The 72,089-nt window shown below is 35.1% G+C and overlaps 1 pseudogene; it reads left to right on the forward strand.

Moving 5' to 3' along the window:
- Positions 1-980: 980 nt before the first annotated feature.
- LOC149575347 (type I inositol polyphosphate 5-phosphatase 8-like) lies at positions 981-60,225 on the forward strand (annotated as a pseudogene).
- Positions 60,226-72,089: the final 11,864 nt, after the last annotated feature.

Here is a 72,089-nt window from a genome sequence, read left to right on the forward strand (position 1 = left end):
CAAACACAATTGGCAACTTAGTGTAATTAATCTTTCATATTTTACTTCTTTTATTAATTTAAGTTATCTTGGATGTGCATTTCATATTTTATATTTCAGTATGTCAGCAACAAAGGGTTTTTTATCAACAAAAGTATGAATAATATTTTGTCACATGCTTGTCCTAAGGTCAAATGGGATAAGTAATGGAATATACTTCTTTATACATAAGAACATAACAAACACTAATCTATTAAATAAAGAAATATCAACTTTCATGAATTTAAGATATTAAAATCTCAATTCTTATAATTTCAATTTCAATACATTGCTTACTTACAAATAATTTGTTTACTTTTAAATACTTTATAGAAATTATTAACTCCATTCAAAGTAAGAGATGCTTCTAACATGCACCATCCAATTTCAAATTTTAAATTGGGCAGCCATTATTCTTCCCATAAAATATGATTTCTATCAACTTTTAGTAGTTACTAAATTTGAATATAAAATCAAATGTCAATATGAGACTTCCACATGTCAATTTCTAAGCTAAAACATGATTTCATAACGTTTGCCCCACTCAACCTATTGCTCAAACTTTTAGATCTTAAACTATAAGAAATCCACGAAAAGAGAAGCTCGGTGTAACCATGTGATTAGTTCAAATCATACTTTAAAATACAGAATACTTTTTATAAATTGTAGGCCATGTAAACCTTGACATTCCAACTAATAAGTCAAAATCATTCTTCTCCATTGATAGAGCTTTCTATTTCTAGTCTTTTGGTTGGTTGTCAAAATAGTGGTTCTCCATTCTTACTTACAAATATATTTCTTCTTAGCTGTGACGTCAGCCCATAGCTAAGCAGAATCTTTGTAAATAAGAAAAATGTTTCCATCCATTCTCTGCTATCTATATAAAAGAGTGGTAGGGTTGCTAAATTGTTAAGACCCACATTTTTGGCTACATCATCATTCTATTCAACTTGTCTCTACCAATGGATGAAAAGAAGAATAAGGCATGTTTCATCAAAACACTCTTTTAACATTACCATATACATTGATCGACCCATATTTTGTAGACAATGAAGTTGATTAAATGATCTTGCTTGGTTTTTTGTATGTGCAGTATTCATGGCCAAAGTTGGTTGCCAGGAAATGGCTAAATATAAAGTCAAAACCTAAAAAGTTTCAAGTTGATGGATTTATTGAAGGTAATCCCATTCTCACAAGGAAGAATGTGCACCTGATTTTTCTAACTATGGTTCAGTTTGTCCTCGTTTTGGATGTTCATGGTCGTATTGCACTATTGCTTTTACTTTTGAAAAATTTCTAGCTTGCTTCAATGAAGTGTAGTTTATCCTAAGATATTTCAAATTTCTCAAGGAGACCTCTAATACTATAGATCAATGCTCTTAAAAAAAGTTAATTTTTCTAGTATAAGGTCAAATATTTTGGTGCTCAAATCACTGCTTTGAAAAAAATGATAAGTTGGGTGTTAATTTGATAACTTACCAAAAGACATCAACTCATTGGGAACCACTCTTTCTTGTCTTTGCATTGCTATCAATTGTTATTAGATTTTCTAATGAGGGGAGGTCTATTTAGTGGCCAAGTAGAATTCAATTTTTCAAGGTTTCATACTTGATACAAATAAAAATGATAAGTTGGTACAATTAGCTTTTTTATTAATCAACATTTTGAATCACGTTCCATGATCCTATTTGTATATTTGAATTAGCACAGCTGTAATTCTTACTACTTTTCTCGAACATGACAAAAAAATTTGGTGACCAGACCTACATATGACACACCAAAAAGACATGAGCCATATATGTCTCAGGATACAAACGTGCAAGATCTAAGGTATATCACTCATTAAAGTGGATTCAGATAAATTCAGCTGAGATTTGATAAGGTGTTACTATTTTGCCATTGCCTATAAAATCTTTTCTTCTAAAAAAATGAGCTATCAATTTAACCCATGTTGCATTACAAGAAAAATATGACTTCAATTTGTTTTTTTGGGGTTGCAGGGTATTTGTGGGAACATGGAATGTAGGAGGTGAAGTGCCCCATAGTGGCCTGAATTTGGATGAATCAGTATCATCAACTCCAACAGATATCTATGTTTTTGAGTAAAAAAAATATCCTGTCATCTCATTCCAATCAGTTGTATCAATAGAAAACATGTTTACTCTTCTTTTTCTAGTCAATTGGGTTTTAATTCATGGGTAAGTCATTTTTTTAGGTTCATACAGGTAATCCTGTTCCTGTTGGGCCAGGGTGATTCCTCCTTTGGCTGAGTGTTCATCCAATCTTTTGATTTTCTTGGAAGTGGCCCTTGATCAACTATCTTCTAGAGATTATCAAGTGGAATCTCATCTCACTATCTTTAATTGCAGGTGTAGTATAATAACTGTGCCTATGTAGTGTGCATTTGAGGTCTAAAAATAAACAGCTTTCATTTTACTTTATTCAGTTTGATTACCCCAACATGCCAGTTAGTCGATTTTACTGCATGCTGACCATCAACAGCTAACAATAAACAAATCAACTACAAACTTCACAAGCATAGATAGCAGCTGCCAAAAGACTGAATTTCTTGGATAAAAACCTGAGTCAGACTAATCAAAAGCTTGGTGTCTGAACAAAAAAGATATCATGAATGAAGTGTATATTGAAAAATGTTGGCAATAGGAGCTGTATTAAATGTAATTAGCTTGTTGTCAATCAATTTCAATTAGGAACAACTGCTTTCTCCTAAATAATATTCTGTTGCATTTTTTCTACTGTTCATTTTTATAGTTTAAAAAATAACGGCTTAAACTTAGAAAATTATAGATTGCATTGGTAAAAATAAGTTCTCAATCTCAAAATCTGAACCTTTTTCTCAAAAACTTGGAATCTGAGCATTCAATATACTGATAGAGCAACTAATAAATTATGAAATTCCATGAACCTTAAGCAATGTCTTCCATAATGGGAATCTTAGTCACATAAAGCCATCAATTTGTGGATAAAAAGGAAAAAGCTAGAAGTCATGGTAATACTCTTAAAAAATGATAGAAACATCACTGATTAAGGTTTCACAATCCTTGAATCCCATATTTTACAAAACCTCTCTTTCAAAAGTAAAGGATCCATTTAATTGCATTTAGTTACTACGTCATATACATAAATAACTAAAACTTTCAAAATATACTCATTTAAACTTTTAATTATTAGTCTATTTATGCTTAATTCATTTGTTATCAAAATTAATTATTTTTATATAACTTATAATTTATATATAATGAATATATTTATATAATTAAAAATAAACCACCTAATTGTTCTCTCCAAACCATTGAAAGTGAAAGATATTCATCAAACATAAAAAAAGAAGTCTTCCCATGACCTTTTCATTTATTGATATTAATATTATCTCCTCTCAGAGAAGATGTTATATTCCTTAGTTTTAACCCCCTTTTTTGGATATCTCAATTGTTTTTGTAGGTTTCAGGAAATTGTGCCATTAAATGCTGGGAACATATTGGGTATAGAAGACAATGGTCCTGCTGCAAAATGGTTAGCCCTTATTCGCCATACATTGAACAAAAATAGAAATCAAAGCATCAGTTTTACATTTTGTAGAAAGGATGGGTCAATATCTTTGAAGGATCAAATTTATAGTTTTGATTCTAATTTTGAGGGTTCTCAAGGGCATAATAATTTTGCTCCATCTGGGTCACTTTCATCAGAAGATGAAAGTTCATTCAGTGGGAGAGATTCACCATATTCTCTTTACCATAGCCCAATCTCATACAGTTCTTCATCAGAAAGATCCTCATTCAACTTGGGTGAGATGAATTACAACTTCAATTCAAGTGGGCCAAATTATTGCTTGGCAGCTAGCAAACAGATGGTTTGCATTTTTCTGTGTGTTTGGATGCGTAGTGATCTGAGAAAACATGTCAGAGATATAAAAGTTTCTTGTGTTGGTTGTGGGCTAATGGGCTACCTTAGAAACAAGGTATAATTAGAAAACTTGTTTCATGTTTTCCACACTATTCAAATGAACTATTATTGTAGGGAATAGTTCATTTCAAGATTTTAAAAGTTGTTCAATATTCTTGTATCTAAGATTACTCATACTCCAGAGGAATACCTATTTAACAGATATTTTACTTGTTGATAGGGCTCTGTTTCGATCAGCATGCTATTCAATCAAACAAGATTCTTCTTTGTTTGTAGCCATTTGACATCAGGAGAGAAAGAAGGTGATGAGATATTGAGGAATTTTGATGTGAGGGAGATAATGAAGAAGACCCACTTTCACCAAACAAACAAGATTCTCTCACAGAAAACCCCAGAGAGAATTTTGGAGCATGAGTAGGTTTTAATATTGTATCCTTATACTCCCAAATAGATATTGAATAACTCAATACCATTAAATTTTTAAAGAAAAAGAAAATGAGAAAACTTCATATGAGATCTTACAATTATCTATAATAATTTATGACAAAGGTTTAGGTAATATGTTGTCTGTCTGATTTGGTTCCATATTTTCTTTCCTTTTGCAGTTGAATTATTTGGCTTGGAGATTTGAATTATCATCTTGCACTCCATTATTCTGACAGTAAACAACTCATGGGAGAAAACAACTGGGAAAATCTATTCGAAAAAGATCAGGTAGATACATAATCTATGGCATTGGATTGAAATGCGAGGGTTTGGATTAATTTTATGACCCAAATCATAAAAAAATCATTCTTAATGAATAATTCTATTGAACATTCATAGATGTGCTAAGATTTTATTGAAACTTTTTTTCAAAAATCTTTTTCTCTGTATATTCAGTGGGATCTGAATATCCAAGGGCATGCAGTAAGGTGTCTTAGACTTGGCTCCTACTCATGGCCATGATGGATTTGATTCGAGGTAAGTCTTTCGAACCCAAACTGTGGTCTTCGAGCACCAATTTTTAAACATGAGTTAACAAAAAGAAAACAAACTTTGAAAAATATAATGTTACATTCTTCCTCCCCGAAATTTAAAGGCATCTATTGGTTCATTGGAAGAAATAGAAGTTTGAAGCTTAAAAAATGACAAACTAGGGCACGCCCACGGCTTCCACTATTACAAGAAGTCATTCTTCCTCAATACTCCACCAATCGATCTCAGATCAAAATGAAAATGGATGAATGAAGACAAGAGAAACTTACAAAGAGAATCTACCAGCGTTTCACAGTGAGAATAGATCTTTCTAAGGCGTTCAGAAGAGCAAAAACCATTTTTGCATGCAGCTCCCGCGCGTGGACAAATGCATAATAATGAAATAGCGAAATCCCTTTTTCAGTTTAACATTATGAAGCTCGTGTTGGTCAAAATTTCAACCAACACAAGAATGGATTAAAAAAAAAAGATGTTTTTCCTTCCATATTTTGACCAATCTAAAACATTTTAATAGATGGTCGAAAATTTTGGTCAAAAAATAGGGTCAAATGTACTAGTGAACAATCTCCCTCTTTGACATTGATGGAAACACCTCTAGTTACCACACAATCTAAAACACTTTACTTTCTTGAAGCAACTCCTTCTGTGTTTAGTATCAGATCTTCATTAATATCCTTAATTTGATTCTAATTATCATCTTATCATTAAAAAATCGCTCTTTTATTTCATTATGATTCTCATTCATGCAGCTCTAATATACGACACCTCTAGTAACAATTTCAATAATTCCCTCTATTATATCATAACAATATATTCCTCTATGATATACATGTTCATTGTCATTGATGGAAAATACATCTTCCTCTAACTACTACATAGGTAACTAATAATATTTGCATCTTGAATTATGTTTCTCATGGTAGCTGATATGCAATTTTCTCCCTCTTTGATAACAACGTCAAAGACATTTCCTAAGATACTTCAACATCTATAGTTAACATTGCCTCATACATCTTTAACATGTAGATATCTCTTGGTCATTTTTCTGAACTAAGTTCATCTTATCTCATCTTTCTTATGATATTCAACATCTTGTGCTTCTCTCTGCATAGCTTTTGGGAGGTCTTAAAGTGTGACTTTCTGCATCAATTTGTAAAATATTATGATCCAAACATTTGATGTAGAGCTCCATCTTAGCTTAAGTAGCCTTAGTTAGGAGAATTACCCCTAGTTTACCTCTTAAATATTCATGTACATCCTTAGGTAAATATTTTTTGAATATATCGACTATATGTTCCATTTTATTCACTTACTCCCATCTTACTTATTTACCTTGTACCAACTCTCTCAAGTAATGATACTTGATAGAAATATGCTTGGTCTAAGTGCACATTACAAGATTTTTAGATATGTTTATAACACTTAAGTTATAAAAAAATATAACAAAAGGTTTAGTGATCTCTTCCTTCATTCCTTTCAACAATTGTTTGACCAAAATTATGTTTGAACAATTAATTACTACAACTATATATTCAACTTCAACTGTAGATTGTGAAATGCAATTTTTCTTGTTGCTTGTCCATGAAACTAGTCTCTTTCCTAGAAAAAATCTCCACTACTTGTAATATTTCTATCATCAATATTACCATCCCAATCTATATTAGTCTAGACTTTCAATTAAAACTTGTCATTCTTTTTATAATATAATCCATAATCCTTTGTTTCTTTCAGATATCTCAATATTCTTTTCACAACCATCATGTGATTATCCTTAGGATTAGCAAAAAATCTAGCAATAATCCCAACTACTTCTACAATATGTAGTCTTCTATGAAGTACGCAATGCAACTTTCTAATCATTGATCCATACAAGGTTTTGTTCACATTATTAGAATCATCATTCTTTGAAAGTTTATGTCTGGTAGTCATGGGTGTTCCAACTTGTCTTGAGTCTTCCATGCCAAAAAGTTTTGAGTATCTCCTTGATATATTTTGCTTAAGAAATGTAGATATCTTTCTTCATTTGATACACTTACAAGGCAAAAAATAATTTGATCTCTCTAGACATAAACATCTCAAACTCTTTCCTTATTTGAATTGAAAATGACATACATAGTGCATCCTTTCCTCCAAATATGATATCATCAATGAATATTTCTACTAATAGTATCCCTTTTTTAGACTCAACTTTCAAATATAGATTTCCATTTTTATTTGTCCTTGCAAAACCAATCTTTACCAAGTATGTGTGCAAGATTTCATACCAATCTCTAGGGGCTTGTTTCAATCCATAAAAATCCTTGTGCAACTTACATACCATATCACTATTATTTGGGTCAACAAATCCTTCAAGTTGTTCAATGTAGACTTCCTCTTCCAAACATCCATTTAGAAATGCAGACTTGACATCCATCTGGTACACTTTGAATCCTTTGTAAGTAGCATATGAAAGTATATTTCTCACTCTTTCCAATCTTGCAACATGGGAAAATGTCTCCCCATAGTCAATACCTTATTCTTGTGCATATCCCTTACAAACTAGCCTTGCTTTGTTTCTTATAACTTCACCTTTTTTATTCAACTTGTTTTTGAATACCCACTTTGTTCTAATAACATTCTTGCCCTTTGGTCTAGGTACCAATGACCAAATTTTATTCTTCTCTATCTTCTCAATCTCTTCAGTCATTGCTTGAATCCCGTGTTCATTATCTAAAGCATCCTTCATTGATTTGGGCTCAAATTCACTTACTAAGAATGTATCATTTCTTAGTCTTTTCCTTGTCATAACTCCAAAGTCTTTGTCTCCAATGATTTTATTAGGTGCATGATGTCTTCTCACATATTTTTCTAATGTAGGTTCTTTTATTCTTTATTCTTATTTAAGTTCATCTTTTAGATTTTATTTAGGTATCACTTCTTATATTTCAACTTGTTCTTCTAGTTGTTTGACAATCTCTTGTTGATGCTCGACAAGCTCTTCCTGATGCTCGACATGTATTGGTTGTTTCTTCTCAAAATTCTTCTTCTTAGGTTTAGGAAAGGTGATGGGATCACCTTCATCAATGTATATGAAACTTTTGTAATCCTCAGGTTACTTCTTACATTCAACTTTACCCTTTTTGGCATATTCATCAACTTATACATTTTTACTTTCCACAACTTTGTTACTGTTAGAGTTCAAAAACTTATATGCTTTTCTCTTAGTAGAGTATCCTAAGAATATTCCTTCATCACTTTTTTCATCAAGTTTTATATTTCTATTGTCTTTTGGTATATAGCATTTTCTTCCAAAAAAATTGAAATATTTCACATTAGGTGCATAACCATACCATAACTCAAAAGGTGTAATACTTGTATCTTTCTTGAATTATACTCTATTCAAGGTATAAATATTTGTACTTACAACTTATCTCTAGTACTTAGGTGCAACATTCTTCTCCATCCTCAATGTCCTAGCATAATCCATGATTGACATATTCCTCCTTTTAGCTATACCATTATGTGGAGGGGTCCTTAGTGTAGACATCTATCTATTGATTCTGTTGGTGTTTCAAAACTACCAAGCAACAAAGCGCCTGATGCTAGGATTCTAAGGATAAGTCTTGTTCTAAGGGTTAGCTATCCCCTATATTCAACTTAAGAAACCTTTAGATATGGATCCAACATTAATATAATCACAAGGATTGTCTACTCTTTAATCTTTGTGAAGCTTAGGCAGGTGCACCTTGGGGAAAAAAGGCTTAATACTTGATATTTTCTTCACACTTCATTTATTCATTGATATTGTTTCATAAAACTTATCCCCTATAGAAGATATTGGTCACAATTCTTCTCATATTTACAAATGATTCTAGGTTACAAAAACTAACTATAACACACAAAGATTAATTGAAAACAAGTGTTGACCATTAATTAAATTCTTCATACATGAAAGTAAAAATGATTTGGTTTTAATGTTTTTCTTCATGCAACTCCATAATTTATTCAACATGCAACTGAATAAATGATCAGTGCCCTATCCATTAGCATTCAAAGTCTACCCAATAATTTTGACCTAATTAATTGCCTTACAATCAATTATATCAGAAATTAACCCTAAACCCCATTCTTATGAATATCCTTCTTATATAACTGGAAATCCTATCAATTTAATGAAGCATTTACTCAATTCCTTGAATTAAAAGAAACAAAAAATTGATATACAACCTACCTAGTTGCATTAAATTGCACAAATCTTGCTCATACAATCTCAACATAACCGACACATAACAATGGAGACATAATTCAGAGAAAAAGATATGGTAGAATACTCCTCTTGTATTAGTTCTCCTTGAAAATTATATAGTACTAATCTAAACTCATAATAACTCAAGACATGACAACATGAACCTTCAATGTTTGATGTATTCTTAGATTTTTAGAGATGGACACATCACAAAGTTAATAGTAAGACTTACTAGATTGAATGAAAAAATAGTATAACACTAAAATTATACAAAATTTAGACCCTTTCTCTAGCCTTGAGATCTCATTTATATAGTATGAGATGTAACAAGCTTTAGCCCTTGGAGAAAAAGGATAGTTGTCCTTAAGACAAAAAGATTTTACAAACAAAAGGTTGCTGCCATAATAAGACACAAAATTTGTGCTCCCTTGATTTTTTGCAATAGAATGTCTCTATCATGAATCTTCTTGTTGTGGAACCATTTCTATTGCAACTTCTTATTGTTGAGAGGCTTGATGTGATGATTGGTATGGACGCATCTGTTGTTCCTAAAACTATGGATCACTTGATTTGCATGTGATGAATCAGATTTTGATATCTAAAAATTAGTTATGTCTCATTGTGCTCCCTCCAAAACATCATATTGAATTTCAAAATCAACAGTTACTATTGGTTTCTTTGTTGTTGAATCACTAGTTTGAACCTCCATATCTATTGTTGTAGTTAATTGCTCCTCTTTCCTTTCTTCTTTTTGAATCGATGTATCAAATATCTATAATTCATCTGGGTCTAGACCATCTTCATTAGTTTCTTTAGATATTAATTGATTTTCTTGAGCAAGATCTGACATCCACTTGTTGAAATTTGAATCATCTGGCCAGTTGAAATTCATGATCTCTTGCTATTTCTTTAGGATTTCTTCTCCTAAATTCTCAATTTCATTAAATCCTTTTTAAAATAATAAAAAAATATTTGTACCTTCATAATTTCCTTAGTTTTCTTGGCAAACCATAAGCGATCCTTTTCATTTATGACCTTTTTGAGTCTAATGCATATCAAATTATCTGATTCCTTAGCTCCTTCTTCTTTATCTTTCAATTTATCTACAACCTTAAGTGCATGAGAGAAAAGCCCAAAAATTTTGCCAAGATATTTTGAAAAATAATTTATAATTCTCCTCTATAGCACAAATCTCTTATTATCAAAATTAGAGAGGCCATTAGTGATATCAAATGTTTTCTCTACTTGTTCAAAAGAAAGACTAATGACTGAACACCATAAAATAGTGACATCACCATCCCTATTATTCCATTTTTTCAGGATTTACTTCAAAGTGGCCTCATTACTTTTTAGCTCATTCCATATATCCATTAATTTTGACAATTGTTCATGAAATGTAGGCTGTCCTATCCTGTCCACCATATATATAATTATATTTCTTATTTTTTCTTGATACTAAACACCCAACTCCACATGCATTGACCATAATTTAATCATTTCTTCTTCAAGTTCTTTACTTGTGTATATTTGGGGTTCTTGTGGGGTATTAGGCATTTCTATAATGGGAGTTGTATTGAAAGGTGATATCGGAGGATGAGGAGGATAAGTAATCCTTGGCTAACTAGATCCCTCTTCTACTTTTTTTTTCCCTAATTGTCTCTCCATTTGAGAAATCATTCTTTCCATCTGCTTTATTCTATTCCCTCTTTCTTCATATGCCTCTAGCACCTTTTAAAATTTAGCATTCAACTCTAGGAACTTATTTTTGTATTTAGTAGTGACTACTACCCCAAAATTTGCTATTTATTTGGTCATCCGAGCAACTCTATCACTATCCACCTCAGCTACCCTATAGAGCATAAGGCTGCCTATATGCTCAAAATCTAAAACCTCTTGAATTTTGGCTTAATCTTTTTTTTGAATTGACCATATTACTAAAACTTTATGGTCATCACTATACTTTAACCCTTTATGAGCTTGTAAGACTTCTTCTTCTATCTTAAATTGGGTGTATTTTTCCTTCCTCACTAAGTCAATTACATTAGCAATGTCCCAATCAAGTAATATCAAAACTCTTGAATCCTTTAGGAGTTATATGTGAAAATTCTTCTATAAGGTCAACTTTGACTTGTTCTTCAATTTCAAAGTCTTGCCTATTAGGTTGCTCTATTTTAATCATTTTACATTTTGCCTCAAAATTGTTAATGTTTCTTCTTCACAAAAATTGAGTGAAAGCTCTTGATTTAACAAAAATTTCATCATCTAAGATTTTCTTAGATGCTTCTTCCACTACAGGGTCAATTCCTTTCCCTCTAAGATCTCCCACAATGAGGGCTAATGTAGGCATGGGGGGAACCTCTAGGACTCCTTCCTCTATATTTTCTATAGTGATTGCAATGTCATTCTCCCCTCCCATTTGTCTCAGCTATTCCCTTAAGGATATTTCATCTTCTATGCAAAGGGGACTTTGTGTGTGGGAATATTCTTCAGCCCTAGAAGAAGAACCCCATTCTAATTTTTGTCTTTTGGCAATATGTGCAATAGGTGTGCTCTCATAAAGTCATCTCTTATAAAGAGGTATGGGGTGTACACTCTTTGTCACCATATACCTAGCTCTTCCTTTCAATGTGTATTGGCCTGGTGATATAATTACCATATTAGCCAATATAGTCTCTACCTTAGCTTCCTTGTCTGGATAAGTTTGGGTTAGGATTGCTTTCTTTTCATTTAAGGTTTTCATAAAACCAACAAAAGTTCTCATAAGCATATCTATCCTAATAACCCATTATTTCTTATTAGCAAGAGAGTTATATTTTAGTTTTAAAGCATTAATAAACTCAAGAACTCTAATATATATTTTCCATTTTTCTTTTCTAACTTCTTGTTCTTGCATAAAAAATTCATTCCTAATTATATCCTTTGGAAAGTATACAAAATGTTCATGGGATCTTGCCTTAGTACTTTCTTTGAATATATCATAAAAACCCTTATGATCTATAAAATGGGAAGAGACTATGTCATCTAATATATATCCAAAAAAAATTCAAAGTTCTTCCATCCCCCCTTAGTGATTACAAAGTTATGAACAATAGTGAAACCTGGGAAGATTGTACCTCTAGATTGGCCTATGGGCTCTGCCTCTTCAAGTCCTCCTACCTATGATAGGATTTATGCAATTCCAACTTTTAAGGGCAGCTAGTGAGGTAGAACATAGGGCTTGCCTTGGAAACCATATATTCTAAAAATAGTTGAGATTGAATATGGGATAATTTTCCCTAATTGTGACTTAAATTCAACCATTTTTCATATTCCTTTGGTCTAATTGGCTCTAATAATGATTGAGGTATTCTAAGACAATCTCTAGCCAATAAAATCGTCATGTTGGAGACAAAATATCTATCAAATCTTACAAAGATGACATCTATGACCTCCCATGTTATATCAACACTCCACAATTTGGATTGGTAATATTTCTCCATCCCTCTAAGTCTCAAACTTCATTTCTTTAGAAAAAGAAGAGTAACCTTTATACAAACAAATGTACATGAGCATGGAATACCAGCAGAAAGGATTTTCTAATTTGGCCTTACTTATACCTATCAACCCATTATGAAACTTCTCTATTAAGTAGATGGAAAAATCAAAGATTGAACTCATAACATATCATAATATCTTAGCCATTTTAAAAATAGTAGATCCTTGGATTTGATCTTGTTCATCTATTCTAAATACCTTGGAGATAAAGAAATATAATGCTTGTGCTCTAGGACTAAAGTATTTTTTCAACAATGGCTCTAGAGTATTTAGTGTAACCAAGGGTAGTTGTCCTATCCTAACAAAATGTTCTTGCAATGACCCCTTCCATAAATACACCTTCTGAGCCTCATACCTAGTTTGTAGGTCTTCAAAATTGATTAGTTCATGTAATGCTTGATTAGGGTTTAAAAGAAAAACTTCCCTATTAGTTTGGGTGTAACCTTGAACAATTTTTCCCTAGCATGATTCTTGACTAATCTAGATATAGGATTATATCTTTTGCAATCAAAGTCAAAAGATCATCATTGAAAAATGCCCTAGGAATCACTAACTTGCCAATGCCAAATTGCTAGATAATGTTCAAATTGGTAACCAGATTTCTTTCTAAGAACCATTGTCTAAAGAACTCCAAACCCCTGGCAGATGTATCTGAATCCCTTAACTAGTTGGCTTTTTCATACAAACCCTCACCAATTCGCAACCTAAGGGTTTTTAGAACCAATTCCCTCCCTTTCACTTTTTCTTTTTTAGACTGAGGTAATTGCTCTAAAAAACCATCATGCACATTTATCTATTGATGACTTTCCTTCCCATAAAAATCTCATCGTAGAGGATACGTATCCTTAACACCTAAAAAATAATCTTAGAGAAGAAACCCTTAAATGATTAAAGGATATTTGTGCTCACCCACAAAATGCATGTAATTTTGGAATTCAACGCTTCATTGCTTGAAAAAGAAAAATATTGTTGGATTATTGTTCTACTCTAAAGGTTTTATCATTTGGTATTCAATAATTTATTGAGATTCAAGTTTTATGGAACATTCCCTCCACACAAATTGGCATTGATTAGCATTAAACTCCACAGTAGTCATATTTTTAGACACATTTTGACTTTGAAAACTAGCCATAGATTTGTTATGAGTGGATGGTCATGTTTTAAACTTTAATTTACACACCCTTCTTTTGGAAATATGCCACATGTTGTTCTATTGATTTCTCACTTTGGTTAAAAAGTAAGCAACTTTATTATGCGAGAAAGTGACAATCATTGATCTGATGTTCGATCAATGACTGAGAAAAATATGGAATGATTGCATAATCTTCATAGGCTGGACACCCCATGGACACATGATAGTTTGTCATATTTTCACTTTGGGTAAACATTATGAAATTTCATTTTGTGAGAATACATAGCTGTAGATCTACACATGTTCAATGGTATCCATGAGATCATAAACCCATTATCCTATTTAATAGTTTGAACCAATTATAACTTTTTATTATGCTGACTCATTCTATCACAGTTCAACTTATGGCTCAAGGTTGACTCAGGTCCCACCATGCTCCATGTGTCAAAAGATCACATTTTCACTTTGGTTAAAAAGTATACAACTGCAAAAATTGAGAATTAGATAGCCCTTGATCTTGATCCGATCAATGGCTCATAAATATACTCCTTTTTACAATTCTTAGAGGAACCTGCTGGGATAGGTGTCACTTGGTCACTTGGTCACTTTATTTAAATAAAATGCATCTTATTTTTGCAAGAAAGTGATGATCATTGATCTTCTAAGATCCAACAATTGTAAACAAGATTGACTTTGGGTTAGGGCATCAGAGACAAAACATAAGGAAAACTAACCATAAGCCAATAAAGGTTAAGAAAAGACTCACAAGCTTGGGTAAAATATTTTCAAAGGAATAATATAAAAGGATGCATCAAAACTTTATAATAAATGACATTGCTCAAAGTATTTAGGGCTTTACTAGGGTTTGCTACATATATTCTAAAAATTTGGAACATGGTAAATCACATTTTAGACCTAGGGCAAAAAAGAAGCTATAGAAACACAAAATTTAGGGGTTTTATCTAGGGAAAACAAATTCTAACTCACACAACCCCTAATTTCAATGAGTTAACCAAATTTTCACTATAAAATACAAGGATTTTTTGAATGTGAAAAACCAAGCTAACAAATTCCTCTATCATTTTAGAATGTGTTGAATTCCTCATTTATGAATTTACCTCCTCTATCATATCTTAGACACTTTCATATTTTATGTGTTTCCTTTTTGTAAAAAATTTCCTAAGGGAAAAATTCACCTAGGAACTAAGAACTCAAACACAAGCACAACTGTAGACCAAAAAGAGAGAGTATGATCAAAATGATGATATATTCATTCAATATGTAATGTGAAAGTACACTAGGAGTGCCTATAATTAAAGGCCTTTGAGATACATCTAGAATGCCTTGTAATCAACTCCATGATATTTCATACAACCAAGCACATGTCTATGAGATATGGGTTATCCTCCATTAAGCACGGAAGTAAGTGTGGTGATGAGAGGATAAGCCTACAAGGGTGTGACATGTAAATTAGTGTTGTAGGCACCATGTGCTAAAATAGAGCTGCATACTCCTATGTTGTCAACATGATAACTCAAAGAGGTGCACAAAATCCTAAGTGTCTCAAAAAATAAAAAAATAAAATAATGCATTAACTTAAGTAAACTTAAGTAAGTGTAAATTGTAAATATGTATTTATACCAACACCCCCCCTTAAGTGAAACTTAGGGAAATTTCATTAAGGTTACAAAAACTAGGATGAAATACAAGATGGGTCTCAACTACTCTACCATTTTAGGTACCCATGTACATAATGAAATGATATCTCTCATAAAGTAGAGAAAGAGGGAAAACCTCATGGGAAAATACATGGATGGATGGAGTAATCAAGATCCCCCCATTAAAACATACATCCAATATATACATAAGTGAAGAAAGAGAGAAGGAAGAGAGACAAAATAGGCTCCCCCCCCCTAAGAATAATGCCTGCAAGTGAAAGCTGCTCTAGTGAAGAAGCTGGTCCAAGAATGTTGAATGGTGTTCCTCCCCTTTGGAAGAAAAAAAAGCATAGGTACAATCCTAAATTTGTATGGTGGCCCTAAAACCTGCTGAAGTATCCCTGTGCTAATACTAGTTCTCACCCCTTCCAACTGCGTTGAAAAGAATGAATGCAAAATTTTCAAGGATTTCTATTGAACCTGTTCCACTGAATCATTTGTCTCTTAAACTGACAAAGAGACCTCCACCAATTTATGTTCATAAGTATCTATAATCATGCCAATCTATGAAGATTGATCATGTAGAAAATGGGCATGAGGGTCAAAGTGAGCCCTCATAAAAACTGTGGAAGGATCACCTTTATCAAAGAGAGGACTTAGCTAAAGTTGGAGCTAGAAGAAGACATGTACCATGTTTTGTTGGACCTTTCACTATGGCAGTGTAAGCATGTGGACTAAACTGATGACATGACCTCTCGCTGCAACTATCGATAGAACCCCATGTGTCTAAATCTATTGAAGCACTATCACTAGTGTCACTATCAGTTTCCACTATGTATGATGTGTGGAGAGGATTAGAGGATAAGCTAGGTGAACTTTCCTCAAAGTGTACATCCTTCTCCACAAAGATCTCATCAGTCTCTAGATCCATAAGTCTATATGCCTTAGCATTGTCTTCATACCTGATGAAAGTACAAGGCCTAGGTGCCGGTGCCTTGCAACTCCTGGAAAATAGGTTAGCCCATGTTGGACAACCAAAGACTCTAAAATGACTCATAACCAATTTTTTGCCTCAAAAGGATTTTTCCCATCTAAGGCATTATGAGAAGACCTATTAAGTATATGAGTAGCACTGCTAATAGCTTCAACTTCTAATCTAGGATCAAAAGACTTGGCTTTTATCATGCAACTTGCCATGGTCTTGAGAGTCCTAATCCTCATAGAAACAACATTTATCTTGTGTAGATTGAATGCTAGTGAATTTTGAAGATCAATCCTCTCAATTCTACAAAAGTCCTTAAGTCTTTTGACTACATATCTATTCTCATTGTCCACCCTTAGTACCTTGATGGCTTTCCTTGACTTGTGTTCAACATGAGTCTTGAAGTCTTGAAGCTTATGAAACACTTCACTTTTATGATGAAGGAAGTAGACCCAAGTGACTCATGAAAAGTCATCAACAAATATGAGGATGTAGCAACCTTGGATGACTGAAGTCACTACAAAGGGTCTTGCTAATACCATGTGAACTAGCTAAAGAACCACTAGAGCTCGAGAAGACTTTCCTTTATCATACTTATCCTTGATATTCATATCCACTAAACATGATGAACATTCTCCCTTAGAAAAGTTGATATTAGGTAGACCTTTGATCATATGTTTTGGGAAAAGTTGTTGAAGAGAGCGAAAGTCAAGGTGACCAAACCACTCATGCCATAATGTGTTTTGTGAAGTAGAGTGAGTCAAAAAGGCTTGAGAAGAAGACTTAGGCACAAAGTGGTAGAAGGAATAAAGCCTCTTGTCATCATTGACCTTCCCTACTACAACCAATGAACCATAGATGTAAGAATTTGGCTTAGGCCAGAATTCACCCAAGAAATAAGAACTCAACACAAGCACAATAGTAGACCAATAGAGAGAGAGAGAGTATGATTAGAATGATTATATTTATTTAATATGCCATATAACCATTGCAAGAGTAAACTAGGAGTGCCTATATATAAAGGCCTCAGGAGAGCTTCTAGAATGCATAGAAGTTAGCATCATGATAAGTCATACAACTAGGCACATGTCCACTAGACATGGGTTATCCTTTATTAAGCATGGAAGTAAGTGCATTGATGTGAGGATAAGCCTACAATGGTGTAGCATGAAAATCAATCATGTAGACAACATGTGCTAAATTAAGAGTGCAAATTACTGTGTTGTCAACATGAAAATTTAGTGAATGATGCAAACTCCTGTGTTGTAGACACCATGTGCATAATTAGAGTTATGCACTTCTACAAGAGTACACAAACTCCTAAGTGTCTCACCTAAATAATTAATTAAATAATGTAAAATAATTAAATAATGTATTAACCTAAGTAAACTCAAGTAAGTGTAAATAGTAAAATAATTATTTACACCAACACCCCCCCTTAAGTGAAACTTAGGAAAATGCCCTTAAGCTTACGAAAAATAGGATGAAATGCATGATGGGTCCCAGCTACTAGGCCATGTTAGGTACCCATATATATAATGATATGCAATCTCTCATAAAGTGGAGAAAGAGGGAAAACCTCATGGGAAAAACCCTCCCCCAAAAAGAGAGATGAATAGGGATGCATGGATGGATGGAGTAATCAAGACCCCCCCATTATGACATACATCTAGTATATACATAAGAGAATGATGTGAAAAAGAGGAAGAGAGATAGAATAGACTCCCCCTAAAAAGAAGAATGCCTACCAGTAACTGCTCTGATGAAGAAGCTGATCCAAGATTGCAAAATGGTGCTTCTCCCCTTAGGAAGAAATAATGCCAAAGGTACAAATGAGATTCTTTCACTATGCACGAAAGAATCCCATGGATAAGTGATGTCTCTAAAACTTGCTCAACTAGTTGAAGAACCTATCCTAAAGAACTATCTATCTCTGCAACTAATGAAGAACCCTTCTACAACTGCTAATCATAAGTATCCATAGTCACTTCAACCTCTAATAATTGATCATGTAGAGAATGCACAAGAGGATCTGATAGAGCCCTCATGACAACTAAAGAAGGTGCTACTCCATCAAGAAGCAATAGATCATCAATACTATCCCCCAAATTAGTCACTGAACCTGTACCTGGAAGATTGGATGTACCCTGCTATTCTAGACCTATTACTGTGGCTATGTATGCATGTGGACTAAATTGATGAAGTGATTTCTTGCTGCAACTATTGCTATAACCCCAAATGTCTAAATTTTTTGAAGCACTATCACTGGTGTCACTATTAGTTTCCACATTATATGATGTGTGAAGAGGATTAGAGGACAAGCTTGGTGAACTTTTCTCAAAGTATACATCCTTCTCCACAAAAATCTGATGTGTCTTTGGATCTAGAAGTCTATATGCCTTCACACTATCTTCATAACCAATGAAAGTACAAGGCCAAGATGTTTTTTCTTTGCAACCCCTGGAAGATATCTTTGCCCATGTAGGACAACCAAAGACTCTAAAGTGTGCTACAATAGGTTTTCTACCACACCATGCCTCAAATGGAGTCTTGTCATCTAAACTTGGATGAGGAGACCTATTAAGAATGTGACTGGCACTAGAGATTGCTTCAACTTCTAATGATGGATCTAGAGACTTGGCTTGTATCATGCAACTTGTCATAGACTGAAGAGTTTGGATCCTTAATGTTGCAACATCTCTCCTATGTGGACTAAATGCTAAAGGAGTCTAAAGATCAATTCCCTCATGTCTGCAAAAGTCTTTTAGTCTTCTATTCACATACATGCTTCCATTTTCCATTCTAAGAATTGTGATGACTTTCTTGGATTCCCATTCTACATGAGTCTTGAAGGCTAGAAATTTTTCCAACACTTCATTCTTGCTATGAAGAAAGTAGACCCAAGTGTATCTTGAAAAATCATCAAAAAAAGTCAGTATGTAGCAACCCTAGTTGAATACAAAAGGACCTTCTAATTCCATGTGAACCATCTATAGAACACCTGGTGCTCTCAAAGATTTCCCTTTCTGTAACTTCCCCTTTGGATGCATATCCATTGAATCTATTGAACATTCACCCTTAGTAAATTTGATTTGAGGTAGACCTTTGACCATTCTGTATGTGCAAAGTTGTTGAAGGTAGCGGAAGTCAAGAATTATTTTACTCTTCTTTTGGGGGGGGGGGGGTGGGGGAGCTGATTCTATCTCTCTTCCTCCTCTCATCATTCTCTTATGTATATACAATCCATGCATCCCTATTTATCTCTCTTTTTGGGGGAGGGTTTTTCCCATGAGGTTTTCCCTCTTTCTTTTCTTTATGAGAGATTGCATTTTCATTATGTACATGGGTACCTAACATGGCCTACTAGCTAGAACCCAGCATGCACTTCATCCTAGTTTTGTAAGCTTAAAGGCATTCCCCTAAGTTGTACTTAAGGTGGTGTGTTGGTGTAAATACGTATTTACTATTTACACTTACTTAAGTTTTCTTTTTATTATATTGCATTGTTTTATTATTTTATTCTATGAGATACTTAGGAGTTTGCACACCTTTTTGAGTTGTCATGTTGACAACACAAGAGTACACAACTCTATTTTATCACATGGTGTCTACAACATTGATTTGCATGTCACACCCTTGTAGGCTTATCCTTTCATCACTGCACTTACTTCCGTGCTTAATGGAGGATAACCCATATCTGGTGGACATGTGCCTAGTTGTATGACATATCATGGTGCTAATTATGAGGCATTCTAGATGTATCTTAGTGGCCTTTATATATAGGCACTCCTAGTGTACTTTAACATGGCATATGGAATATCTCATCATTCTGATCATACTCTCTCTCTCTTGGTCTATAGTTGTGCTTGTATTTGAGTTCTTAGTTCCTAGGTGAATTTTTCCCTTAGGGGAATTCTTACACCTATATGAGAAACTAGGTTTTGTACTCTTCATGTTCAACTATGCCCTAGAAAAACCCTAATTATTTTTCCCTATTATCTCATTCTTGCCCTAGGTTTTTGAAAATTTTATTCCACACCTTTTTAAAATTGAGGTGGGAGATTTGAAAAAAACCCTTGGATCCTTTTAATTTCCTTATTTAACTCAGGTGCCTCTTATCATATAAATCAAAATTTATTTTATCCTGTTAAAGTGTTAAGTTGCATAATCCTTTTAATTTTAGGAAAATTCTTACACCTATATGAGCAACTAGGTTTTGTACTCTTCATGTTCAACTATGCCCTAGAAAAACCCTAATTATTTATTATAATTAATAAATAAATATTGATAGTAGGCCAAAATTCACCCAAGAACTAAGAACTCAACACAAGCACACAGTAGACCAATAGAGAGAGTATGATCAAAATGATGATATTCATTCAATATGCCATATACCACCTTTTGATGGATCATGTAGCATAGTTATGAGGAGTTAATTTTGGAAACTTAAGGTTGCCCATAATGAAAAAAATGAAAGAAAAGTGTTGAAAAGAGAGAACACAACACCAAAAACACCTCCCCTTTCACTAAATCAAGAAACTCTCCCAAAATAGATGCTTTGGGTACTTTATTAGTAGTGCAAGTACAATGAGCCACTTGATAATTTTGGCCTTCATGGACTTTTAATTTTGCTTGTTACAACCTCTTAATGGATTACAAATCTAAGACTTTACAATGTGTTGAAAGTGACAATTTTGTCTACACAACCCTACAATCTAATAGTAGATCTAAAAAGTAGACAAAAAATAACTCACTTTCAAAAAAAAAAAAAACTATTTTTGACTCCAAATGTGCCCGTATGGAGTGTTTGAAGTTGAAAAATGTAGATTATGCAGGTACAATCGCCAAAAATGAAAATTATGAACAATTTGTGCACCAAAACCAAAAAAGAGCTACACCACTAAATTTTTTTAGGAAATTCTACCCAATTTCAAAAAAATTGCACCTAATTTTGGAGTCTGGATGTCCAAGTTATGGCTTCCTGAAGTCATACTGCAAAATTCAAAATCAATCTAGAGAGGGGTTACATTAGCTAAAGATGAGGTTAAATTTGATGATCATACGATCGTCATAGCAGTTCAAATTTGGCCAGGAATGATGATCAGATGATCATCAAATTTAGGCTCATGAACTTGATGATGTTAATAGCCTCCTGACCTATCATGACATTAGCATGATGTCATCATGTATGGAAATATATAGTTTGGTACAACTATTTTATGAACTTGCTGACTCATTAATAATAGGGTTGCATAGTTAGTGTACGAATCTGACTGGGAGGTGATGTGTCTTTTGCATCAGAGCTAACGTGGTATGCAATGTGTATATCCACATGAGCGGGCCTTACTAACTAGGGTGCTACTTAGGACAAAAATTGTTGTGCAAGCCTTCCACGTCATTGCCCCAACCTACCAATGTAGCTGCCACGCAGGATGACAGTGCAAACCTTGTTGGTGTAAATAAGTATTTACTATTTACATTTACTTAAGTTTACTTAGGTTAATGCATTATTTAATTATTTTTCATTATTTAATTATTTATTTAGGTGAGACACTTAGGAGTTTATGTACTCTCACAAAAGTGCACAACTCTAATTATGCGCATGGTGTCTACAAGACAAGAGTTTGCATCATTCATTGAGTTAGATTGACAACACAATTATTCGCACTCCTAATTTAGCACATGTTGTCTACACCACTTATTTGCATGCTACACCATTTTAAGCTTATCCTTAGATCATTGCACTTAATCTCATGCTTAATGGAGGATAACCCATATCTAGTGGACATGTGCCTGGTTGTATGACTTATCATGCTAACTTCTATGCATTCTAGAAGCTCTCTAGATGCCTTTATATAGATGCACTCCTAGTATACTCTTGATGTTGCCTATGACATATTGAATCAATATCATCATTTTGATCATACTCTCTATTGGTCTACTATTGTGCTTGTGTTTGAGTTCTTAGTTCTTGGGTGAATTCTGGCCTAAGCCAAATTCTGACATGGTATCAAAGCATCGGGAGATTCTCTACACATAATTGTTCAAGATCGTTCATGCTTCAAGACCTCGACCTGAATCCAGAGCATCCACAAAAATTGGGAGCATCTAGAGCCAGAACTAATCTCACTGTTGTGCCCGAAGCATCAATTCAGTGAAGATTTACTATAAATTTTCCTATGTTGGGTGAAAGTTGATCATAAATTTTTTTTTTTTTTGCAAATCAAAACCCAGAGGCCCAAGTTACAATTCAAGTATGGCCATTTTATTGATCTATGCATTTATTTTCAGATCTAATTGAATTAAATTTCTTTGTATTTTTAAAATTATTTTTTGAATATTTTTCCTAGTCAGGCATTTAGCTAGAGAATTTTTTTTAGCCGAACTGGGTAGTGACACCCCAACTCAACTTTGTGCTTTTGGTGGAATACTCAGATTTATTATTGTAGGGAATTATCACATTTATTCTGCAGGCTAATTAGTCATAGAGCCACACACAACATTACCAGTGAAGGCTAACAGTCTGGCCAATCCACAAATTTAACACACATAGCCTACACCGATAGGCATTGTTACCTTGACCTTATGTGCTAAGTCTTTTAAACAATGCAAATTTTTTTAATCCCATGCATGTGGGATAAGCTCCACACACCTCGGTGATGTAAAATTAAACTTTGGCGATCACGAAGAACAATTGGTGGAAATTGCAATTAAAACCTAGCATGGATTATGGTGACCCTAAAGATTATTTCATTGTCAAAAACATAAATTTGGCATCGTTTTAGCATGCCACATGGTGTAGTGTAATTGGCTCACACACCAGCATTCAGACACATCACCGTTTGACTCAACAGTCATTACAGGGGACAACTCATTGTCACACGGAGTAAGCCTATCTACCCATGTCATCCTATACCTTTCCAAGCACGTCACCCCTATGTAGTTAGAGTCAGAAATCATACAGTAGGCCACATCATTTTTTCTCTGCATTTTCCACACGATCTATACAATTTTGTACAACTGACATCACTATTCTATATGCTGATGTCATCAGAGACTTGATGGTGTGTTGATGTCATCCTGTTCGAGAGCCTAAAATTGATGGTCATCTAACTATCATTCTAGGGCCATTTTGAACTATTACAATGGCCATATGATCATAAAATTTAATCCCATCTTCTGCTTGTGCAACCCCTCTTCAGATTGATTTTCAAATTTTTAGTCTGACTTTGAGAGGCCATAACTTAGACATCTAGACTCCAAATTAGGTGCAATTTTTTGTGAAATTGGGTAGAATTTCCTAAATTGTTTAGTGGTGCAACCCTTTTCTAGTTTTGGTGCATGGATTTGTTAGAATTTTCATTTTTTGGCAACTATACCTACATAATCCTACATTTTGCAACTTCAAATGCTCCATATGGGCACATTTGGAGTCAAAAATAGGTTCCATTTTTTTTAAAGTGTGTTGTTTTTCATCTACTTTTTAGATCCTTAATCAAATTTTAGGATTGTGTGGACAAAAGTGTCACTTTCAGAACTAGGGACTTTCTTTTCTTTGTATTGCTTCGAAATTGTAGCACATTGTAAAGTTCCAAATTTCTAATCTATTAAGAGGTTGTAACAAGAAAAATCAAAAGTCCATAAAGGCCAAAATTGGCAAGTAGCCCATTGTAATTGCACTACTGATAAAGTGCCCAAAGCATCTATTTTTTGGGGGTTTCTTGATTTAGTGAAAATGGGGGGTGTTCTTAGTGTTGTGTTCTCTCTTTTCTTAACTTTTATTTCATTTTCTGCATCATGGGCAACTTTAAGTTTCCAAAATGAACTCCTCATAACTATGCTACATGGTCCATCAAAATGTGTTATCACTTAATGCATAATGGAGTTTCACAATATGTAGATGGTACTCTTCCTAAACCAACAGGTGATAAAATTTTAGCAATTGATATTTCAGCTTAGGTAGCAATGGATAGGAAAGCCCTAGGTGATATATGTTTGGGGGTAGATGATAAGATCATTTATCAAATTAAGAAGTGTTCTACATCCAAGGAAGCTTGGGATACCCTCAAAACCCTTTATGGTGAAGTGTCTAAAGAGGATGTTTTCAAATTTGAGGATGAGATTGTTTCCTTAGATCCCAAGTCATATCATTCAATATAGGATTTCATCATCAAAGTGAATTAACTAAGGACAAAGCTTACTGATTGTGGGAGTTCTATCAAAGATGACAGATTGATCTATCTCATACACAACAAGCTATCATCAGAGTATTCCACATTTGTATCTTCTTTTAACACATCAAAGATAACCTTAGGGTCTGCCTATAAGAAAGTCACTTTTGATGAATATGCTGATCTATTGGATACTAAAGAAAAGAAGTTGAAATCAATGGAGATTCTCAAATCACCTTAGTCTAAAGCATTGGTGGCCAACAATGAGGGTTCTCAAAGTTTAATTGGACAATCTTCAAGTAAAGGAAAGGGTAAGAAGAAGTGGAAGAAAGACAAATTAGAGGATGTAGAAAAGACAACACCACAATCCAATCAACAAGGCAAGTCCTTGAATTCCAACAAGAAGGGGGACAACAACAATAAGGAGAAGAAGAAGTGCACTTATTGCAAGAAATCAGGTCATGAAGAGCATGAGTTTTATCTTAAGAAGATTTATGAGTTGACCAACATCATGAGGAAACATAATGTTCCATTGCCTAATGCTTATAAGGATAAAGGGTTTTCTTTAGATTCAAAGGGCAAAGGGCAAGCACTCATGCCAAATCAATATTTTGCAATGGAATGGATATTTGACTCAGTGCCTCATATCACATGGGTTCTTCAAAGGAGGATTTTTCTTCAATGAAGCAATCCAAGGTACCACACATCTTCATGGGAGATGATACAAAAATGGAAGTTGTAGGGAAAGGAAACATGGAGAGTTTCAAGAGGTTCTCTATGTTCCAAACCTACGTTCAAATCTCATATCAATCTACCAAATCACTCATCTTGGAGATGGACATAGAGTTGAATTCCTTCCAAGCTTAGTAAAAGTGCATAGTCTTAATGATGATTCATTGGTTGTAGTGGGGAAAGTGAATCATAAAAAAAGGTTGTACTCTTTCTCCCATTTTGTGCCCAAGTCTCCTTCAAAGGCCTTGTTATCTCAATCAAATTCAACTATGCAATTATGGCATCAACGGTATGGTCATCTTGACTTATGCTATCTTCAACAACTTTGCACATATAGAATGGTAAAAGGTCTACCCCAAATCAACTTTTCTAAAGGTGAATGTTCAATAGATTTAGTGCATATGCATCTAGAGGGGAAGTTATAGAAAGGGAAGTCTTCAAGAGCACTAGGTGTTCTATAGATGGTTCACATGGTATTAGCATGTCCTTTTGTAGTCAACTAAGGTTGCTATATACTTACTTTCTTCATAATAAGAATGAAGTGTTGAACAAGTTTCTAGCCTTCAAGACTCATGTAGAATGGACATCTGGGAAAACCATCAAAGTACTCTGAATGGACAATGGAAGCATGTATTTGAATAGAAGACTTAAAGACTTTTACAGACTTGAGGGTATTGATCTTCAAACTTTTCCAACATTCAATTTGCATAAGATAGATATTGCAACTTTGAGGATCCAAACTCTTAAGTCTATGGCAAGTTACATGATACAAGCCAAGTCTCTAGATCCATCATTAGAAGTTGAAGAAATCTTTGGTGCCACTCACATTCTTAATTGATCTCCTCATCTAGCCTTAGATGGAAAGACTCCTTTTGAGGCATGGTGTGGTAGAAAACCCATAGTGACACACTTCAAAGTCTTTGGTTGTCCTACATGGGAAAAGATATCTTCCAGGGGATGCAAGGCATAGTCATCTTGGCCTTGTACTTTCATTGGTTATGAAGACATTATGAAGGCATACATACTATTGGATCCTAAGACACATCAAATTTTTGTGGAGAAGGATATATAGTTTGAGGAAAGGTCACCTATCTTATCCTCCACTCCTCTCCTCACATCATATCGAGTGGAAATTAATAGTGACACCAACGATAGTGCTTCAACAAATTTAGACACGTGGGGTTCTATCAATAGTTGCAGTGAGACGTCACTACATTAGTTCAATCCACATGCATACATCACTACAATAATATGTCTAGCACAATAGGATACATCCAGTCTTTCAGATATAGGTTCAATGATAGAATTAGTGGACAATATTGATGATTTTCCTCTTCTTTTTGATGCAAAATCACCTTCTTCAATTGTCATGAGGCCTCCATCCGACTCTCTTTTTCATTCTCTACATGATTGATCATCATAGATTGAAGTGATTGTGGATAATTATGATTAGTAGTTGCAACAGGGTTCTTCATTAGTTACAGCCATAGAGAGTTCTTTGGGATAGGTTTTTCAACTAGTTGAGTAGGTTTTAGAGACATCACTTATCCATGGGATTCTTTAATTAGGCTAACAGATTCAACTTCTAATGTAGGATCGAGAGACTTGGATTTTATCATGCAACTTGCTATGGTTTTGAGAGTTCTAATCCTCATAGCTACAACATCTATCTTATGAAAACTGAATGCTTGTGGGTTTTGAAGATCAATCCCCTCAAGTTTGCAAAAGTCCTTAAGTCGTCTGTCCACATATCTATTCTCATTTTCCACCCTTAGTACCTTGATGGATTTCCTTGACTTGTGTTCTACACGAGTCTTAAAGTCTTGAAGCTTATGAACCACTTCATTCTTATGATAAATTAGACCCAAGTGAATCTATAAAAGTCATCAACAAACGTGAGGATCTAGCAGCCTTGGCTGACTGAAGTCACTGCAAAGGGTCTTGCTAAAACTAGGTGAACTAGCTAAAGAATAACTAGAGCTCTAGAAGACTTCCCTTTTGCATACTTCTCCTTGATATTCATATCCACTAAACATGATGAACATTCTCCCTTAGAAAAGTTGATATTATGTAGACCTTTGACCATATGTTTTGAGAAAAGTTACTAAAGATGGTGGAAGGGAAGGTGATCAAACCGCTTATGCTATAAGTTGATGTGTGAAGTAGAGTGAGTCAAAAAGGCTTGAGAAGGAGACTTAGGCACAAAATGGGAGAGGGAAAAAGGCCTCTTGTCATCATTGAATTTCCCCACTACAACCAATGAATCATCTCTTAGACTATGCACCATCACTGAATTGGGAAGGAAATCAACTTTGTGACCATCTCCAAGGTGAGTGATTTGGTAAACTAATAGGAGATTGGAGCTAAGGTTTGGAATGTAGAGAACATCTTTGAATTCCTTATTTTCCATTTCAACATGTCCTTTTCCTTCAAATTCCATTTTAGTATCATCTCCCACTAAGATGTGTGGTACCTTTAACTACTTCAATGAAGAAAAGTCTCCCTTTGAAGAACCCATGTGATAGGAGGCACCTGAGTCAAGTATCGATTCTAAAGAAGAACTTGTGTTTTCCATATGTGCTTGCCCTTTACCCTTTGAAGATGTTGGAATTGAATCCTTGGAAGTACCTTGCACTTGAATCTTGTTCTTCCTGAGTAGGTTTTCTAACTCATCAATTCTTTTAGTCTTGCAATGATGCTTGTCATTTTTCCAGTATGCACATAAGATTTTTTCCTTCTTGTCATTATTTCCCTTCTTTTTGGAAGAAGAACCACCTTGTTGTGAGGAGGACTGTAGAGTCTTCAATTTTCCAACATAGTCAAACCTAGTTTCTAGGGATTGCAAGGCACCAACACCTAGACCTTGTACCTTTATAGGATATGAAGACAATGCTAAGGCATATAGACTTATGGATGTAGAGACTCATGAGATCTTTATGGAGAAGGATGTTAATTTTGAAGAAATTTCACCCAGCTTATCCTCTACTCCTTTTCATACATCATACATAGTGGAAACTGATAGTGACACTAGTGATAGTGCTTGAACAGATTCAAACATGTGGGGTTCTATTGACAATTATAGTGAAAGGTCACATCATTAGTTTAGTCTACATGCTTACATTACCATAGTGAAAGGTCCATCACAACATGGTACATCTCATCTTCTAGCTCCAGCTTCAGTTGACTTGGGATATAGACTTGAGGATTTACATCTTCTCATTGATGAAGGAAATCCTTCTATAGTTTTTGTGAGGGCTCACTTTGACCCTCATGTCCATTCTCTACATGATCAATCTTCACAGGTTGGCATGATTGTGGATACTTATGAACAATAATTAGCAGAGGTCTCTTTGTCAATTCAGGAGATAGATGGTTCATTGGAATAGGTTTGAGAAATATCCTTGCTAGATCTGCATTTGTTCTTTTCAGCATAGTTGGAAAGGGTGAGCATCAAAATCAACATAGGGATACTTGAGCAGGTTTTAGGGCCACCATACATCTTTAGGATTGTACCTTTGGTATTGTTTCTTCCTAAGGGGAGGAACACCATTCTGTATTCTTGGACTAGCTTCTTCATTGGAGTAGCTTTTACTTGTCGGCATTCTTCTTTGGGAGGGAGAGCCTATTCTATCTCTTTTCCTCCTCTCATCATTCTCTTATGTATTTATAGGATGTATGTTGTAATGGGGGGGGGGGGGGGGGGGGGGGTGTGGTCTTGATTACTCCATCCATCCATGCATCCCTATTTATCTCTCTTTTTGGGGGAGGGTTTTTCCCATGAGGTTTTCCCTCTTTATCTGCTTTATGAGAGATTGCATCTTCATTATGTATATGGGTACCTAACATGGTCTAGTAGCTAGGACCCATCCTGCATCTTCATCCTAGCTTTCGTAAGCCTAAAGGCATTCCCCTAAGTTGCACTTAAGGGGGGGTGTTGGTATAAATAAGTATTCACTATTTACACTTACTTAAGTTTACTTAGGTTAATACATTATTTTATTATTTTATTTTGTGAGACACTTAGGATTTTGTGCACCTTTTTGAGTTGTCATGTTGACAACATAGGAGTATGTAATTCTATTTTAGCAAATGGTGTCTACAACATTGATTTGCGTGTCACACTTTTGTAGGCTTATCCTCTCATCATTACACATAATTCAGTGCTTAATGGAGGATAACCCATATCTGGTGGACATATGCTTGGTTGTTGACATATCATGTAGCCAATTATGAGGCATTCTAGATGTATCTCAGAGGCCTTTATATATAGGCACTCCTAGTGTACTCTTAACATGACACATTATATAGTCATTATGATCATACTCTCTCTTTCTAGTCTACAATCGTGCTTGTGTTTGAGTTTTTAGTTCTTGGGTGAATTTTTTCCTTAGGAAAATTCTTGTGGGGTTGCATCAGCAAAATATGGGGTTAAATTTGATGGTCATACGATTGTCACAGTAGTTCAAGTTTGGCTAGGAATGACTATCAAATTAACACTTTTCAACTCTCACCAAATACCACTTAGACATTTGAAATGCATCTATTTTTTCTTTAAGAAACATCACTATCATCATTCTATAAGAGTAATCAAAAAATATAATAAAATATTTGTCACCACAATAACTTTGCACACCAATAGGTCCCCAAAGGTCAATATGAACCAAATCTAAAATAACATCATAAGTATAGGTCTTTCTCTTGAAACTAGAATTTTTAATTTTCCCAATTGACATTGTTTACACATCACACTATAAATTTTCTTCAATCTTGGTAACCCTCTTACTTTCTTCATCTTACTAATTCTTACCAAATTGTAAAAGTTCACATGACATAGTCTCTTATACTATAACCATATATTATCACATTGTGTAAAAAAACATGTATCGTTAGATTTGTCTAGATAGGAAAAATTACCTCTTGTTTGGTCTCCACTTCCAATCAATTCACCAAAACCATTGTAGATATTAGTCTTCTTGTGCTAAAATTCAAATTTGTAGCCTAAACTATTCAATTATGCCACACTTAATTTTTTTAGTTAAGTCCTTCAACCCAACAAGAATTATCAAATATGATTTTGTTAATCAATTTTATTGATACTTTACCTTTCATGAGACATGGTGCATCATTACCAAAATTAACACTACCTCCTTTATAATGTTCTAGGTTTTCAAACTTACTTTTATCACCAGTCATGTGATGTGATCAACCAATCTCAATAATCCATCTATCACCTTTACTCACATATGAAATAAGTGCAATTTTTGTATCTTTATTAGAATCATCTTTCATATTAACATAAACAAGTTCTTCATCATTACAATCAAAATCATCATCAGTCTCCTCTTCACCAATATAACAAGATTTCTTACCTTTTCCCTAGTAGTCATTGTATCCTTTTTTGTATTTTCCATCCCTTCTTCTTGTAAGCTTGTTTCCTTTCCTTTCTTCTTTGTCATCCCTTTTAGGACATCTTGTAGCAATATCACCAACTGTATTACATAAAAAAATATTATAAGGAGTTTACATTTGAATTATCCTTTGCCTCTAGGTAGTCTCCTAGCCATTAATGCTTCAAGATCCTTAATATAATCATTAGAATATTTACCCTCACTAACCTCATACTTTTCTATCTTATTCTTAGACTTATGTAAAGCCAATCATGACTTGAAAGATGATTCAATAGTAGGGGTATTAAAATGATCAAAATTAGTGAGTCTACCAATTAGACTATCTAAGGTTAGATCATTACCAAGAGTACATCTCACATCTTGTATTATATAAACTCTAATAGCTTAAATACAAAGTAAAGTTCTCAATACCTTTTTTTATCATAGTCTCATCATTGATCTTTCCATCAACTCCTTTGATAGCATTCACAAATTCTCTGATTCTTACAACATATTGAGCAATGTTCTCACTTTCTACCATCTCCATGTCATCAAAATTTCCTTTCAATATTTTGATTTGAATCTTAGTACATTCTTATCTTGTCCATGGATATTTGCCAACTTTTCCCACATTTTTTTTTCTAGTATTGCAGTCCTTTATGTCATCAAACTTTGAATAGCATCAAAAATAAGCAATCTCCAACATTGCATGATCGTGCTCTTATTCCTCCTTTATCTATTGGGCTATCATAGGTCTAGGTACAATTGTGTATTCATTCTCCAAGTAGAATACAAAATCTCAAATTCAACCAATGTGTAGCTTCATCAAACTTTTGTATGCAAGGAAGTTCTCCTTGTTCAACTTGGGTACCTCTTTCCTATATAGCTTGATCTTTAGCTCTAAGTTCCTTGAAAATTTTCCTTCCCAAGCAACAATTCTCTGATACCAAACAATTTAGAATAATTTTTTTTTTTTTTTTTGGGGGGAGGGGGGTGTGAATCAATTATCCTTAGGTCTAGATCTAATCTCTAATCCACTCGATCTCTATAACAACTTATCAATAACATAAAATTGTAGTCCACTATCCCAATAATAACTAACTTTTGTAATATATAAAATTAGTAGTAAAACATATGAAATAACATCCACACAAGTAAGATGTCAGGATTTAACATGGAAACCCAATTTGAGAAAAACTATCAGCAACATGTCACCAATTTTTCACTCTTCTAAAGTGAGCTCTATTAGGATCTAACCCTATTAATGGTTACAATACATAATATTAGAGGATTTAATCACTTTGTGAGGAGTGCCCTTGTTAGAGAACTTTAGAACATTCCATTAGAATGTGACCTTGATTAAAAGATTTACAAATGACTGTTAGGTGAACCTTGATTAAAGGATTTCAATTGATACAATGGTTAGAAAGTTAACAGGTTGATAAGATAAATATAATTCACTTTGTAAATATAGATCATATTTCAATTCAATAACTGATTCATTGACTGGCCTCCATTATCATTTCCATCATTCATTTTCTTGACAACCCTTCAAGTAATCACTTTTCACTTTAGCTCTTCACTGTCCAATCTTCTAATCAAGTTTGCCAATCAAGAAAATCAAAAATTTCTCCAACCTCTCTTAGGTTAGCCCTTATACCTCCTTAAATAGGTAGCTTTGATATTTTTCCACTTAAAAACCATTGTTGATCTTAGGCATAGGTCAGATTCAATGAATCCTTTCATCATTTTTCTCCTCATCCTTCTAGAAACTTCTCAAAACTTATCTTTGAGTGCATATCTAGAAATGCTCAAACACAATTTCTCTTGCATTAAATATTCCAACTCATCAATCCTTATCTTCAACACACTTTACATACTTTAAGAATTCAACTATTTTGGCCAGGAATCTCAATTCCTTCACAAAATGATAAATGTTGACACTCAGCCAAAACTATGTTCCTCAACCTCAATCATCACTAGATAACTTGGTCATCGCTAATGGTCTTGCTCGGCTCACATTGTCTTTACTCAATCCATCTTACTAGCACTTTGTCCAACTTTTTTGATACCTTGTCTTTACTAGTGCTCAATCGACACTATATCTACTCAACTTCTACTATTCACCTAGTCAATAGTAGCACAACTCAACTTCAACTTATAAATTCAGTAATATTATACTTTGAAGCTCAATTAAGCCTATGTATTTGTTCTTCATTAATAGTCACTTCTAGGATTTAATCACTAGTACATTTGCACTTGTTTTTCTACCAAATTTTTTGACCAAAGCTATGAATGATTTTTTTGTTTTCATTCCCGCATTGGTTGAAAATAAAAATTATATACCCAGTTTGGTCAAAATTTTGACCAACTTAAGTTTTCCCAAGTTAAAAATATCCTAAGTTTTCCCAAGTTGGTTGAAATTTCAACCAACTTGGGTCAAATAGAATTGGTCATAATAGAAAAGTTGGGCTTTTATAATGTTTTGGAAAATTGGGCTTATAAGACTTATTATATCATGTAAGAAGAATAAAAATTCATGGGGAATAAAGAAGAATGGAAATTCACGGATAAATTCATTCATGCATTGGTAAGAATGGAAATTTTGGCTAATTTCATTCCCATTGGCTATGATAGAAATTCATGGAATTCACAGGAAAATTTAGGGCTCATTTTGTAGTGATTACAACTAATATTGGGTTCATTTTGATTGTGGCTAATATTGGCTTCAATTTGTAGGTTCATTTTTATTGTAGCTAATATTGGGTTTATTTTAGGCTTTATTTTGTAGGTTCATTTTGATTGTGACTAATACTGGGTTTATTTTGCAGGTTCATTTTGATTGCTAGGTTTATTTTGTATTCTTAATCATTACTAGTACTACAGAGTCTATTTTGTTCTAGATTTTTGCTATCTAATTCCATATTTTCTATGATCTTGTACTTGTTCACATTTTCAAAAGTATTCTTGCTGATGATATTTTTTCTGGCTTGTAGAGGTTCCTCTTTGGATGTAGTATTCTTCATGAAGCTCTAAGTTAAAGATATATTGTTGGTGACTTGAAAGTATCAGAGCAGATGGGCCTTATTGTTGGAGTGCTACGTTACGCATTAAGTGTCTCTTCTCTTTTTAGGCTGTCTGCTACACTCTTGAAAGGTTTCAGAACTACAATAATTCTTTGAAAATTATGGCTTTCAATAGCTTTCCCCTCTCATGCAAATCTCTATAGGTGACATTCTTGAAGATTGAACTATCCTATATCTTTGTGATAATTTAATAGAGTGATTAATATTATTTTACTTTTTAGGAGAATATTTCATACATGTACAAAAACATGCATATCTTCTCATTTAGAAAATTTGAAGACAAGACTCTGGAATAGAAACTTTCACATCAATAGACTAAGAATCTAAAATGGCAGCAGAATATGTTTCATATGATTTTAAACAAGATTGGACTTCATAAAGAGGGGATTATTTCAAAAGAGGAAGTGGGTACCATTAGATCTGATTTGCCCTTATTGCCTCCCCTACTGAAGGATAGTGGCTTGCAATTACCAGAGACAAGTTACTATTTCTTTAGGTTAGATACCCAATTCTTATCTTGTGCAATTTTCTTGACTATAAGCATAATTTAAAAAATCATTCTAAGGCTTAGAAAACTTTCTTTTGTATGGCTTTTAATTTTCTTATTTATGTGAATACAATTTCTTGAAAACTCTTCTATTAGATTTATAGCAATTAGAATTGATAAGTTTTCCTATTTCATGAAGATTTTTGGTTAAACATGATTAGTCTAAAGACCCATTTATTTCATACCCAAAAATACTTGGGGGTTTTGAATCTTAAGTGGATTGGCAAGGGTGTGTTCCTTCCCAAGCTTGATCAAAATTTTGCGGATGGAAATTCAAAAAGTACAAATGGTTTAGTGAGAAAATATTCTTCCTACAATGAGAATCTAGTATATTTTGGTTGACTATTGAGTGTGCTATTACCTGAAAGATCACCTCAATATATGGATTTTTAACAGAGTGATGAAGTTGGGGTCTATGGAAAAGGGACTTACACTCAAATAATGGCAACAGTCATTTGAATTGATAGGTTTGGATGCATTATTATAGGGAGGTCAAATTTCAACACCCATAGGCTATGCTCCTATTTTTGACCATAGAGAGGTCTTTAGTTTAAGAGTTTTACAAGGTCTTAAGTATTAAGACTTCTAATATTAGGTTTCTCTGTACTTTACCCGTAGAAAAGATGACTTGTGTAGCATTGCTATCTTATGGTTATTGCAGTGAGGTGGCTAAGGAACACCACCTCAGAAGATCCCTACAACCTTGAAATACTTATTTTATCCATGTTATCTAGAGAAAGGAGTAGGAGCCCCTAATGTAGACCTATTTTTGAACCTTAGACTTCAAAGGAAATACCCTATTATGATCTACTTTATGAAGACAAATATGAAATGAAGACAACAAATTAAAGTGAGATAACAACCATTCTATCAAGGTATGAAAAAACAATTAGATAGTACATTATATTCATACTTAGAAAATACTAAAATAAGCTTAGAGATGGGTTCTTATATTACTTCAATCCAATTTTGTCCCTTACTCATTGCATTCCTTCCCTTATTCCAAATTCTAACTCTTTTTCCCAAAAAATTACTCTCTACATTAGCTATGTGTCCCATACTCTAATTTAAAATAGCTATTCACTCCTACTTGTGTTCCTTCTTCAAATATAGAATAGAAAAATGAAAACAGTTGTTAACTAACAACAAAAAACTATTGAACAATTTACTAAGCTTATTAAAAACAAGGTTCTAAAAAAACTGTCAAGGTCTAGAAAGGACTTAAAAGTCTAGACTTTCTACTATGGTCCAAAAGGTGGAGTTGTTTGATTGTGCTTAGGCATGTCAACTTTCTATGATTCAAGAGTTGTAAGTCTGGTAGGTCCTCCCAATTAAAAAATACAACTTATGTGATCTAATATTGAGTAGCCATATATTTGATGTCTAGCACTTGTTCCACTTGTCCTCTTTTCTTCTTGGCAAGTACTGATACCCTTTCCTTCTCATTCTAAAATTTTTCCACCTGATCATCATTCACTCCAACTACATCTAAATATAGATTGTCACAAAAATCAAAGATAGGATTGATGTCCAAGTCTCTAGGCAAATAAAATTGGTAGGCATTCTCATTTCTTTTATTTATAATTATCCATTTTTTGTAGGTTTTGACTTGTACACCTTGGAGATACATTTCCTTGCATAGATGAATCGTGACCATGTCTCCTTCTTCAAAGATTTTTCTTCTCTAGTGCAAATCAACATTCTTCTTATATATCTCATTCATGGATTACAACTTTAGCTTGACTGGTCAAGGTACCTCTCAAGTATTTTCTACAAAATCACCAGCTTCTTGGCTGACATGTGGATATTTTGGTAGATCAGTTATACAAAAACATACCTATATACTTAATATTCCTTTATGATTTATGCCATAAACAATTTGAAATTTAGACTTACATGGATAGTATTTATGCTAGACTCATAGTAAAACTTAGCTTGGATAGCACCAAATCCCATTGTCTAGGACTATAACCAACTAAAGACCTTAATATATTACTTAAGCTCTTATTCACCACCTCTATTTGACCAGTGGTTTGGTAGTGGTATGCTGAATTGAATTGTAACCTATTGCTTAATTTTTTCCATAAGATTCTTCAAAAGTGAGTTAAGGAATTGGTATTCTTGTGAATAGTTTATAGTTTTGGGATACCATATACCCCACAATTTCCCTAAATAACAAATATGCCACTTGAATTGTATCATTTTTCATGTTACAAGGTATAAAGTGAAACATTCTAGAAAAATTATCCACCACCACAACACTAAACCATGATGACCTCTTTGGGTTTGTGGCTGCCCCAAGAGAAAATATTTTGGAAGATCATTCCATGGTTCCCTTGGCACATGCAAGGGCACACATAGATCCTTATTTTACTATACTTTTTCTATCTAGCACAATATACAAGTAGCAAAAAACTTGTCCACACCCCTCATCATGTTATGCCAAAAGAATTTCTGACTCATCTCTTTCAAAGTGCCACCCAACCCACTTGACTGCATTTCTATCACAATAATTTCTCTCCTTAATCTAAGGAAAATGCAAAGTTGAGAGCCTTTAAATAAAAAAGCCATCGAATAAGAACAAGTCTTCAAATCATCCATTTTGTGTTTCATGGCCTGATTGTTGGCCATCAAAAGTAACTCTCCATGTAGAAGATATAACTCCTATATAATAATGCTTATGCCAAAATGTCAAGTTCTTTATTATAAGAGATATACTTCTTTTTAGATTCATTTAACTTTTTCTCTTAAAAATTCCATAGGTTTTCTATCTTGGCTTAACACTCCCCCAATACTACCTCTTGAAGCATCACATCCAAATTGTAAAGATGTTCTCTCAGTGTCAAGCAAAGAAAGAATATGTACTTTAGTAACCTTCCTCTTATGTTTTTAAAATATTGCATCAAGTGCCCTTGTCTAAGTAGAAAACCTTTCTTTTCTATAATTATTCAATGATGCACTTATGTCACTAAAAGTTTTAATGAATCTTTAATGTAAACTCACAAACCCATTGAAGCCCTTCCCCTAGCAATACTTAGAGGTGCAAACCACTAAAGAAAATTCTCAACTTTTTCTAGATCCACATTCAATTCATTTTCTAAAATAACACTAGCCAAAATACCAATTTTGCAAAATTCTAAGATGAATATGTCAAGCACCATTCTTAAAAGTTCTTTTAGGCTTCTCCATTGTTTTTCTAGAAATAAAGATATCATCAAAATACACTATAATAACCTTACCAATGTGTAATTTAAAGGCCTGGGTCATTGTTCACATAAAGGTAAGTAGAGCATTAGACATCCAAAGGGCATCACAAACCCCTCAAATAGCCCATCCTTGGATTTGAAGGAAATCCTTCAATCCATTTTCTAAAATAACACTAACCAAAATAATAGTTCTGCAAAATTCTTCTATGAATATGTTAAGCACCATTCTCAAATGTTCTTTTAGGCTTCTCCATGTTTTTGCTAGAAATCAAGGTATCATCAAAATACACTAGAATAACCTTTCCAATGTGTAATTTAAGGACCTAGGTCATTGTTCACATAGAGGTAAGTAGAGCATTGGACATCCAAAGGGCGTCACAATCCTGTCAAACAATCCATCCTTGGATTTGAAGGAAATCCTTCACAAAGACCTAGGCACATGACATATAATCTAACATATAATATCCATTTTCCTCCTCATGCTTTTTCTTCCAAACTCTTTTTCTATCAATTCAATTACTTTCCTCCTCATTTCCTTGTTTTCTAAAATTTGGAAGTTTGGCACTTGAAACTAAATTGATCAAATGGCACAAAACCATAATAGTTTTGTAATAATTTTTGCACATCTAATAGGATTGTGTGCCAGGCCAATTCCTTCTTTTCTTGAGAGTACAAAAGACAGAGAACTTATCTCTTAGATTCTCTTTAAAACTCTTTTTAATCCATTGCAAATAGAGATAGATGTTCATTTAGTCCTTACTTCTCCTTTAAAAAGTCTCAAGAAATGGATTTTACCCTCATGTTGTATCTCATTGGTGTTTTCTATGCCAGGGTGAGTCATGTTTATGTCATATAGCCAAGACCTAACAAAAAATTAGTGTTAAACATCCATTGACAGTGTCACTCAACACCTTATCTCCACATCAACCTATTTTCAGGTCAACTAGACAAGATTGATTTACAAACACATTATGACCCATTTTCAAACATAAACTTGTAAGGAGTTGGTTTTGGGATAAAAAAATGTTATTATTTTGTAGCATTTCACAAATCTTGCACACTTTATATTTACCCTTGCATTATTGTCAAAACACATTGTTTCTTCTCCAATCAGCAATGTGGAACTTTGTCTCTAGCTATCAAGGTCCTATTCAACATCACAATCTCACCCATTTCTACCTCAAATTCTTATATCAAGGATTCTTCTCCATCTTCTTGGGTTCACCATCACTCTCTTGGGGTTTTGGGGTCATACACATCAATGATAAAGCACCTCAAAAGCTTCCAATCTCAAAAAGATTGGTATCTTCAATTGGAATTTTAGTTCAAATTATCATATGGCTACCCTTCTTTGGTTGTTTTGAAGAAATTTGCTTTTCCTCTATTTTGATTGTTGCCACCTTTTTTGGTGGCCACTCTGGCCAACCTATTCAATTTTTCCTTTGCTTTTAAGGCTGATTGATATGCTTCATCCATAGTATTCATTGTGAATAGGGCTAACTCATTTTGTATAGAATCTGGTGATTAAAAAAAAATTTCTATATCGAGTTCAAAGGTTTGTAATAGAATATAAGAGATATAAGTTTTAGGTGTGTCCGATCTATCTAGCTAGAGAATGAAGCAGTTAAAAAAGTGTGTACTATCTCTTGTTGTATGCCTCCCAAATTAATCTCAATTTACAACTTCAAAACTTCTTCAATGTAGTCTAATATGGAAGACTCCTTTTGTTTTAGATTTTAGAATTCTGTAAAAATATTTTTCTTGTAATTTAAAGTCAAGGATTTAGTTTTCAAATGTTTTAACATTTTTTTCCATATTCTTATCATTTCTTTCCCTTGTCTTCTTCTAGCATTTTGGATATTCTCCTACCATAGAGCAGCATGAGACTTCAGATAATTACTACAATTTTAACTCTTTATGGACCAATCTCTTCAATTCTTTCCATGCCATATTTATTTAAATTGTACTCAATCTAAGAACACTTTTGTATTCAACTCACTTTTGATATCAGAGACTTTAACTAGAGCTCCCTACTTAGTTATAGCTTCAATGAGTCTTTCCATGGGATCCATATCTCCCGCTCCAACCCCTTTGAATTTTTTGTTCTTCCTTAGAATCCTCACATGGTAAAGCAACCTCAAAAGCCTACATCCTTTTTGAATACTTAATATAATGCACCCTTGTTGAATTGAGAATGCAATAGTAATAAATTAAAATATAAATATAAAATTAAAATTAAAGTTTTATCAAAAGTTAAGGGGCATTTGAAGAGAATCATGACTGTTGAAGGAAAAATAATATAAAAGAGATAGGAAAGTGGAAATCAAATTCAGAATACATTTTTAAGTATTTGATTATTACTCCTTTGGAACATGGAACTGTAATTCATTTAGCTTGAGGAAAACAATCCTGATGGTAGTTAAAGATGAAAGGCCTTTCATTTTCCTTGTAGAGTATGTGGATGGGAACCCCAAACATTTTTAGGGCAAGTGGCCTGGTATTTGTCACTTTTCTTATGCATTTTGTATAATTTTTGCTATTTAGTGTCTTGCAAAATGCTCCATTGTATGCCATTCATTGTATGCGAATATATTCTCTTTTATTTAAGGTGAATATTGTTGGAGGTAGACTTATAAATAGGAGCTTGATGCTCTTAGTGATATGTAAAGGATGTTTGTATTACAAATGGCATTTTTCCTTCTAAAGAAGGCAATGCGATACCACCACAATGCTTCTATTAATTTGGCCCACATCATCATATGCCCATGATTTAAGATGATTTAAGAAGGGCATTCATGAATAATTTTCTTTGTGTAGCAACATTCTTGTTTACCTACATGTTTCCTTTGTTCCTCTTTGTACCTTGAACCAGTATAGCTTGATTCTTTGTTGACTACAAAATCTGCACAAAGCAATTTGGATTTCAAAAAATCAATCAACAAGTTATGGAAAAAAATCCCTTCACCTTAAGTGTTGTGGTTAATATGTCTTCCCTATCACATAATCTTCTCAAAAATTGAAATTTTTAGGGCTTGACAAAGAGACCAATTTGGAGTGTTTTTTATGCATAATGGTATACATTACAAAAATAAATTAAGAATTTATGGAAATGATTAAAGAAAACTCCTACACCTTAAGCATAGCCAATAAATTATCTTGATTGTAAAGTCTGTTCAAATTTTAAGAAATGATCCATCAGGTCTTGACTAAGTTGTCAATCTTAGGAGTGATAATTTTGTGAGCTAACAAAAAAATTTAGATACAACACTAGTTATGATTAATTTTTATGACCATAGCCTTGCTTTGAATTTTATATTCCACTTTCTTTATTGATATCATGAAACATTTGACAAGTATTAGGACATGCAACCCTAGCTACAATTTTTGCTACAATGATTGCTTAGATGTCTACATATCCGATAAAAAAAAAATTGTGCTTGTTGTATGGTGATACTTTCTTCCATTTCCTTGTTTTGCAAATAATCAAAATGGAAGTGATAAGACTTTGTGTTCTTGTAGCATGGATTGTTCTGCTTCTACAGTGAGAGTCAGAAGCATACAAGTTAGCTCACTACTATTGGTGTTAAAGAGTCCTTTCTTTTACAAAGTAAGAATAGCTTTCACATACTTTCAATCTCTCTAATGTACCCTATTTTCTTAGACCTCTAATTATAAACCTTTTTGGAACAAATGAAGCTTTTCTCGAATGGTATGCAAGAATCAGAGCAAAGAGATGTCACTATTCATTTAAGTTGTATAGGTATATTTTGTTGATTGGTGCTTTTCTGAATTTTTAGAATGCTATTTTTTTATTGGCATATGTAAAGTTCCTATTGTTAGTTGGAGAAGAAATGGCAGTGGCATTTTGGACATGCAAAACTTCATTTTATGTTTTCTTTTGATTCTCAATTTTTAAAATACTATTTTGCATTTAGTAATAACTAATATACCAAGTTGCTTTTACTGATTGCACAATAAGTGGCATTTATGGATTTTCTAAACTTCATTTATTGTGAAACACTCAAAGCATACACTAAAACTACACTTTCGAAAGTACTAATGATTGCAGACAAGTTTGAGGTTGTATCTTGTATGCAATTTTGTGTTGATGCTTTGCAGAACTTATCAATGCTAGAGTCTACATTATCAAAAAATGCAAAAGAACTTCTTATAAAACATCTTCCAAAGAATAAAAGGTTAGTTTGGCTAAAAAAGTAAGGTTTTAATGATTTCCTGTAGGCCTTTGAGATTTAGATACCATAGTGAGATGTTTTGTATCAGATGCTCCAGCTCTTATTCTAATCTCATTGATGGTTCTCACTTTGTAGTTAATTGATGATTTATGGTTTTTCAGGTTTGAAGAAGAGATTATGGATCTACCTTTAGCATCCATTAAAGATTCTTTGTCAAATGAAGATATGGTCATTAGGGCCACTATTAATGACCTTCCCACTCCCACCTTTTACAGAGTCCTTATCTCCAAGGACAACAACAAACAAGTTCTGTATGTTCACATCCCTTCCTATGTAGTCTTGAATGAAATGAAAATAGACAATTAGAGAAAGTGATCTTAAATAGTAAGTCACATGGGTGAACCTTGGAAGATAGTCTCATCAGGAATAGAGCAATTATATTATGAAGTCACACGAGTAGACTTATGAGATAGTCTTACGAAATTGAACAATAAAGTAATCTTATAAAAGTAGATCACCTTAGGGACACTTGCATAAACATCTTGACCTTTAGGATGGTTGATGATTGTATATGAGCAATGTTAGTATGCTAATAGAAACCAAATTTAAATAAAGCTTCTACAAACTAAACAAAATTCATAAACTTCAAGATAGACTAAGATGAGCTCTCAATTGAGAATATGAGCCATTAATGGGCTCTCTCAATGAGAAGCTCTCTTGTTGAGTGGCTTTATCTAAATGGATAGGATGTATGCTCAATATGCTTCCAAAGGCTTCAATGGATGATTGTGGATTTTTGGTGTTGATAGATGGCTTTAGTATGGATTTGGCTCTGAAAATAGCATTATAACTTTACTTCATGGATTGTGTTATTTTGCAAAGGGGAAGGATCCAATTTATAGGCAAGAGGCTTGAGGGTTTGAGGGCTAAGATGCAAGGATGGGAAAAAGCTTATGGAGGGCTCAGATTGCATGAGAGGAGAGCACATGGATTGTGCTTCCTTATAGCCAATCAAGGAGTGACACATGTCACACGGTGAGAGGATGGAGGAAAGGGGAAAGATGAGTCAACAAAGGAGGCTCAAGGGATAAAATCTTCATAAAGACCTTCATAATGACTTGTAAGAGCAATAAAAGGGCTTGTAAGAGTCATTTATGGCCTAGTGGACTTCATAAAGTTTTATGGTTGAGATATTTTGAGGGTGATGAGAGAAAATTTGACTTGGACTTGATTAGGAAGGTTTTAAGCTTGCTTAGGCTTGTGCAAATGATTAGAGGATGGATTAGGATGGTTTAGGATTAGCTTAGGGATAGGCAAGTGGATGGCATTTAATGAGGGTGGGTGAAGGAGGAGATATTTGTTAACTTTGGCTTGGGTTAGTAATTCTTAACCCATGTTTAGGGAATGTGACAAGGTTAGGAGGGGATTAGGATTAGGTTTAAAGACATCTTCTAGAAGAGTTTAGACTTTGGATGAGGATAAAGACTTTCTAGAATAGTCTAGAATTTCCTAGGATGAGGATGAAGACTTTCTAGGAGAGTCTAGAACTTCTTAGGATGAGGATAAATTAGATTTTTAGAAAATAAATAAAGTTTTATTTATTTCAAGGGTTTGGGTTGAGGAGATATTTATTAAAACTTTTTTAATAAACATGAGGATTAATATTTAATCTTAATTGAATATTTTGAGTTGGGATTAGGGGTAGGAAATGATGGGATTAGCCTTTAATTAAAATTAAAGAAGGATTAGAAGATTTTGGAAGAGGTTAGTGGTCTTAAGAAAATTGGCCAACTTTTGGGCAAAAAATAAATAAATTATTTATTTTGGGATTTTTTGGTCAATTTATTAATTAAATAATTAATAAATAAGGAAATAATGTTTAAATAAGATTTAAACATTTTTGGGAGGGATTCCTTAATTAAATATTTTTAATTAAGATAAAGGGATTTAATGGCATAAAAATAAATAAATTAATTAATAAATGATGATGTCATCAGGACTTTTTCAGAAAATAAAAATACTTTATTTTCTAAAGGTTTTTAGGTGTCTACATTTTGCCCCTCTTTGATGTGATGCCGCAAGTGGCATGTCATCAAAGATAAGAAAATAAGATGCCCAAGGCTAGAGCAGAAGAGGAGAGAATGGACTGTGAGATGCCCCCTCAAGAAGGTAGCGGGGAGAGAAAGCAAGGCTCGATGGCTTCTTGAAAAGTACAAGAATCTCGGATGAACAAGGAAACTCAGATTGGCAAAGAGAAGGGGCTAAATTAGCTCAAACTCTCACTATGGGAGAATGATAAAGGAGAATCAGATGCAGAAGAGGAAGCAAGCTTAAGACGTTAGGGAAGGTGGAGGATGAAGGAGCAGAGCGCTATAAAAGGAATTCAGAATGGGGAGATGGATGAGGGGATTAAAAAGCTAATGCAATAGGATTTCAAAGAGTCAGATTGGCAGAAGATGGGTTTCAGAGATCCCTAGGACTAGGATTGTGGATCTCGAAAGATGAGGCTTGGTGGATTGATTTGGATTGGTGGATCCCTAAGACTAGGATTGTGGATCCCTAAAGCTAAGAGTGATGAGTGATTCAAAGAGATACTAATGCATCAGCTGGGGTAGGAGAGACGGATGCTGGATATGGATGGGGGATAATGGAGATGAAGCAAAACTATTGAAGCTTTTTGAGTGGGGGGATACTTCAAAGAGAAGTACCACCATGTAGTTGAGCACTAGATTTGCTATAGGACTGTTGGTTAATTGCCAAGGTTACCAAGAACATCAAGGCCTTTTCACCAACTATCCAGAGGACTGACGGACTGACTCAAAACAAACACGCCCCAGCATCACACATGAGTCCAAGAGGAAGCAGTGTGGAACTGACACTGGGTAACCCACAAGCAGAAAAGAAAAAAAAAAACAAAAGACTTGATCTAGACCTTACGCTCAGATTGCCCCATTCGTAGTATACCATGATATGGAAGATCGTGGCAACCTTGAGGAGGAAACAAAAAGATTGCTTGGAAAAGATATTTCAAGACCCAAAAGGGAAGATTCCAAATCAAAAGAAAGCGAAAATCCAAAAGAGAACCGTTTGCCAACGAGATGGGTAGGACGAGGTACTAATGGACCAAGATCAGACATGAGGAAAGCTATATCCTACAAGGACCTATCAGAGAGAACCTAAGCTGGTGGATCTAGATGAGTGATGCGTCTGGCAAGCTGAGCTAAGAAGGATAACACTTTGGTGATAGGAGATCTAGCTAAAGGATGCATTGGAATAGCTAACCAAGATGTGCGATGTGTGCAAGATGCTGATCAAGGAGGAACTGACACAAAAGTTGGATAGATACAATGGTACTAAGCTAAAGAGGATGTACAAGCTGACGGACCAAGATATTTACAAGCTGAAGTTGACCAAGATAGTTACAAGCAGGCAAAAGCTTAGGATGATAGGATAGCAGCATGGTTCGATGTTGTGCAAGATGCGAAAGCTAAGGGTGGGGTGATAGTGAAAGATATGGATTTGGCAAGATGCATCCAATGATGATGAGAGATTTTGTGACCAAGGATAGCTAGAGGAGCAGGATGAGATGGCTGGATAGGATGGTAGATAGCTAGAATTATGATGGATATAAAGAGATAACATTGGGTTTGCATGAGGATAGCCTAGAGCTAGATACCAATGACAAGGGAGGATGGACAAGACAAGATCTCCAAGGAATATAGTGCCCCCAATCAGAGGATAACACGTGGAAGGAGGTCTTATGATGGATGTGATAGGATTGAAGCTAGGATGGAAAAAGCTGAAGGGGCTAGGGAGATGGATGATAGCTGAGATGATTGGCTGAAGCTGCATAAGATTAGTGGATGGTGTGAGATGAAAGTTGGAGGATGGAGGATAGGTGGATAGATTGGAAGATGGAGTTGGATGTCAAGAGATGACCAAAAGCATGAGGGTGATAGGCTAAGCTGGGGATGGCGGGATTACGCATGACGCTTGTTTGCCAAGTTTCCATCATGGTACTTGTCCAAGGCACTTGAATTGCCAAGTTTTCACCAGTGGACGCTTTATTTTTCTTTTCTTTTTTGACTTTTTGACTTTGGACTTAGCTGGAATGATTTTGGCTTTCTTTAGCTATTTTGGCTTTTTTGGGATATTTCACTAGCTGTTGGAATGTTCAATTTTGTTGCTAGCTGTTGGTACACTGGATGTGTGATTTATACAATAGATCGGATTAGATGGGATTGATGGTAGGAGATGGAGGGATGAAAATGCTAGAAAGGAGCATGAGATGGGGATGCTTGCAAGAGCAACATTGGCACATGTTGGAACGGGTGTGAAAAGAGCATATGGAAGATAGATGGTAGATGCGGGCGTGATGGAGGATTTGTGGAAGCGTGCTTGGGGATATAGGCACCCAAGATGGAGTTAGGAGATGGGGGACATGAGTCACTAGATGGGGGATTAGCAATGGTGGATGCCATTATGCATTGGGTTTCAACTTTTTTCTTGGGGATCCACATGGTTTTGGATTTTCTTTTCATAGGCTTTTGCATTGTTTTGCATTCTTTGATTGGATTTTGCCTTTTTGGAGTATGTCTTTTAGAATAGACATATGATTGCCTAGGATGTGGATTTTTAGCTTTATGTATTTTGAAGTTGGCATTTACATTGGTGTGGTAAGCTTTGGGAAGATGGTTAGGAGAAGCTTTGTGAGATGGAGAGGATATGAAAGAGCATGTAGGGGGATGATGATGGATGATGTGCCCTGATATGTGCCTTTGTTGATCTTGCATAGGAATGGATGGAATAGGATTTCTATAATGGCTGATAGGAGGATGGAGGATGGTAGATTTTGGGACATAGGGACCCAAAATGGATTTAGCAGATGAAGGGGGTATATGGTAGGTTGTTTTGGGTTGCAAAGATGGTGGAGGGGGGATGAAATAAGATTTCTTGAAGGAGTGATGGAAAGCTGGCATGGTGGGCTTGGAGATAGGCTTGGTTTGGGGGTGTGGTGTACCAACACCTTTAGATGGTGAGCCTTTGGATACATATCCAAGACCATGAAATCCTAGATTTTTTTGTGCAATAATAGGCTCTTTGATTCCTTGCTCTTGTGGTCCTAAACCTTGACCTTGATAATGCCATCGATTGAGCATTTGAACAAGCTGAGGAAACTTTTTTCTTGCAGAAAATGGTAGAAGTGATTTATTAGGTGTATTGCAATGGGGAGATACTGTTCTTAATTCTTCTGCTGAGAGAGGGCCACCGTGGATGAATGTAAGTGAACCAAGAGGGTAGATTATAGATGGTGGAATAGCTTGGGTAGGTGGTAAGATGGAAGCATGGAGTGGGGGAGATGGAAGGATAGGATCTTGATGTAGCTGGTGGGATGACAAGATATCTTGTAGTGGAGGAGATATGGCTCGAGGTTTTGGAGATGGAGGAGATGGTGACTGCACTATGGATGGAAGACATGGTACGATGATATCTTCATTTATGCTTTGGGGGATGTCAACATGCTTTTGGGAAGGATCTTGATAGGATTGGTTTGGAGTGGATGGTGCGATAGGAGGTGAAGGGATGGACTCTTCAAAGGCAGCGGATGGATAGATGGGAGATTCAGTAGTGGAGATGGGTGAGTAGAAGATGGATGCATAAGGGTCATTATGAGAGATTTTGGAAATGCTTGGAGGCGATGTGGATAGGATTTGGAGGGATTTGACAGGTGGTGGGATTTTGATGCTTGCGGGAAGTGGAAGAATTTTAAGCAATTTGATGGATGGTATGGGGATGATAGCTATGGGAGATGGAGGTGATATTATAGATGGGGAAGCTTCATTACTGACTACTTCACATGGTTGGATTAGATGACATGGCTTATCGACTGCTGGAGGTGACTTTTCTTGTATTTCCTCTAGTAGTTTCCTTGGAGACTCGTGTGTCAGAGGTGGAGGTGGATTGACAAGAATAGCTAGTGTGATGGGGGTGGAAGATTGGAAGCTTGGTTGATTGGGTGATGGAGGGGAAGTTGGAATATCAGATGGCATAACTAGATAGTTTGGAATAACTCTTGGATTTTGGGGGATGCTTGGGGGAATGTTTCTAAGGCTTTCAATATACCCGTCATAGTCAACAAGATTTTCATCATCATTAGAATAGGAGGTGGCAGGAGCAAGGACAATGCGACCAAACACATCATGATAGGATTGGTACTTCATGCTTTGATGATGAGTTTGATGGGGATGGGGTCTTGTGTATGGATGAACATGAAAGCTCATGGTTGGATTTGGGTTAAGTAGAGATTTTGGATTGGCTGATGAAAGATTTCCTAGGGAGAGTCAAAGTTGCATGACAGACCTAAGGAGGATTGGTTGGAGATTTTTGGCTTTCCTGTGGATGGAAGACTTCAAGGGCATGCTGTCAAAAAGTGAGAGTTTTTCTTTCTTATGTGCTGGATTGGTGGAGATTGTGTTAACCTAAGAATATACTAATGATCCTATGGCATGACACGAGATTGATCACTTGTGGATCCCAACCTTTAGCTCAAGGTGATGAGGGATACAAGTGACAAAGCTGGATTACCCTAGACAATGCTCTGTCAAAGGGATAACCTTGGTGAGATTGGTTGATTGGTAGGATTGATTCGATAAAAAATTCTAGCAGAATGACAACAACTCTCTAAAGGCTTGGGTGTGATTTTGGATTGGGTTTCTAGTTGGCTGGGGGGGGATGATTTGGAGAGACTTTGGATTTGGGATTGTTCTAAAGCAAGGAACTAGATAGATTTGGTTGCAGCGGGGGAGCTTGGATGATTTTCTGATGAGGCAGTGACTATGCTAAGTATGCCTTGAGCTGGGAAATTTTTGCTTTTTTTTTTGGATTTTGACCAAAGTTGGAAAACATTCATTCAAAAGCTATGAACAAATAAGCAGACAAAAGTTTTGAGCAAGCACGTCAAACACACCAACATCCTAGGAAGCTTTCTACAAGGATGAAATTTGTTATAGCTAGGGAGTCCTCGATATACGCAAGGTACGTGAGGCCCAAATCCATAGATGAAACCAAAAAGATGTCACACGGCCAAGAGGAGCGGTAACCCACTTCTCCTCTTTCACTTCTCAAGGGTATAAAGTTCCTTGAGGCTTAGCCCGAGTGACAAAATTTTGATCCCAAGAGAGGTGTCTTTGGATTCACCTCCCGATCTTTATACTCCACCGAAATGCTGGAGTTGAGGTCGTCCCAAGGGGTGATGAAATCCCCAAGCAGGCCTCCTAAAAAGTGTAAAACAAGACCACATACATGATCTTGGGCTTTAAAAGACACGCGTTCATTTCAATTGATGATTTAAATTTTGTAAGCTATGATTGAAGACACTTGTGATTATGGCATACAATGTTCATTCCAATTTGACAGCGTCATTAGCATAATGAAAGTCGAGAGATCGTCAACATAAGAAATGTGAGCACCATTGAAAATGCGTCAAAACCATGTGATGTTCATTGATTTTTAGGCATTCAAGATTGAGTGTGAGTTTATTTTAAGCCCAAAACAAAGATGTGTGAAACTCGATTGCCAAGCGTGCGCCCGGAGGCCCTCCACGTCAATAGTTGTTCAATTTTAGTGCCCAAACTTGAAGTGTGATCGATTTAATCTAGATTTTTGGTCATTTAAAATTTTTGATAAAGTTAAAGCAAACGTTCAAAGACCAAGTGAGTGAGTTAGATTGTGGAACATTTAACACCTTTTTCAAGTAGACCCATCCCCATAAATGGTGCTGAGATTGCAACCAATGGTTGAATTGATGGGTGATTAGAAAAGAGGTGAGTCCAAGGAACTACTCAAATTGATTTTTGCAAATTTGTATTTAACTTAACAAAGTCTCTTAAATATCCAAAAATCAAACTTTACCTAAATTGCATGTGGAAAAGAGATTTGTTTTGTTCAATTTTAGAAGCTCCAAATGAAGTGTTTGATATTGCAATGGTTAATTGATCCTTGGCATTCAAGATTGGATTTTTTGTTTTAATCATGCATTCAAGGAAAATTTGATTTTAATCCATGGCATTCAAGAGTGTTTTTAGCAACATGCATTCAAAGACAAGTGATTAAACATTCAAGTTTTTTCCTTTGAGCATTCAAGATTGAGATTTTGTGTTTTGTTTTAAGAACTTTGAAGAGATTTGTTTTAACCTTAGATCATTCAAGATTGTTTTGGACTCAAAAGTGAAAATGACTCTTTGGACTTTGCTTTTCATTCAAGATTTTGTGTTCTAGTTTGCATATTTTAAGCCCAAAAATGATATTCCTAGATTGTTTTGATGCATGAAAAACCTAAGAAACATTCAAGATTTTGCAACAAGACATTTGTTTGGAACAAATAACAAAAGTTTTAGGACTCTTAGTTTTCATGAGATTTTAAAAAGAACTTTAAAATATTTTCAAATGAGGTTCATTTTATCCTTGATTGATGTTTTGAGTTTGATTTAGATTTTAGTGTGCACTTAGTGTTGATTTTGAACCTTTTGAAATGGAAACTTGAAGTTCTTTTTAAATTCCCAAAAATGAAGTGTTCCTAACTTTGCATGAATGCATCTAAAACCTTGATGTTGCAAGGATGCAAATGATTAGATTGGTTTAGTTTCACTTGTTAAAAGGCTTCTTTTTTTTTTTGCAAATTTTTAGTTTTTAATGGATTTAAGTATGATTTAGGGGTTCATTTTAAGCACTAAAAAGAAGTGTGTATGATTTTGCTTCCTTCAAAAAAAATGGCCAAGATCTCCCACAAGAAGAAGAAAAAGAAGTAGATGGAATAAGAAGAATATAGACAAGAAGAGGAAGAAGAATTTCAAGTGCTTTGTCCACCTATAAGCTTGAAAAATCTGCAACCACTATGAGATTGACTATGAGTTCCTTTGTCTTCTTCATGCTCATGTGGACCTACAAAACCAATTTATACAATCCTACCAATCACAAAAACAAGCAAAGTTAGCCAAAATTAGCAAATGACATACAAAACTTGACTAAAAAAACTAATGAAGATGACCCATGCGGGGTCCCACCGGGCGTGCCAAAATATATATGAGCAATGTTAGTATGCTAATAGAAACCAAATTTAAATAAAGCTTCTACAAACTAAACAAAATTCATAAACTTCAAGATAGACTAAGATGAGCTCTCAATTGAGAATATGAGCCATTAATGGGCTCTCTCAATGAGAAGCTCTCTTGTTGAGTGGCTTTATCTAAATGGATAGGATGTATGCTTAATATGATTCCAAAGGCTTCAATGGATGATTGTGGATTTTTGGTGTTGATAGATGGCTTTAGTATGGATTTGGCTCTGAAAATAGCATTATAACTTTACTTCATGGATTGTGTTATTTTGCAAAGGGGAAGGATCCAATTTATAGGCAAGAGGCTTGAGGGTTTGAGGGCTAAGATGCAAGGATGGCAAAAAGCTTATGGAGGGCTTAGATTGCATGAGAGGAGAGCACATGGATTGTGCTTCCTTATAGCCAATCAAGGAGTGACACATGTCACACGGTGAGAGGATGGAGGAAAGGGGAAAGATGAGTCAACAAAGGAGGCTCAAGGGATAAAATATTCATAAAGACCTTCATAATGACTTGTAAGAGCAATAAAAGGGCTTGTAAGAGTCATTTATGGCCTAGTGGACTTCATAAAGTTTTATGGTTGAGATATTTTGAGGGTGATGAGAGCAAATTTGACTTGGACTTGATTAGGAAGGTTTTAAGCTTGCTTAGGAAGGTTTTAAGCTTGCTTAGGCTTGTGCAAATGATTAGAGGATGGATTAGGATCGTTTAGGATAAGTTTAGGGATAGGCAAGTGGATGGCATTTAATGAGGGTGGGTGAAGGAGGAGATATTTGTTAACTTTGGCTTGGGTTAGTAATTCTTAACCCATGTTTAGAGAATGTGACAACGTTAGGAGGGGATTAGGGTTAGGTTTAAAGACATCTTCTAGAAGAGTCTAGACTTTGGATGAGGATAAAGACTTTCTAGAATAGTCTAGAATTTCCTAGGATGAGGATGAAGACTTTCTAGAAGAGTCTAGAACTTCTTAGGATGAGGATAAATTAGATTTTTAGGAAATAAATAAAGTTTTATTTATTTCAAGGGTTTGGGTTGAGGAGATATTTATTAAAACTTTTTTAATAAACATGAGGATTAATATTTAATCTTAATTAAATATTTTGAGTTGGGATTAGGGGTAGGAAATGATGGGATTAGCCTTTAATTAAAATTAAAGAAGGATTAGAAGATTTTGGAAGAGGTTAGTGGTCTTAAGAAAATTGGCCAACTTTTGGGCAAAAAATAAATAAATTATTTATTTTGGGATTTTTTGGTCAATTTATTAATTAAATAATTAATAAATAAGGAAATAATGTTTAAATAAGATTTAAACATTTTTGGGAGGGATTCCTTAATTAAATATTTTTAATTAAGATAAAGGGATTTAATGGCATAAAAATAAATAAATTAATTAAATAATTAATTAATTAATAATGATGATATCATCGGGACTTTTTCAGAAAATAAAAATACTTTATTTTCTAAAGGTTTTTAGGTGTCTACAATGATAATCCCTAACTGAGGATTAATAATATTATTTTCTATGTCATTGTACATTAAACAACAATATTCTCCTCCTTTAATGCTCCATTTGTAAGAATTTAATATGCATGGCAAACATTAGCCTGCAAAACCAATCATTCAATTCTCAGCATAATAATTATGGTAGGTCCATAGTATGATTTTTGGCACACTTAAAAATAAAAACTATAATAACCCTTATTATTGAGTATATTAGGAATATACCAATCTACTATTTCTAGTGTGATAAAAATTATAATTTCCTAAGATGTATGATTGGATTTATAAATCAAATCCTAAGAATGGATTTAAAGTCTAAGGACCATGGAAGTATCTACCTTTATAGCCACTAACTAAAGTTTATTGGATAACAAATATACTATCATAGAAAGTGAGACAAGAAATCTAGATCTATATGCATGATTTTGAAATGCATGTATTGCTACATCTCTTTAATTCTTGTGCTATTTTGTTACCTGTAATTAAATTTGTGCTTGTCATTAATTGACCAGTAGATTCATGTGAAATAAGAAAAAAGATGCCTTAGTTGCATCACTATTCCATGTGTTGGCTCCTGATTTAACAGTTTTGGAAATAACCAAGAAACCAGAGCAATACACCTAAGGTTAGCAAATTCTTATGATGGGTGCACTTGATTGTAGTCTTGGGCCAACTATAAGGATAAATCCTTCTTCTTCTTTGGGCTCCATTAGACCTAGGTGAGTGGACCTTAGATTCTTTATATGGTACTAGTGTAAAGGCATACAACTAAATCTGGAAAAATAGATAAAATCCCTTAATCTTCTAAGTTTATGCAAGCATTCATGGATGAAATAGCTGATAACAGAGCACATTAACTAGATAAACTAAGTGAGGGATTACTCCTTTAACTCTTAAACACAAAATGAAAGATATTCGATTAGGATTTGATATCTCAGCATAACCTGGGTATGCAACAACAAAGGACATGTATCCTTCAAGCGGACCAGTCCCTTATCCATTGGGCATCAACTAAACTTTAACATACAGATGGGTACCTGAAACATACTCATACATTTAGGCACATGATCTATCTATTTGGCTTGCAAATAGACATCAATCTTCATTAAAACTCTCGTACTTATGATGATATCCTTCTAATGAAAACTGCAACCCTATCAATGTAAATAAGCATTTACTTGGATTCTTTGGTCCAATAGCAAGTTCAACATGACATACAACCTTAAAGGGATGCAACTAGGTTTAAGCCCTTATCTCTTAAACATAGAACATTGCAAATAATAAAAGCAGGAGACAAGAATCAGAATGAAACTAAGAAGGTGAAAATATTTGCATTAATTTCATTGAAAGTAATACATCATCTGCATACAAAAACTCAAAAAATACACAAAGGAGAATGATTGTGTAATATAAAATGCATCAAAAGGAATACAATATGCTGTTCATAATAGAATTAGACTAAGTAAATGGTATCACAACTCAAAAAATTTGATCCAACCTTGTGGTCTCACAAGCTCTAAAAATTGGAACCCTTACAATGAGCAGAAGGAGATATATAGGAAAGAAGATATCTCAGAAAAAGTGATCTACTATTGACATCTGTCCCACTGAGAATGTCTTCAATCTGGAGTTGGTAAAACTGATCATCCTTCATCTACCTGCACTTGATCAACCATAAATGATGCACAAAATATTTGATATATTTCCAATTAAAATATGCAAATATCTCCTCGAAAAATATCAAAAGATCATCACAAATCTGTACTGAGGCCCAAAATCTGATCTCCATCATGTCTCAACTTGTTTTGCCATGAAAATCAAATATTTCTATTACCAAAATTCATAACTATCCCAACTGCATTTAGAAACCATCAAATCATCTTGAAAATTGTTGGAGAAGTTAAGAATGATGAAAATATCTCTAAATTTGGTTGCAATTTCATCTGCAACATTAAATTTCACATTTTACCATGATGTCCCTAAAATTAGAAAATATCTTGTAGCTGCCACTAGCTGATACCTGTATAAAAATTGATTGCAAAAATGGAGAATTCATCTTCTCCCAATTTTGACGGTATATAACACTTCATATTCTGGATAAAAATTGCCCCTCTGAGAGCTCTCTGAAATTTTGGCTCCCAGGTAGAACATAATACTTAAAATGAAAAATTTAAAAAGACTACACAATCTGAACTATATAACTTTATAAATAATTCAAATATTTCCCTTTAGTAATCCGAGCGCTGAAAACATTGAACTCTAACGATTTTAAAATCATTTTCAACTTGCTCCCATCTTTGCCAAGTGTCCATGTGTCCATTTTTGATTTGCTGAGCGAGCCCCTTTTAATCATGTATTTGGAATATATTATATTAATAAATGATTAAAAATTAATCATTTAAACCTTCCTTTTTGTAGCATCTTAGGAAATCACAAATCAATCTTTGATCGCTCGATGAAAGTAGATTCGTAACATCGTGCCCCATTTGAGAACTCTTCCCGACCATACGACAGGCAAATCTTCGCAGCATTGGGCCTCTTCAAATTTTGTTTGGTGAACATATGACAAAGGGAATTTTCATGACATTGGAGGGCTAAACAAATTGTTTTATGACCCTACGACAAGGCAAGATCGCAATATCACACCACTTTCTCCCGGGCCTCTCGATCTGACGATATTGTCATAAGATCGTGCAACATGGAAAATTTTACCTTGACCATACGATGAAGTCATAGGGTCGAGGGCCCTTTAAAATTCATCCATGATATTATGATCTGATTGAAGCATCACACAACTTCAAATTTCTTCCTCCGATCATACGGCATAGTCATGACATCACACGACTTTGAATCACATCCCCCGATCATGCGACTAGCAGTGACAATGTGCTATATGGCGCTTCCAAAATTAAGTCAGCTCTTGCCTACCATGCGGGTCTCGCCATATACCAACTTGGTGTCACATAATATGTGTGTCTTTGAAGACACTATCAAGTTGAGTCTGCCCACTTTTATAATATAAGAAAACTTAGAATCCCGTGCATATGGGATTAAAAGTTTAGTTGCTACCGACCATGGTGAGAGGCTTCCTTAATCTATCGTTGAATGCTCCCCATGCATGGATCCATTCGTTAGCTCCCTTGTTTACAAGTCTCCATGTCCTTATATACTATGGATCTACACATTTTGTGGCCATTCTAGCTCCATGTTAAATGTGGGGATTCCTTTATATTGCTCATGCAATGCTCTGTGCTAACATTATTTTTTGCCTGCGTGGATGATCCTGCCCTCATTATGCACATGGAGTAGAATGGGCAAATGCCCTACTTTTGACGTGATTCAAATCCTTATATTTAGACTGAGGCTCTTGTTTAAAACTCCTTCTTCCCCCTATGCATGTGAACCCTCTTGCTTAGAGACGTGGTAGTTATGGAAATCTCACATGCTACAATTTTTCCCTTTATGTGGGCTTTGGACCTCCATGTGTTAAAGTTTCAACAACTCCCACATGAATTCCCCCCTTCCTTGCTGACATGAGGCTTCCTCCTGCACATGGTGTCACTATTGTAGCTGTGGGATGCTATTCTTCTAAAGCATGAGCTATCCTATTTTCATGCATCTCAATACATTTTATTGGCATCCTTGTAATATTGGTTTGGAGCTACATGCCATGTTTGTTGTTTAAGCTTTGCTCCCTGTTGCCAAGAGCCTCCAACATGATTTCAAATCTCAAAATGTGAGGCAGTTCCCCATAGGGCTCTAATGTTGCGGCTTGTGTTTGTTATGGCTTTATCTAGCTTCATGCTTCATGGGGATAGTGAGAAAGATGGCAAGAAAACTATATGGTAATATAAAAATAGTTCAAACTTCCTATATTCAACATTGCACTTTGCATCACCTCCAAAGTCATGAGCTTTCTTCCTCTGTTATGTGGGCAAATATACTTTGAGGATTGCTTCATAGTAACATCCACAAGCCCAGCTTCATTTCATATTTGTTAATACATTTAAGAAAGATAATTCTTTCAAGATGAAGAGCCAAATGCTTGTACTAACTGTATACACTAATATGTTAGCAAGAAACACTAATCTATTTAAAAAAACAAAGCATTAACTAACAAAACTAATATAAACTTTAGATGAGACAAAGTGAGGTCCTTGAATGAGAATATGAGCCATGGATAGGCTCTCTCAATGATGATGATCACTTGATTTGTAGAGGTGTCCTTTGATATGGATTTGGGATGTATGCTCAAGCTTCAAAATGCTTCAATGGAGGTGGATTTGGGATTTTTGGTGTGCGTATATGTAAAAGTATGGATTTGGCTTCTCAAACTGACATGGTAACTTTAGCTTAAAGATTGTGGTAAAATGGTTTGGGAGGGGATCCAATTTATATGCTAGAGGCTTGAAGCATGGAGGGCTAAGATGCAAGGATGGGGAAATGGCTAAGGAGGGCTCAGATTGAATGAGAGGAGAGCACATGGATTGTGCTTCTTTAGCACCAATAGGGAGTGGACACTTGTCACAAGGAGGATGGGTGTGAGAGGATAGGATATGGGTTGGTCAAAGGCTTGATGAGGGTGGTTGGGTATGTAAGAGTCATGAGTGAGGATGTACGAGCCATTTATGGCTTTGTAAGAGCATTCATGGCTTGGTGGTTGGGATATTTTGAGGGGAGACTGTAGCTTGGTTTAGGAAAGTCTTAAGCTCATTTAGGATTGTGGAAATGATTAGGGGATGGGTTAGGCTTGGGTAAGGATTAGATTAGGGATGTTAGAGATGTGCAAGTGGATGGCATTTATGAGGGTGGGTGAGTTTGTGGCTAAGCTTAGTTAGTATGGGTGGATGGGGTGGATTAGGCTAAATGGAGGATTTAAGATAGGCTTTAGGGGTTATTAGATTTGAGGGTTTTATTTATTAAAGTGATTTTAATAAATTTAGGATTTGGAATTAGATAGGAGAATAGGATTAATTGATAAATAATGGGTTATTTGATTTATCAATTAGGACTATAGATGATTAATTCAATTAATCAGCTAGGGGATGGAAAAGGATTAAATAAATAAGAATTTAATTAATGATGCCTTTTAGAGATAGCTGAATAGGATTACCAAAGTGGTGTAATCAAATTTAGGTGTCTACATTTTTCCCCTCTTTGACATAGTGTTGAGATAACACTATTTCAAAGAAGTTTGAACGGAGATGACATGAGGAAGATGTTTTAGCAACAAGGTTGCCCCAGTCTCGGGTAAGAAGAGGAGAGACTAGACTTAGAGATGCCCCCACAAGAAGGCGGTGGAAAGAGAAGACAAGGCTCGACGGCTTCTTGAAATGAAAAATAATTTGAGATGAGCAGAGACACAGATTAAAAAAGAGAAGGGGCTAAAGTAGCTCAAAATCTCACTATGGGAGAATGATAAAGGAGAATCAAATGCATAAGAGGAAGCAAGCTTAAGACTATCCTAGACTGGGGGGAGGACGAAGGAGTGGAGCACTATAAAAGGAAATGAGGAGGAGGGTAGGGATGATGGGAAGATAAAGAGGTTTGGATGGGGGATAATGGAGATGAAGGGAAGTCATGGAAGTGGTTTGAGCAGGGGGAGACGACAAAAAGAAGTAACACCACAGAGTTGAGCATGAGATTTAATACAAGAATGTTGGGTTAATGGCCAAGGTTACCAAGAACATCAAGGCATGTTCACCAACTTTCCAAAGGACTAACGAAATAACTCAAAACAAGCACACAAGGATTGCCCTAGCAACACATGAATTCTAGAGGAAGCAACATGGAACTAAGACTAGGTAACCCACAAGTGGAAAAAACAAACAAAAGACCTGATCAAAACTGTACGCTCAGAGTGCCCCATTCACAACATACCATGATATGGAAGATCATGGCAACCTTGAGGAGAGAATAAAAAGATTTCTTGGAAAAGATACGTCAAGACTCAAAAAGGGAAGATTCCAAATCAAAAGAAAGCAAAAATCCAAAAGAGAACCATTTTCCAATGAGATGGGTAGGACGAGGTACTAACAGACCAAGATCGGACATGAGAAAATCTATATCCTACAAGGTTCTATCAGAGAGCACCTAAGCTGGTGGATTTGGATGAGTGATGCATTGAGCAAGATGAACTAAGAAGGATAACACTATTGGTAATAGGAGATCTAGCTAAAGGATGCATTGAAAAAGCTAACCAAGAGTTGTGCAATGTGTGCAAGATGTAAAATTTGGTGAACAGACACAAAAGTGGGGATAGAGACAATGATATGCAATGAAAGCAGAGGTACAAGCTGATAGACCAAGAGTTGGTATAAGTGTACAAAGTTGTTTTGTGATTTGTGGGTGGGAGAGGGAAATGTTTGGGAAGGTTGGGATGACTGAGAGGGGTAGGCAGGGCACTGCGATAGGCTATAAGGGGAAAAGAGGGGGCTAGAAGGGGTCATTTGAAATTTTATTGAGGAGGAGATATTGTTGATTAGGAGCTCTGCAGTAGAGATTACGATGGCAAGTATTGGGCAACCAGAGCACCGAGCGGACATTATGCAACAAGTACGAGTACGAGGGATGCTCGATCGATCGGTAGGGTCTAAAACCTCTTCATGATTTTTATTTATGCTTTTGGTAGATCATTCCCATGAAGGAAAAAATGTGATCCCACAGGCATGGTTCCAACGAGAATGCAAGCAGGATCAGTGGGATCGTAATCTTGCAAAAAATAGCATCAGGTGGGATGATGCAAGGGTTTAAACAGGTATTTGTGGGAAAGCGATCCTGAGATGGGAAGTCATGTGGGAATGGGATAGAGGTAGTGAGATCGCATCCCCACAAAGAGGAACATGATTTATGCAGTGGGAATGCATCCCCATGGGTTAAGCTCATTGTATAGCAAAAAATTGGGAAAAAGGGGACAGTGTAGGAATGCGATCCTGTGGGATCAATGATCAATGGGATCACCAGGTGGAAAGATCATGGGAACACACTAGCAGGATCAGGGGGAAAGGTCAAGGGTTAGAGAAGAGTCAACATTGCAATCTCACCAAAAAATAATTCTATGGGAATGTGGGTGGTAGGCTTTGAGGGGACGCTGTTTCCACGAGAATGCAATTTTTTGCAGAATAAAAGTAGAAAAAGTTGGGGTTGAGGTAAGGGAGGGTGCGAGGATAAACAAGGAGATAGAAAACTAATGGTTGGATTTATTTTGGTGGTGTACAGTGGTCATTGGGATGCATTAGTGTCATAGGAGTAGCGAGTAGCAGTGTTGTGCATTGGAGAGATGCTGATGCCAGCTGACTCGGCATGGGTCAAGGCGATCAGGCTAGGCTACCTAGTGAGGTTTCCCCATACCTGTACCTATATGACGATGGTGATAGCACTATGTGAGAGATGGTACAATGAGACAACGATGTTTCACCTACTGATGGGGGAGATGATGGTGACGTTGGAGGATGTATACCACATTTTCAAACTGCTAGTGCGAGGGATGCCAGTCATGATGACTAGAGAGATGACAACAGAGGTAGCTGTGTAGAGACTGATGGGGCTCAAAGTGGAGTATAGGATCTGGAGGGGAAATTTCACATTAGATGAGCATCTGGATCATGGATCTAGTAGTGATGCAGATTGTGGATGTAGGATGCCCAACGGCATGAGGTTCTCTGATGTTGGCCAAGCTATACCGGGACCTGCATCAGATAGTGTACCAGGGCGACAGCTGACAAGGGAGGAGCAATGGGTTCTTGACACTGTTATAGGTGTGGGCGTGAGAGCATGTTGCAATGCTCAGGCCATTGGGACACAAGGACAGGTAGCTAGAGGAGCCAGTGGCATATAGTTGGGTGGAGCCTTTGACATATCACCACACAGATTTAGTATATTACTAGAGAGTGCAAATTGATGAGATAGTGGCAGTGGTGTGGAGGCCATACATGGGCTTGGGACCATGGGCAGAGGAGGTAGAGCATCTCCCCTACACCATTTCTCCATGCTTCATGTTTGGGAGATGGAAGTATGTGGCAGAGTAGTACAGGCTAGACAGGGTAGGTGTAGAGGTGGGGAGGCTATAGACAGAGATGGGCTGGGTGGAGGGGAGGTTGGATGCCATGACGGTGGAGTGGTAGGGGGTGTAGGCAAGACTAGATGCCCTCTAGTAGGAGTGAGATAGGTTGGTGGTGGAGGTGGCAACCTTATGAGCATAGGTGGTAGTGGGAGGGGGATTGGATGAGTTGCAGAGACTACGAGCAGAGATGGAGGAGTTGAGGGAGAGGGCTAGGTTCTACCAGGGGAGGTACCATGCTGCAGTGCCAGCATCATAGATTGAGCATTACAGGTGGTCAACTTGGTCAAGCATAGTAGGTACCCACACAGGGATGCAGGGAGGAGGGGAGAGTGGATGGAGCATTGGGGGAGAGAGTGTAGGCAGGTCTCGGTGCACAGGGCATAGTCAGAGAGCAAGGCCGAGCCAGTAGCGTGGGATGGGAGAGGAGGTAGAGAGCTCTGGGATAGGGGGAGGACTGATGGGGCCACCACCTCCACCACCACCAGTACCAGGGGCCAGGAGAGGGGCATAGGAGGAGACTGATGATGCAAGGATGATGGGTTGAGCATGGATGAGTAGGCATCTTTTTGGGATACTGAGTACTCCATATATATATATATATATATAGGCTATTTTGAGACACATGGAGATTTGGTGTGAGCTCAAACTTGTTTGTACTATATGGACATTTTACACTAATGGACTTTTATTCTTTCATTCTTTCATTGATATATAGATTGGATGACTCTGGTGATATTTGTGTTTATGGACTGGTGATGTTATGTATAGTGATATGTAGTGATGTTTCGATGGTATTGCTGACGATTGGTGATGTAGGACGTGACAAGTGCTATGATTTTTTTGATTGTACTGACAGTTTTTGATGTAGGATGTAATTTTTGATGACATTGTATACATGATATAATATGATTTTGATGTGATTCAACTATGATAGTGCAGATATGGTGTAATGTGATTTTGATCTATGATATCGTAGATGTGATGTGATTTGATGTGATCCTTGATGACATGATTTTCCTTATGATATTATAAATGTGATGATGATGAGATTTTTTGTATGATAGATATCATGTAGTATGATAGGTTTTAGATATGATCCTAATGATGTGATGTTGCTTTATGATAGATGTGATGTGATCCAGGGAAATTGATTGCTTTGGAGGGTATTTGATATGATGTTGTATGATTATAAGTACAAACTATAAAATAAGTGACAAATGTAAAATGAATCACCAAATAAAGGATAATCAACAGATTTATGATATGGAAAAATGAATATAATGTCATGACATTTTAACACAAACTAAAGATGGATAAAAGATTAAAACAAATGAATTGAAAAAATAAAAGATGAAAATAAAATAATGAAGTACAGCTTTAATGATGAACCTCAATGCTAAAATGAAACCTAACCTAATGATAAATGACTATGCTAAAATGAACCATAATCTAATGATGATGATGCTAAAATGAACCATAAGAGAGAATAGTGAATTTATGATGTGCTAAAAAGAACACAAACTAAAAGATACACCTAAGATTTATGATAAGCATGTGAGAATATCATAAAAAGATCGAATGCAATGCTATTCCATGATATGATAGAGGATACAAGTGATGATAATACAACATACAGGTTTGTAGGAGATGCGAGACAAACAATGATGGTGGAATAAGATAACCAATGTTTTGACTTATGATAGCGGTCTATGATATGAAGAGTGTTCATAGGAGATGTTGACTCTAAGGAGAATAATGTTGGAAAAAGATTGACCAAATAACTTGTAGTCAGGAGGATAGTAGAGATTTTCAGAGCTAGGATAGTAACTTATGATAGGGATTACATCATGATGAGAATGAATAAGAATTGATGTTCACAGCTGTGAAGCAAGTGATTCTGAGGATGTAAAAGTTGATAGTTCAAGGGAGAGGGGTGATGATAAGGAGAAAGATACCCAGGGGTTTCTAAAAAAAAATAAAAGTGAGGCATAGGGGAAGCTGGAGCATGAGGCACTTCATAAGGAAGTACCACTATGTAGTGTAAACACTTTAGTTGAAATAGGATTGTTAGGGATTTTCCAAGGTTACTAAGAATGTCGAGGCCTTTTCCCCAAAATTCCATACAACTGACTTGAACAGGCATGCAAGGATTGCCCCAGCATCACACATGAGTCCTAGAGAGATCAGTGTGGAAATGATGTTGGATGATCCACAAGCAAACGAGATTACCCAAGTGCATCATGTTTTATCGAAAGATGAAAACATGTTGGAAATATGCAAGGATAATATCAAACTAACTCACAAGTAGAAAAAGACTATGATCGAAACCAACCTCCTTAGTTGTCCCAGGAAAAACACACCATGATATGAAATGATCATGGTGATCTTGAGGAGGAAACAACAAAAGACTCATGGGAACAATCAACTAAAAAATGAAACAACCAAAAGATTCCACAAAGGTGAAAAAGGAACCTTTTGTCAAAGGGATCAACTGACGGGTTGCAACATGACCTGGATAAAAAGTAAGACTAGTTAAGGACATGGGAACTCATGACTAGATAGAAAAACATAGTAGTAGGTATATGCATGATGAGGGAAAGCTCAGGATGAGGAGATAGCATTGTTATAATACTTGGTTTTGTTGAAGTGGGTCTATGTAAAGTGGGATTTATGTATAGGGGTCCGGATATTGTTGTATGCACATAGGTATGGTATATGGGAGACAAGGGTTAGTGCAGGGGGTATGAGACACACATTATATGGGCCATATATGCTACATATGGTAAGGATAAAAAGCATGGAATAGGGTAGATCTAGTAGATTACAATGGTAGGATACATCAAGTATGGTACACAAGATGCTATAAATGAGATGGGATGTTACATAGTGCAAAGTGCTAGAGGATGATGTTGCGAAGTATGGTGAATAATGATAAGGAACACCTTGGAAAAGTGGGTGGGATGAGTGATAAAATATGGAGGGGTGATAAAGGGGTGTGTGTCAATGATAGATAATGGAAGACCTGTAGTACACCTGGTGCCTATTTGCTAGGTTTTCACCAGGGACCTATCCAAGGTGCTTGAATTGCCAAGTTTTCACCATTGGACACTTTATTTTTACTTTATACCTTTTTTCATTCCTTGATTTGAAAATTTTGTCCTTAGGTATAGAATTTCTTGAGGTGGATAATGTTAGTGGGATCATTTAGGACTTCACCTTCAAGGGTAGATAGCTGATAGGCTCCTGAGCCAAAAGATGTTGTGACCACATAAGGACCAAGCCAGGTGGGCTCGAACTTGCCTTTCTTTTCTTGGTCAGCTTGAACCTTCATATTCTCTTTAAGGACCATGTCACCTTCCTAAAAACTATGTGGATGGACTTTCCTATTGAAATTGTTCTTGAGGTGACTTTGATAGACCATGAGATAGTCGTAGGCCTGTTGTCTTCTTTCATCAAGTAGATCCAATTGAGTAAGTTGAGCCACTCTATATTCCTCATCAGATATCTATCCTCAAAGAGAAATGTGGAGTGATGGGAGTTCAACCTCAATAGGTAGGACTACTTCAACACCATAGACCAAGGAGTATGGAGTTGTGCCAGTGGCAATATGGAATGAAGTGCGGTATGCCCATAGGGCAAGATTAATTTGCAAATGCCAATCACGGCCGGAGTCATTGACAAATTTCTTAAGGATTTTGAGGAGGGTTTTATTAGTTGCCTCAGCCTAACCATTACCTTCTGGGAAATATGGGCTAGAAAAGCAGTGATTGATGCAGAGGGAAGTGCACAATTCTTCCATATTTAAGTTTTCAAAATTACCTCTGTGGTTTTTGAATATGGTAGCTGGGATGCCAAAGCAACATATGATATGATACAATATAAACTTGGACACTTGAAATCCTGTGGCAGTAACAAGGGGAACTACTTCAACCCACTTAGTGAAATAATCAATGCCGGTGATTATCCACTTGTGCCCTTCTGAAGAAAGTGGCACAATAAGACCAACAAGATCAAATCCCCAGCAAGCAAAAGGCCATGGTGGTGCAATGGGTTGCAAGTCCTGTGCTGGAGCCCAAATTAAATTAGCATGTTGTTGACAAGGTAAACATTGTTTCAGAAATTCACATGCATCCTATTGTAGAGTAGGCCAATAATATCTAGCCTGAAGGATCTACTTTTCTAGCACCATCCCGCTCATGTGAGAACCACAAAGTCCAGTGTGTACCTCTTTGAGAGCCATTACAGCCTCATTTTGATCTACACATTGAGAGAGAGTATCATGATAACCACGGCGATATAGGGTTTGGGTGATGATAGTGTAAGGAGATGCTTTTTGAATAAGGTTTTGGCATTGGGTTCGTGTGAGGTGAGGAAATATGATACCATTTAGTATGAGGAAATATGATACCATTTAGTAGGCAAGCTTGAATTTTGTGGTACCATGGAGATTGGGGACCAACCAAGATGCAAACCCATGTTGATTCATTATTCTCATATGTGAGTTTGTGCAGCTGCTCAACCAATAATTCATATTGCATAGCTTCATGTGGTATTTCTAAGAGAGAACCAATAGTATCCATAGTATCAGCTACCTTATTCTAGAGTCGAGGTATTTGTATGAACTGGATCTTAGTGAAATGCTCCGTTAGTTGATCAACCATATCTTTGTAAGGTAGTAACTTTTCATCCTTGGTTTTATATTTATCCAAAGCTTGTTTGATGATAAGTTGAGAATCACCATAGACCTGAAGCTCTATGATATTCCATTCAATGGCAATTTTGAGTCCTGCAACAAGGGCCTCATACTCTGCAATGTTATTAGTACACCAAAATTGTAGCTTGAAAGATTTAGGGATATAATCGCCTTGAGGTGTAACCAAAAGTATGCCCACACCAGAGCCATGAGATATATAGGAGCCATCAAAATATAGCTTCCAGAGTGATTATTTTTCTATCAAACAAAGTTATTCATCTGGAAATTCCATGATGAGTGGGTGATCTGCAACTAGGGGGGCATCAGCCAAGTGATCTGCAATAGCCTGGCCTTTGACAGCCTTTTGGTCAACATATTGAATGTCAAACTCACTGAGGAGCATAACCCATTTTGCGAGGCATCTAGTGAGTACTGTACGAGAGAGCATATATTTTATAGTATGACTTAATTATATAGTATAACTCCACATATCTTTGATATCAATTGTACAGTATGACTCAACATATCTTTAATTAATGATGCCTTTTAGAGATAGCTAAATAGGATTACCAAAGTGGAGTAATCAAATTTAGGTGTCTACACTAATAACCATGTTCATTTTGTGAAAATATACTCTTCCGTCCTAGATCCAAGTGACTTGATTTTAATGAAAAAGCCCATAGCATAGTGTAGCTTCTGATGGAATCAGCCAGGCCCCAAAGTGGGTCCATTTAAAAAAATTTCATTTCTGGACAACTAACATGGAAAATTGATGCATTGACCTCCTTGAAATGATTGGAAACAAAACTTGATCACAAATTGATCATTAAAACTTGTTTTAATCATTTTCACACCATTGTAAAATCTCTGTCAGGAGGCTTGTTGCCTAGCTTTAAAAACTGACTAGAACATCTGGCAAAGCTCTGAAACTTAGGATCTTTATTCTCTCTGACATCATCAATAGGCCCATTAGATCTCATCTCATGAAGAAATTGGAGTCACAAGACATTGACTTCTAAAGTTTCCTCTTTAAATTTACCTACAGATGAACATGTCAGAAAACTGAAAATTGCATTTGAAAATGGCTTGGGGAATTAGGCATACAGGCACATGAGGATCTAAAAATTGGGGCAAGCATACTTTTTCATGAGGAGAGTATGATTCTATGATTTTGGATCATGAAAAATCATCAGACAAATTTGGAAAGCGTCTGAAGTTGGCAACTTGGATTTGCAAGACAGGAAACAATGACAAGATAACGATTTTTACAAATGGATTGACCCTGGAAAAGTGTGAAGATGGATTCATCGAGACTTGAAAATTGACACACTTATATTATTTTCAATGGAAAATATAGGGGAACAAACCATTTGGTCCTACCAATCATAGGCATGAAGATATGACATCTCAAACGAGGCTCTCGATCAATCTGCACTTCTGAACACTAGTGAAACTTTAAAAATTGCAAATGAAATCGCATTTGAAAACTAATCCAATGGATTCGTCATAAGCTCAAATATGGAACATAGAAATTTTATAACCCCTAGAATATGATGCAAAAGGATTTTTCTCACTTGGGTCAACTGGTCAAAATTTATAGTCTGTGAAACAAGGCTACGCAGAATTGTGAACAAAATGCAAATTTATAGCAGAGGCAACTGACCAACTTTGAGGGATTTGAAACCTAGTCAAACGAATTCAAAATGACTTGAAACTTGAAACATAGGTTCATAGATATGCGTACTAAATTTTTTCAAAGTGGTGATTCATGAAACATAACCAGGTAAAAGTTATCTAGATAGAAATAGGCCCTCTGATCATTGTTTGACACTTGGGCAGAAAAAAGTAGAATTGGCACAACTCAAAATGGGACTTCATCGAATGGTTCAAAATGTTAGTTTATCATCATGGAACACATATATAGGCTGAATGAAGGGTTTTAGGAAAATAAAACACCATTAGGAATTAAAATCTACAGTCGGGAACATAGGCATAAAAAGCTTTCATAGGGGCACAAAACTTAGCCAAAATTTGGATAGGCGCTCAAAATGGGAATGCAATTTTGAGCACCAAAACCATGCAACCAATAGTATTTTTATTTCATGTAGATGTATCTCTTTTTTACCAATAAATATACAAGAAAATCTATAGATCTATTGGATATTATCTAGTTCTATCTCACTTTATACAATACTATCCCCTAAAGGCCAATTGGACTCCAAGATATTCAATAAAAAGAAGATAAGATAAGGAGTCCAAGCTCTATTTCTAACCAAAACAAAGAAAGAAAAATCTTAGCCTAAAGTTGGAAACTAGTTTAATATTGGGTCAAAATGGAATATCAAGAGGTCAACCACTTTTGAAAGAACCAAATACAGTCATTTGAGCAAACATATTACATATGCTAGCTTTAATTGAAAGGATACCTATGGTAAGGTTTGACATTCCAGATGCTTTTGATTCTAAGATAATTAAATTACATGTTGTTTCAGGTTCATTGACAGACAAGTTGTGGTCTAATCAGTCAAGTATATCTAGTAGTGGCCCATTGACATCTAAGCATATAGAGTCTTCATTCAAATCTGGCCCTATCCTTCATTCCTCAATATCTCATTGTGGTGGTCCATCAAAATTGTCTCCCAATGTCTCACCTCCTAATCTATCTCCACCCACAAAACCACACAATATGAGCTTCCCAAGCCACCTATTGGTTTAGTGAAGCCCTTAAATTCTTCTAACATACCTAATATAACTCATTTAGCACCTTTTCTGGGTAAGAAGAGTCAGGAGAAACATAATTTTTGATTTCTATACAAATTCAAGCAAGCTTGTATTCTCATTTTACTACTATTTTATATTTAAAAAGACTGAAAAATTGTCAATTTAGAGACATAACACTAAATTTCCCATGTTTTGGACTATGCTACAGAATTTTTATGTGGAAAACAAAGCTGAGAAAGAAGAGCCACTAAAAGGCCTTATTATTGGCACTAAACTTGCCCCACCTCTTCCTATTATTGAGAAGGCATTGCCTATTTGCTTGTTCCTTATGCATGATGTTTTAATTTTTATGGCCTTTTTTTTCTCCTACCTGAATGCCTTTTATCCAAAGTTGTATTCAAGGACTAATGATTAGGTGTTTTATAGGACATTTTGATTGTGTGGGGAGAACATGACTAGATCTTTCTAGTGGCTAAGGCCTTTGAATTGAAAAAAGTGAGTACTTAATACTTTCAATTATAATTGAACATTATATTTTGTAAGTTTTATAGTGTGAATAACATGGGAAGCTTACATAGTCCATAGTGCTGAAAAGAAACTCTTGGAAACAAGTAAGGTCATAGACATTGTGACACTCTATATACACATTGTGACACTCTATATAGATATTGTGTCACTCTATAAATGGATTCAGGATGATAGATAATGTGGTTATTGTTGAATGTGAAGTCCAACAATCATTTGAACATTTCTCCTTAGTAATGATTACCTCCTTGTGATCTGCCCACTTTTTTGTTTATGAAAGTGTCTCCTAATGAAGTTTCATGATTCTTCCTCTTCATATCCTTAGTAAGAATAATTTCAACATCATCAAATCTTAATACACTTTCTTTCTTGCCAACTTCTTGTAGCCATAACTACGCATCCTTGTAATTATTTTATACTTCAGGCAGACATGTAGGTAGGTAAAACAATTGAAGAATTTCAACACTTTTCCTATATCCTCACTTGTCATAATATGATGACTTTTTTGATAAGTAATGGGATGAAGTCTACTTTATTCATTATTTTATTATTTGTTGAAATTAATTATTATTATGTGTTAAGTTCGAGGAGACTCAAACCTAGGACTCCCATATGAGAGGTTAACTATTTACCATTGGTGGATGTTATCTAGATCAAACAAACATCGACTATATAAACCTTATAAACCTTTCATTAAACTTGTTGTGCATAGTTGCCAAGTTTACCTTTCATATTACTTGTTGTGCATAGTTGTCGAGTTTGCTTACACTATTTAAAATCTATTTCTCATTCCATAGCTTCTGTATTTTTGGTTCACGTGCTATTGAATTGCTCTAAGGGTGAAGCTTTTCTAAGGTATGTCAACCGTATGCTTGTACTCATTTTCATCTTTAGTTTTACGTTGAGATGTTTTATGTGTTGCTTCCATATCACTGTTGATATAATAAATACTATGGGACCCACTTTTATTTAGATTGATTTTCATAAAGGTCTGTCTTCCTAATGCTGGGTTTTTCAAAATTCCATCACATTTTAATAATCATTTTTTAGAAGTAAAATCATTTACTTATTGGCAATAGTTTGATTTGTCTTTATTCCTAATAGTTAGAGCTTACTGTTTGGCATGTATGAGAATGCTTTGTATTAAAAAATGGAGTGTCATGTATAAAGGATGTATTTGAGACATCATTGACCTCATCTAGGCTTCTATGTTGAATATTTCTTTTTTTTAGAATAGGATGTGATAAATTTTAATGAAGGGAAAAAAATGTGTAATGGTGGGAATATACACTGCTACAAATTCTAGAAAGATTACTCTTTATTTCTACTATCATGGGTTATGCACTATTTAGTCAAGGGTGAATGTGTCATTATTTTATAAAGAGAGTCATATCCATTCTTGGAGCATGCATGAGGAGGTCAAGATTTAGCTAACTATGATTCTTCTTATCATGTGCATACTGAGTATCCATTTGGGTACAAGTCTTCTATATATCTAGCTCTTGGAGAATATAGTTGTTGTTTTATTCCTATGAATGAGTCAAATCAAGCATATGATGTAGTAAGAGCACATATATAGAGATAAGAAGTTTATTGCAGATTGGAAGGTGAAAATATACATTACAAGAGAAATGAATGAGATGTGTGATAGATATTTTTTGATGTTGTGCATTTCATTGCAGTTGAGATGTTGTCATTGAAGATGATATTTGTAGTGCAACATTCATTTTTCTATTATTGCTAATAAAAAAGGGGTGTTATCTAAAATACTAAGAATGTTCTGAAAAGTGGTATTAAGTTCTAAATTTGGTTTGGTGCTCGCATTTATATTCTAGGTTGTTGGTGCCCATTTTTCATTTTGGTTACTAAAAAGCTCTTGTATGCTGTGGTTTTTTACCCATAAAGTTTTTACGTGAATAAATTAATGTATGCATCTTTATGCTTACTCTCTTTAGTCTTTAATACTTCATGTTATTTAATGTGCATTCAAAAGTTCTAATAGTTCTAAAATACTGATTCACACCCATAATAAAGATGAAGACTCACATAGGGGATAGGAGCCCACAACAAAGATGAAGACCATTTAATTTTTTGACTCATGTAGGAGATAGGAGCCCATAACAAAGATGAAGATTGTTGGTCTGTAGTGCAAATTAGTGATGAAGTGGATAATGAAGAAGTTCCCTCTCCACAACCCTTACAACCATAATGTTGACCTCATAGAGATTAGAAACCTTATATTAATTAGTGGCTTTGACCCCAAAAAATTTGGTTGCATCACTCACATAATTGATGCTACCCAATGCATAAATGTCCATTTGTTCAATGTTGTATCAAGCAATTGTTTCTTATCCAAGCCATTTAATTTTCAACCTTTTAAATCTCTACAAAGATAAATTTGGAGCAAGAGAATTTTTCTTCTCAAAGGTTTCCTCTAATTGTAAAGCATCCATTCCATTGTCTGTTGAACTAGATGTGTCTTGTTTGTTGAACAGATAATGGAATGGATGTTGTACAATTAGAGGACACCTTTAAAAAGAATTTTTTTCCTACTCCAACTTTATCTTTGCAAATATTTAAAAGGTTACAAATTAAATGGCTTCAATAAAAAACAATTTCTTTATATAACATTAAAAAAAAATCAACCAAACATTGGTGGAAATTTTGACCAATTCTTGATAGTTTTCTACCAAGAATTGGTCAAAATTTTCACCAATTATAAAATATTTTCAACCAAACATTGGTGGAAATTTCAACCAATTCTTGATAGTTTTCTACCAAGACTTGGTCAAAATTTCCACCAATTATAAAAAAAAATTAAACCAAACATTGGTGAAAATTTCAATCAATTCTTGATAGTTTTCTACCAAGAATTGATCAAAATTTCTACCAATTCTAAAAAAATTGACCAAACATTAGTGAAAATTTTGACCAACAATAACAAATTAGAGCTAGCAAAACATAAAAAAATTTCAATGAATGTATTGGTCAAAATTTTGACCAAAATTCATCAAAAATTGAGTTCAAATTTACTAGTGAATACAACTATCTTTTCGATTTAGTGTTATGATTAAACAACACATTATCTTATCAAGTTCTAACTGATTAAGTGCCTATTGTAATTCTACATAACTCAACCTTTACACTAGGTCCTCTTGTTATCTCTTCTTCTCAAATTCTCTTCATTGATCATCTTGATATGGCACTCTACTTAGGTAGAAATTGTCTCACCAGTAAGGCTTAACATCAATGACAACATAAAAATTGTTCTAATTGTAGTTTCCAACAGTATTGAGGTTGTAGATTCTAAACATCTATTCATTAAACCTATGTGTTATGAAGTGACAAAACAAATGTTGGATCCTTATACACAAGATATTTTTGAAATTAGAGAAAGATGAAGAGTTTCCTTGTTGGAAGATTAGAGAGATTTTGGAAATTTTTGTTTGATGAAGATATGTTACACTCATGACTGAGTTTTTCATTGATGTCAACATAGCATGTTTGATGTCTTATGTGGTATCTGATAGAAGAACAATGAAAAGATCAAGTTGATATAAATGACTAGTTGAGCATAACAACCACTTGAAGTTATGGGAGACACATATGAGTATTCGGCATATTTAGTTAACATTAGAAGTAGAAAGGATAAGTCTAGAAGAAGTTATGTAAATTTTGGCGATGTCTATTCTAAGATAGA

This window comes from Cupressus sempervirens, chromosome 2, assembly GCF_028749045.1.
Source record: "Cupressus sempervirens isolate cs-2001-9-10 chromosome 2, ASM2874904v1, whole genome shotgun sequence".
NCBI classification, from domain to species: domain Eukaryota; kingdom Viridiplantae; phylum Streptophyta; class Pinopsida; order Cupressales; family Cupressaceae; genus Cupressus; species Cupressus sempervirens.